The sequence below is a fragment of the Salvelinus fontinalis genome, chromosome 11 (genome assembly GCF_029448725.1).
Source record: "Salvelinus fontinalis isolate EN_2023a chromosome 11, ASM2944872v1, whole genome shotgun sequence".
Taxonomy (NCBI): Eukaryota; Metazoa; Chordata; class Actinopteri; order Salmoniformes; family Salmonidae; genus Salvelinus; species Salvelinus fontinalis.
The window spans coordinates 45,464,850-45,536,938 of NC_074675.1; the positions used below are offsets into that span (position 1 = coordinate 45,464,850).

The 72,089-nt window shown below is 44.5% G+C and overlaps 2 protein-coding genes across 5 annotated transcripts in view; one reads left to right on the plus strand and one right to left on the minus strand.

Moving 5' to 3' along the window:
* Window positions 1-1,712: 1,712 nt before the first annotated feature.
* On the plus strand, window positions 1,713-38,212 carry LOC129865831 (equilibrative nucleoside transporter 2-like). 4 transcript variants are annotated; one of them, XM_055938856.1, is made up of 14 exons: window positions 1,713-2,129; window positions 21,169-22,858; window positions 23,175-23,231; window positions 24,327-24,408; window positions 27,462-27,607; window positions 28,008-28,147; window positions 28,372-28,506; window positions 31,756-31,853; window positions 32,062-32,131; window positions 34,493-34,671; window positions 34,831-34,933; window positions 35,225-35,310; window positions 35,560-35,759; window positions 36,189-38,212. In XM_055938856.1, the coding sequence occupies exons 3-14, from the start codon at window positions 23,200-23,202 to the stop codon at window positions 36,298-36,300; spliced, it is 1,383 nt and encodes a 460-aa protein (XP_055794831.1). In that variant the 5' UTR covers window positions 1,713-2,129; window positions 21,169-22,858; window positions 23,175-23,199; the 3' UTR covers window positions 36,301-38,212. The 4 variants fall into 4 exon arrangements, with proteins under 4 accessions (XP_055794831.1, XP_055794830.1, XP_055794829.1 ...); XM_055938855.1 differs by lacking the exon at window positions 21,169-22,858; XM_055938854.1 differs by lacking the exon at window positions 21,169-22,858 and having other exon boundaries at window positions 1,714-2,129; window positions 23,141-23,231.
* A 9,198-nt stretch (window positions 38,213-47,410) lies between these two features.
* Window positions 47,411-72,089, minus strand: part of LOC129865833 (serine/threonine-protein phosphatase PP1-beta catalytic subunit-like) — a 40,660-nt gene continuing 15,981 nt past the window's right edge. Inside the window, exons 2-8 of the mRNA XM_055938858.1 lie at window positions 51,680-51,811; window positions 51,322-51,552; window positions 50,924-51,028; window positions 50,489-50,560; window positions 49,325-49,476; window positions 48,365-48,499; window positions 47,411-47,969 (exon numbers count right to left, since the gene is read on the minus strand). Coding sequence (XP_055794833.1) covers window positions 47,865-47,969; window positions 48,365-48,499; window positions 49,325-49,476; window positions 50,489-50,560; window positions 50,924-51,028; window positions 51,322-51,552; window positions 51,680-51,811 — 932 coding nt within the window. The 3' untranslated portion in view covers window positions 47,411-47,864. The remainder of the gene's footprint in view (window positions 47,970-48,364; window positions 48,500-49,324; window positions 49,477-50,488; window positions 50,561-50,923; window positions 51,029-51,321; window positions 51,553-51,679; window positions 51,812-72,089) is intronic.

A 72,089-nucleotide genomic window follows, 5' to 3' on the forward strand; every position in this document is an offset into this window, starting at 1 on the left:
TGAAGGTAGGCCTTGAAATACATCCACAGGTACACCTCCAATTGACTCAAATTATGTAAATTAGCCTATCAGAAGCTTTTAAATCCATGACATAATTTTCTGGAATTTTCCAGGCTGTTTAAAAGCACAGTCAACTTAGTGTATGTAAACTTCTGACCCACTGGAATTGTGAAGCAATTAATTATAAGTGAAATAATCTGTCTGTAAACACTTGTTAGAAAAATTACTTGTGTCATGCACAAAGTAGATGTCGTAACCGACTTGCCAAAACTACAGTTTGTTAAGACATTTGTGGAGTGGTTAAAAAACAAGTTTTAATGACTCCAACCTAAGTGTATGTAAACTTCTGACTTTAACTGTATATGAGCAGTAGATGAGAATTTAGTATCAGTAGACAAAAGATGAACCTGAACTAATAAGTTAATGTTCTCTCTTGTCAGCTATGTGACAGCCTCAAAAATGGTACTCCTGTGTAAGGGTCTGCAGCGAATCACAGCCAACCGCCAGAGAGAAGCAAATGTAACCACAGGACGTGACAGAGTTGATGGACACCCTGTGTTCATCAATGGACAGAAAGTTCCACAGACTGGAATATAATCACGTGCTATCAGAAACCGCTGCACTTGACCCCAGGTTTAAGAAGTTAGCCTTCAGCGATGCCAGAGCGATTGCTGAGGCTCTTCAAAGATTAACCTCAGCAGCAGGGAGGGACAGCTCCAGCAGTCAGTTGGCTCAGGCACCAGGGCAACAGGAAGAAGAGTGATCAGATGGAGCAGAAGCACCAGCAGTAGTGCCACAAACGTCTGCTGTTTGGATGCTGTTTGACGAGAGAGCAACTGGGGATGCAGCACGAAGGAATCCCTCAGCAGATGCCATAATGGAGGTCCGATCCTATTTGGAGGAGCCCCTCCAAAGATCTGCAGATCCTCTGAGCTGGTGGAAGAACAAGGCCTCTGTCTACCCATGGCTTACTAAAGTCATGACAGGGATATTCTGCATAGTGGCCACATCCGTTCCCTCTGAGGGTCTTCTTGAAAATTGGACAAATAATTACTGAGAGAAGAAACCGCATCAGCCCCTCGAAAGTGAGGCAGCTTGCATTTCTGAATGCAAATCTCTCATAAAAGCAAAATATGGTCAGCATTGCTGTGTGCTGCTGGTTATAACATGGCAATAAAGAAGAGAGAGAAAAGAGGGACCAGCTTAATGTTTTAAGTGGGATGTGGCAGTTTTGCACATTGTTATTTATTTTTCTTTGATATGGTGCATTATTCTATTATTATGTTGTTCAGATTGTATTCGTTTTGAATTGTTACATTTATTTGCACTTTGTTTATATACATTAAAAAGTTATACTTTAAATGCACATGTGTAAAAGCATCGTTTTTTTACATTTATTTCAATTTGTGGGATGCTGCAGTTTTGCCAATTATTTATTTTTCTTTGATATGGTGCAATATTCTATTACGTTGTTCAGATTGTATTCGTTTTGAATGGTTAGATTTATATGCACTTTGTTTATATACATTTAAAAAGTTATACTTTTTAAATGCAAATGTTTAATAGTATTATTTTTCATAACAAACCAAAGCATTTTTAAAAACATTGTGGTTAAGGTAGAGTATGATTTTATTTAATAATTTAATTAGAATTGTCTTAACACCAATCATAGTCAAACTATCGCAAACGATTTGACTTGAAAAAATACAAAACATATATTTTTGTAAAGAGCCAAAAGAGCCGAGCCGAACGACCATCACCACCTTCTATTGGCGATGTCCGAAAAACTAGTAGTGCGCTATGATGACATATGGGGAAGGGCATCCGAGCAGTGAGCAATGTTGTATTTGGTTGTATGTGTAACTTCTTATTTATACCTCAGTGTGTGTAACGCCGAGTAGGGGAGATGATGAAGATTAGCCTACGTGCTATGTAAAATTGTTACAGCAGCACAGCCATTCGTAACTATTTGGCTCTCGCGGTTTTTGGAGCGAAAGGCTGCATTTATCGTGTTACATTTGATCCTACATGTTATCGCTTTAGTATTAGCAACAACTTCGTCTTTTTTTTGTTGCGTTGCAATAATGAAAACACAGTGATCTGACTGCCGCACTTCTCATCTCTACAAGGTTAGTAGACGTGACATGACTCTTCTTGCCTACACCACGATTTGACACGAAAGGCGGGAATTAATTGTTACATTGTTAAACTTAATTGTAGCAATGAATTGTTTTACAATATAATCATGTGAACGGGCAACAGTCCATACTTTTGGCAGGTTTTCTTTATTATTGGTCGTTAGGTGATGCGACACGACAACACCGCTCTTGTTCGCCTGGCTGCGCGGTTTCTGTGACGGATAAATGGGCCTCTGCTCCCTTATAATATTGCTAGAATAACGTCGCTTGCTACAACGGTCAAATGGGTTGTTTAGTGAAATTAGATGATTGGAAATGTGCGGACGGGAATTTTTTCTTCTCAAAATCACATTCCCAACGTCTTTAGGCTGAGCACTTCCTCAAAATTCATATGTCAACGGAGGCAGGTTGTAATTCACACATGGCTAATTCTTATATTACAGCCTGCCTCCGTTGGCATATGAATTTTGAGTAAGTAACTTAACAACCCATTTGACCATCACTGACAGAGAGGCTGCTGCCTATATACAGACTCGAAATCATTGGCCACTTTAATAAATGGATCACTTGTCACTTTAATAATGCCACTTTAATAGTGTTTACATATCTTTCATTACTCATCTCATATGTATAGATTGTATAGAATACAGTATATGTCATTTTGCCTATGCCGCTCGTATATCGTTCATCCATGCATTTATATGTACATATTCATATCCCACCCCTTTACTTAAATGTGTGTGTATTAGGTAGTCGTTGTGGAATTGTTAGATTACTTGTTAGATATTACTGCACTGTCGGAACTAGAAGCACAAGCATTTCGCTACACTTGCATTAACATCTGCTAAACATGTGTATGTGACCAATACAATACAATTTGATTTGATATATATTTATAATTTATGCTTGCTCTGGCAATGGGGTCCAGAGCTACTGAGAGTGTGGCACAATAGCGGAGTCTGGAAGCCAAATCTAGCTCCATCCATCCCCATGCGCCTCCCAAATGTAACAATGGCCTTCCATTTGACTGTCTCCCCATCTCATTTCATTACTGTCTGAATAAAATGTCAAACTACCTAAAATATATATATACATCTTTCAAAAGATATTAGCATACTTTCAATTTCATCCCTCAAAAAAGTTGTCAAATTTTGAGTGCTCATTTAATGTTCAAAGCATCTGACCTGTGTTTTTATTTTATTTTCCAACCTGGACATAGCCCTAAACCATGTCAAAATATGTAGAATAGCAGGAAATTAGCTTTAAAATATTAAATGTCCTCCCTTCTAGGGTTTGTGCCAGTGGGCAAGGAAATTCACACAGCAAAAGTTGGCAGCCCTGAAAATGCATGTGTTGATGAATTGCAGGTGGCCAGTCCACCTGCATTGTGTGTGTGCGCGTTGCGAAATAAATGTACACGTTATTCAATTGTTTCACCCAAACTGCTTGCGCGTGCCAAGGGCGTCTGCGTAGCCAGGTGCTAAAATATAACTTGGTTATATTTGGTTACCCCTTGGTTACCTCTCCCAAGCTACTCATTGGTTTTTAAAAGCATGTACACAGGTGGGTGATTTAAAGATGAACTAGGTGTCCAGTGGGTGGCGGTAATGCACCTTAAAGTTGTTTGCCAACCGCCATATAAAATCCACAGAAGAAGAAGACACGAAGGAGAGATTTATCAAAGAGAACAAGCAAAGCTAACCTAGGCTTCCTCTTTTTATCTGAGGATTAATTGTCGGAGTAGAGAACACATGATTTTGTATGACTCAACATGGGTCAGAATTCAACAAAGATCCAGTTGGTAGAGCATGGTACTTGCAACGCAAGGGTTGTGGGTTCGATTCCCACTGGGGACGTGTACGAAAAAAATATGAAACTGTAAGTCGCTCTGGATAAGAGCGTCTGTTAAATAACTAAAATGTAAAGAGAAAAAAAAAGGAGCATATGAATTTCAGGTAAAATAACAACCCAATGTTTATTTTCCAGGACAAATTAGCTAGCCACAGCAAGCTAGCTAAATGTCCATGAATGTTTCATGTGTGTTTTGACCTATCCCCAAATTAATATAGTTGGTTCACAGTTGATTTAGATATTGTAACCTGTGTGTCATGAACATGTCTGGTGGAGATAGACAAAATCAACATGCACAGGATGGTGCACGCGCGGAGCCGGTCTGATCAGCATGTTACACCTCGTTATTGAGCAAAATGGTATGCAGCAGCATCATATGTATGCAACAAAAGTTCAACATTCACCTTCTGCAATCATTTCTGTCAAGCCGTCTACACATACAATTTGATGCATACGTTCGATTAAATCGAAAGTATGCACAATACAGAACGCACTGCAACTGCTTCTGTAACGCAATGCTGCAAGGCAAACACAGCTTTCCATTGGAAATTAATGTACAGTACCAGTCAAAAGTTTGGACACCTACTCATTCAAGGGTTTTTCTTTATTCTTACTATTTTCTACATTGTAGAATAATAGTGAAGACATCAAAACTATGAAATAATACATATGGAATCATGTTGTAACCAAAAAAGTGTTAAACAAATCCAAATATATTTTATATTTGAGATTCTTCAAAGTTGCCAACCTTTGCCTTGATGACAGCTTTGCACACTCTTGGCATTCTCTCAACCAGCTTCACCTGGATTGCTTCCAACAGTCTTGAAGGAGTTCCCACATATGCTAAGCAGTTGTTGGCTGCTTTTCCTTCACTTTGCGGTCCAACTCATCCCAAACCATCTCAATTGTGGGTTGAGGTCGGGTGATTATGTAGGCCAGGTCATCTGATGCAGCCCTCCATCACTCTCCTTCTTGGTCAGATAGCCTTACACAGCTTGGAGGTGTGTTGGGTCATTATCCTGTTGAAAAACACCCCACACCAACACACCTCAATGCTTCACGGTGGGAACCACACATGCAGAGATCATCCGTTCACCTACTCTGTTTCTCACAAAGACACAGCGGTTGGAACCAAAAATCTCACATTTGGACTCATCAGACCAAAGGACAGATTTTCACCGGTCAATGTCCATTGCACATGTTTCTTGGCCCAAGCAAGTCTCTTCTTCTTATTGGTGTCCTTTAGTAGTGGTTTCTTTGCAGCAATTCGACCATGAAGGCCTGATTCATGCAGTCTCCTCTGAATAGTTACTTGAACTCTGTGAAGCATTTATTTGGGCTGCAATTTCTGAGGCTGGTAACTCTAATGAACTTATCTTCTGCAGCAGAGGTAACTCTGGGTCTTCCTTTCCTGTGGCGGTCCTCATGAGAACCAGTTTCATCATAGCGCTTGATGGTTTTTGCGACTGCACTTGAAGAAACTTTCAGAGTTCTTGACATTTTGACTGACCTTCATGACTTAAAGTAATGGTGGACAGTTGTTTCTCTTTGCTTATTTAAGCTGTTCTTGCCATAATATGGACTTGATCTTTTACGAAATAGGGCTATCTTCTGTATACCACCCCTAACTTGTCACAACACAACTGCTCAAAAGCATTAAGAAAGAAAGAAATTCCACAAATGAACTTTTAGAATGTTAATTAACCTGTTAATTTTTTTTATTTTAATTATTATTATTTAAAAAAAAATGTATTCCCTTTTCTCCCCAATTTTCATGGTATCCAATCGCTAGTAATTACTATCTTGTCTCATCGCTACAACTCCCGTACGGGCTCGGGAGAGACGAAGGTCGAAAGCCATGCGTCCTCCGAAGCACAACCCAACCAAGCCGCACTGCTTCTTAACACAGCGTGCCTCCAACCCGGAAGCCAGCCGCACCAATGTGTCGGAGGAAACACTGTGCACCCGCCTTCGGTTAGCGCGCACTGCGCTTGGCCCGCCACAGGAGTCGCTGGAGCGCGATGAGACAAGGATATCCCTACCGGCCAAACCCTCCCTAACCCGGACGACGCTAGGCCAATTGTGCGTCACCCCACGGACCTCCCGGTCGCGGCCGGCTTCGACAGAGCCTGGGCGCGAACCCAGAGACTCTGGTGGTGCAGTGCTTTAGACCACTGCGCCACCCGGGAGGCCCAATTAACCTGTTAATTGAATTGCATTCCAGGTGACTACCTCATGAAGCTGGTTGATAGAATGCCAAGAGTGTGCAAAGCTGTTATCAAGGCAAGGCTGTTAGCTGATCCATCGGCCAGTTTCTTGGACCACTATACCCATTTTGCCAATTGGACTTGGACCCCTCTGCTACTTGAAACACTACTAATTCCACGACTGGTCTACCGACGTCACCGCACGAGGAGGCAAAAACAGACTTTCCCCCACGCGACGTCCCTCTAAGGCCATTCTGCTAACTTGCTAGCCCCGGCCTGCTAACTGCTAGCTTGGTAGCCCCGGCCTGCTAACGATCTGAATCGCCATGTCCCCAGCCAGCCCAACCACTCACTGTACCCATACGATTCACTTGGCTGCGCATGCCTCTCCCTAATATCAATATGCCTTGTCCATTACTGTCCTGGTTAGTGATTACTGTCTTATTTCACTGTAGAGCCTCTAGCCCTGCTCAATATGCCTTAAACAACCATGTTGTTCCAAATCAAATCAAATGTTATTTGTCACACACATGGTTAGCAGATGTTAATGCGAGTGTAGCGAAATGCTTGTGCTTCTAGTTCCGACAATGCAGTAATAACCAACGAGTAATCTAACCTAACAATTCCACAACAACTACCTTATACACACACAAGTGTAAAGAGATAAAGAATATGTACATAAAGATATATGAATGAGTGATGGAACAAAGTGGCTAGTGATACATGTATTACATAAAGATGGCAAGATGCAGTAGATGATATAGAGTACAGTATATCATATACATATGAGATGAGTAATGTAGGGTATGTAAACATTATATTAAGTGGCATTGTTTAAAGTGGCTAGATAAATTTCCATCAATTCCCATTATTAATAAAGTGGCTGGAGTTGAGTCAGTATGTTGGCAGCAGCCACTAAATGTTAGTGGTGGCTGTTTAACAGTCTTATGGCCTTGAGATAGAAGCTGTTTTTCAGTCTCTCGGTCCCTGCTTTGATGCACCTGTACTGACCTCGCCTTCTGGATGATAGCGGGGTGAACAGGCAGTGGCTCGGGTGGTTGTTGTCCTTGATGATCTTTATGGCCTTCCTGTGACATCGGGTGGTATAGGTGTCCTGGAGGGCAGGTAGTTTGCCCCCGGTGATGCGTTGTGCAGACCTCACTACCCTCTGGAGAGCCTTACGGTTGTGGGCAGAGCAGTTGCCGTACCAGGCGGTGATACAGACCGACAGGATGCTCTCGATTACTTTCCACCTCCCACATATGTGATGACATCACCTGGTTTAAACATCTCTAGAGACTATATCTCTCTCATCATTACTCAATGCCTAGGTTTACCTCCAATGTACTCTCTTCCTACCATTCCTTTGTCTGTACATTATGCCTTGAATCTATGCTATCGTGCCCAGAAACCTGCTCCTTTTACTCTCTGTTCCGAACGTTCTAGACAGCCAGTTCTTATAGCCTTTAGCCGTACCCTTATCCTACTTCTCCTCTGTTCCTCTGGTGATGTAGAGGTTAATCCAGGACCTGCAGTGCCTAGCTCCACTCCTACTCCCCAGGTGCTCTCATTTGTTGACTTTTGTAACCATAAAAGCCTTGGTTTCATGCATGTTACCATTAGAAGTAGAGGTCGACCGATTATGATTTTTGAACGCCGATACCGATTATTGGAGGACAAAAAAAAGCCGATACCGATTTATTACAAAAACATGTTTTTTTTAAATATATAGTATATATCATACACACACACACACACACACACACACACACACACACACACACACATTTTTGTAATAATGACAACTGCAACAATACTGAATGAACAATGAACACTTTTATTTTAACTTAATATAATACATAAATACACACACACACACACAGCTCTGAAGTGACAATGATACTGAAGAGTCTGCTTAGGAGACAAATACTCTCAACTGTTTGAATAAAAATAGAGTTTAAGTTACCTGTGATGAATGTTGAAAACAAAAACTGTCATTTCTATATGCAGGAAATCCTATTTTAATAATGGGCATGGTAAGAATTGACGACCAAAGTGCGAGTCATAATTCCCATGACACCTTCAAGCAAAATCTGAAAAGCGGTTCCTTCATTTATTCCATAGGATATTTTTTAGATTCACTTAAAATAAGGTCTGTGTTTCGTGTAGGCTTACACCACCGTGCCAATTTTATAACTGTGTAGATATCCATAGGACAAGGTAACTCTGATCAATATTGGCTAAATATAAGCGAAGATCATTTTTTTTGTAGAGTGGATTTATGAAAATATGGTGACAAACGTTACCTTATCCTAGTGAGATTTACACGGGTATCAAAACGTCAAGGCGGTTTAAGCCTGCACGAAACACAGACCTTATTTGAAGTAGATCAAGATATTCTCTATGGAAGACATGAACGGTAAAATAACGAAGGAACCCCTGTCAAGTTCAGCCGCAAGTTATTACAGGAATTATAACGCGTCGACTATTTCTCTCTAAACCATATACCTTTGACTAATCCGGAAACTATCACCTCGAAAACAAAACGTTTATTCCGTTCCGTATTTTATCTAACGGGTGGCATCCATGAGTCTAAATATTCCTGTTACATTGCACAACCTTCAATGTTGTCATAATTACGTAAAATTCTGGCAAATTAGTTTGCAAAGAGCCAGGCGGCCCAAACTGTTGCATATACCCTGACTCTGCGTGCAATGAACGCAAAAGAAATGACACAATTTCACCTGGTTAATATTGCCTGCTAACCTGGATTTCTTTTAGCTAAATATGCAGGTTTAAAAATATATACTTGAGGCCTCCCGGGTGGCGCAGTGGTCTAGGGCACTGCATCGCAGTGCTAACTGCGCCACCAGAGTCTCTGGGTTCGCGCCCAGGCTCTGTCGCAGCCGGCCGCGACCGGGAGGTCCGTGGGGCGACGCACAATTGGCATAGCGTCGTCCGGGGTAGGGAGGGTTTGGCCGGTAGGGATATCCTTGTCTCATCGCGCTCCAGCGACTCCTGTGGCGGGCCGGGCGCAGTGCGCGCCAGCCAAGGGGGCCAGGTACACGGTGTTTCCTCCGACACATTGGTGCGGCTGGCTTCCGGGTTGGAGGCGCGCTGTGTTAAGAAGCAGTACGGCTGGTTGGGTTGTGCTTCGGAGGACGCATGGCTTTCGACCTTCGTCTCTCCCGAGCCCGTACGGGAGTTGTAGCAATGAGACAAGGTAGTAATTACTAGCGATTGGACACCACGAAAATTGGGGAGAAAATGGGATAAAAAAAAAAAAAAATATATATATATATATATATATATATATATATAAATATATACTTGTGTATTGATTTTAAGAAAGGCATTGATGTTTATGGTTAAGTACATATTGGAGCAATGACAGTCATTGATTGATTGTTTTTTATAAGATAAGTTTAATCCTAGCTAGCAATTTACCTTAGCTTACTACATTCGCGGCACAGGCAGGCTCCTCGTGGAGTGCAATGTAATCAGTGTTAGAGCATTGGACTAGTTAACTGTAAGGTTGCAAGATTGGATCCCCGTGCTGACAATGTTAAAAATCCGAGGCAGAACGTTCCTAGGCCGTCATTGAAAATAAGAATGTGTTCTTAACTGACTTGCCTAGTTAAATAAAGATTAAATAAAGGTGTCAAACGACCACCCCTCATCACGGTCAAACGCTCCCTGAAACACTTCAGCGAACAGGCCTTTCTAATCGACCTGGCCGGGGTATCCTGGAACGACATTGACCTCATCCCGTCAGTAGAGGATGCCTGGTTATTCTTTAAAAGTGCCTTCCTCACCATCCTAAATAAGCATGGCCCAATTCAAAAAATGTAGAACCAGGAATAGATATAGCCCTTGGTTCACTCCAGACCTGTCTGCCCTTGATCAGCACAAAAAACATAATGTGGCGTTCTGCATTATCATCAAATAGCCCCCTATGATATGCAACTTTTCAGGGAATTTAGGAACCAATATACACCGGCAGTTAGGAAAGCTAAGGCTAGCTTTTTCAAACATAAATTTGCATCCTGTAGTACACTCAAAAAAGTTCTGGGACACTGTAAAGTCCATGGAGAATAAGAGCACCTCCTCCCAGCTGCCCACTGCACTGAGGCTAGGAAACACTGTCACTACCGATAAATCCACAATAATTGAGAATTTCAATAAGCATTTTCTACGGCTGGCCATGCTTTCCACCTGGCTACCCCTACCCCGGTCAACAGCCCTGCGCTCCCCACTGCAACTCGCCCAAACATCCTCCACTTCTCCTTCACCCAAATCCAGATAGCAAATGTTCTGAAAGAGCTGCAAAATCTGGATCCCTACAAATCAGCCTGGCTAGACAATCTGGACCCTCTCTTTCTAAAATGATCTGCCGAAATTGTTGCAACCCCTATTACTAGCCTGTTCAACCTCTCTTTCGTATCGTCTGATATTCCCATAGATTGGAAAGCTGCCGCGGTCATCCCCCTCTTCAAAGGGGGAGACACTGTAGACCCAAACTGCTACAGACCTATATCTATTCTACCCTGCCTTTCTAAGGTCTTTGAAAGCCAAGTTAACAAACAGATTACCGACCATTTCGAATCTCACCGTTACTTTTCCGCTACGCAATCTGGTTTCAGAGCTGGTCATGGGTGCACCTCAGCCACGCTCAACAGCCTTGGTTTCTCAAATGATTGCCTCGCTTGGTTCACCAACTACTTCTCCGATAGAGTTCAGTATGTCAAATCAGAGAACCTGTTGTCCGGACCTCTGCCAGTGTCTATGGGGGTGCCACAGGGTTCAATTCTCGGGCCGACTCTCTTCTCTGTATACATCAATGATGTCGCTCTCGCTGCTGGTGATTCTCTGATCCACCTCTACGCAGATGACACCATTCTGTATACCTCTGGCCCTCCTTTGGACACTGTGTTAACTAATCTCCAGATGAGCTTCAATGCCATACAACTCTCCTTCCGCGGCCTCCAACTGCTCTTAAATGCAAGTAAAACTAAATGCATGCTCTTCAACTGTTCGCTGCCTGCACCTGCACGCCCGTCCAGCATCACTACTCTGGATGGTTCTGACTTAGAATATGTGGACAACTACAAATACCTAGGTGTCTGGTTAGACTGTAAACTCTCCTTCCAGACTCACATTAAACATCTCCAAACCAAAATTAAATCTAGAATCTGCTTTCTATTTCGCAACAAAGCACCGTTCACTCATGGTGCCAAACATACCTTTTGTAAAACTGACCATCCTACCGATCCTCGACTTCGGCGATGTCATTTACAAAATAGCCTCCAACACTCTACTCAACAAATTGGATGCAGTCTATCAAAGTGCCATCCGTTTTGTCACCAAAGCCCCATATACTACGTTTTGTCACCAAAGCCCCATATACTACCCACCACTGCGACCTGTATGCTCTCGTTGGCTGGCCCTCGCTTCATACTCGTCGCCAAACCCACTGGCTCCTGGTCATCTACAAGCCTCTGCTAGGTAAAGCCCCGCCTTATCTCAGCTCACTGGTCACCTTAGCAGCACCCACCCATAGCACGCGCTCCAGCAGGTATATCTCACTGGTCACCCCCAAAGCCAATTCTTCCTTTGGCCGCCTCTCCTTCCAGTTCTCTGCTGCCAATGACTGGAACGAACTGCAAAAATCCCTGAAGCTGGAGACTCTTACCTCCCTCACTAGCTTTAAGCACCAGCTGTCAGAGCAGCTCACAGATCACTGCACCTGTACATAGCTCATCTGTAAATAGCCCATCCAGTCTACCTCATCCCCATACTGTATTTATTTATTTATCTTGCTCCTTTGCTCCCCAGTATCTCTACTTGCACATTCATCTTCTGCACACCCTACTACTCCAGTGTTTAATTGCTATATTGTAATTTTTTCGCCACCATGGCCTATTTATTCCCTTAACTCTCTTATCCTACCTCATTTGCACATGCTGTATATAGATTTTTCTACTGTATTATTGATTGTATGTTTGTTTATTCCATGTGTAACTCTGTGTTGTATGTGTCAAACTGCTTTGCTTTATCTCGGCCAGGTCGCAGTTGCAAATGAGAACTTGTTCTCGACTAGCCTACCTGGTTAAATAAATAAAATTAAAAGGGTGGGTACTCTGAAGAATCTCAAATATAAAATATATTTGGATTTGTTTAACACTTTCTTTGGTTACTACATGATTCCATATGTGTTATTTCATAGTTTTGATGTTTTCACTATTATTCTACAATGTAGAAAATAGTAAGAATAAAGAAAAACCCTTGAATGAGTAGCTGTCCAAACTTTTTACTGGTACTGTACATTAATTTCCAATGGAAAGCTGCGTTTGCCTTGCAGCATTGCGTTACAGAAGCAGTTGCAGTGCGTTCTGTATGGTGCATACTTTCGATTTATCGAATGTATGCATCAAATTGTATGTGTAGACGGCTTGACAGAAATGATAGCAGAAGGTGAATGTTGAACTTTTGTTGCGTACATATGATGCTGCTGCGTACCATTTTGATTGGTACTGTACTTCCATTGTACCTAAACGCAATGACGCTGTCCGTGTGATCGAGGCGTTAGGCCATGCCCTCATGGTCGTCATTCAGCCAGTCAGCCTTTACAAATGGAATCTGTCACATCATCCGCCTTGACGGAGTGCTTGGTCACTCCTTCATGGAAATCATCACCAAGGACATGTAGGCTATCTTTCAATATTCATAATGTTGAATGGAAATTGCTGTAGGCCACCATGCGACATTGTTGCTTTCTAGACACCTCATGGCCAAGATTGACGCAATCGAGAATTACTCCTACTCCCTGATAGGTGATAAACTGCGTGGCCTTTATGCCACCTCTTCTTGGTGACCAGACAGGTTTAGTTTATACTGGTTTCTGCCAAATGATTTCGAACTGGAAATGTTCAGCACTGAAAATCTACAGTTCTACTGAGAAGGGCCCAAATTATTATTTTTGAGATCACAATTTTCCCCACAGATAGATTGTGGCTTCCATCAATGTAATTGTCTGCATAATTTCCAAATCCCCCATATAATTTTTAGGATATATGTATTCCCTTATTTGCCCCTAACCCTACCACCCCTCACCTAATTGGAGCAAACTAATCGACAACAGGCTTCTACATCCAGCTTATACATACTATATACATTTTACGGACACAGTATATTTTACAATAATTATCTTTTGTTTGTTTTTAGTCCCATCCTTCAGCTAGCCGCAACCTCCCATCTATTTGAACACCATCCAGTTTTGATGTCTATTTGCCATATATTTTTGAACTGTGCTGTGATGTTCCACAACAGTTCTAAACCTTTTCTATTCTCATAGTTTCTACAGATTGTAAATTAAAGTTAAACCTTTTTGCTAAGAGTATTATTGATCGATTGACTATGACTTTTTAAATCACCAAGCAGTGCTATTTGCAGAGTTCATTGAAAGGGTCGGACCAAGGCGCAGCGTGCCTAGAGTTCCACATTCTTTAATAGTGAAACTTACAACAAAGAATCTAACAAACGTGCAGTATTGCAGTGCACAAGGCAACTATACAAAAACAAGATCCCACAACACAAACGAGGAAAATGGCTACCTAAATATGATCCACAATCAGAGACAACGATAAATAGCTGTCTCTGATTGGGAACCATATCAGGCCAACATAGACATACAAAAGCCCTAGACATACAAAAACTAGCGGACCCACCCTAGTCACACCCTGACCTAACCAAAATATATAGAAAAACAGAGATATCTAAGGTCAGGGCGTGACAGTACCCCCCCTCCCCCCAAAGGTGCGGACTCCTGTCCTCAAACCTGAACCTATAGGGGAGGATCCGGGTGGGCATTTACCCTTAGTGGCGGCTCCGGTTCTGGACGCAGCGCTGGAAGCTCCGGACCGTGAGTCGTCTCTGGAGGCCCCGGACCGTGGATCGTCGGTGGAGGCTCCGGACCGTGGATCGTCGCCGGAGGAACCGGACCGTAGATCGTCGCAGGAGGCTCTGGACTGAGAACCCCTGCTGAAGGCTCTGGACCGCCGACCGTCGCTGGAGGCTCTGGACCGCCGACCATCGCTGGAGGCACAGGACCGTGGATAATCGCCGGAGGCTCTGAACTGGGAACCACCACTGGAGACTCTGGACTGCAGATCGTCGCCGGAGGCTCTGGACTGCAACTTGTCGCCGAAGACTCCGGACTGCGGATCGTCTTTGGAGACTCCGGACTGGGGACCGTCGCTGGAGGCTCCGGACTGGGGACCGTCGCTGGAGGCTCCGGACGGGGGACCGTCTCAGGAGGTTCCGGACGGTAGACCGTCTCAGGAGGTTCCGGACGGTAGACCGTCTCAGGAGGTTCCGGACGGTAGACCGTCTCAGGAGGTTCCGGACGGTAGACCGTCTCAGGAGGTTCCGGACGGTAGACCGTCTCAGGAGGTTCCGGACGGTAGACCGTCTCAGGAGGTTCCGGACGGTAGACCGTCTCAGGAGGTTCCGGACGGTAGACCGTCTCAGGAGGTTACGGACCGTAGACCGTCTCAGGAAGTTCTGGACTGGGAACTGTCGCCGGAAGCTCTGGACTGGGAACTGTCGCCGGAAGCTCTGGACTGGGAACTGTCGCCGGAAGCTCTGGACTGTGGAGACGCACTGGAGGCCTGATGCGTTGGACCGGTACAGGTGGCACCGGGCTGATTACACGCACCTCAGGGCGAGTGCAGAGAGGAGGCACAGGACGTACTGGACTGTGGAGAAGCACTGGAGACCTGATGCGTGGGACCGGTACAGGTGGAACCGGGCTGATGACATGCACCTCAGGGCGAGTGCGGAGAGGAGGAACAGGACATACTGGACTGTGGATGCGTACTGGAGACCTGATGCGTGGGACCGGTACAGGTAGCACCGGGCTGATAACACGCAACTCAGGGCGAGTGCGGAGAGGAGGCACAGAACGTACTGGACTGTGGAGGCGTACTGGAGGTCTAGAGCGCAGAGCTGGCACCACCCTTCCTGACTGGATGCTCACTCCAGCTCGGCAAGTGCGGGAAGCTAGCACAGGACGCACTGGGCTATTAATGCTCACTGGAGACCTTATGCGTGGGACCGGTACAGGTGACACCGGGCTGATGACACGCACCTCAGCACGCCCACTCTGCAGCGCTCTCAATGCTAGCACCTCTCTCTGGAATCTTGCGCCGAGCTCCTCATCCGACTCCCTGACTGGCTCTGGTTCGCTCCTCGGCTCTGCCGACTGCTCCATGTGCCTCCCCCCAAAAAATTATTGGGGTTGCCTCTCGTGCTTGCTCCGTTGAGCTATCTCCTCATATCGTCGCCGTTCCGCTTTCGCTGCCTCTATCTCCTCCTTTGGTCGGCGATACTCCCTGGCCTGCGTCCAGGGTCCTTTTCCCTCCAGGATCTCCTCCCAAGTCCACTCCTCCTGTACACGCTGCTTGGTCCATTTTAGGTGGGATCTTCTGTCACGTTCATTGAAAGGACCAAGGCGCAGCGTGCGTAGAGTTCCACATTCTTTAATAGTGAAACTTACAACAAAGAATCTAACAAATGTGCAGTATTGCAGTGCACAAGGCAACTATACAAAAACAAGATCCCCCCCCAACACAAACGAGGAAAATGGCTACCTAAATATGATCCCCAATTAGAGACAATGATAAACAGCTGTCTCTGATTGGGAACCATATCAGGCCAACATAGATATACAAAACCCCCTAGACATACAAACCCCCTAGACATACAAAAAACCCTAGACATACAAAAAACCCTAGACATACAAAAACTAGCGTACCCACCGTAGTCACACCCTAACCTAACCGAAATATATAGAAAAACAGAGATATCTAAGGTCAGGGCGTGACAAAATGTTGCAATTCTTCAGCCATTTCTGAACCTGCGACCAAAAACAAGCTACATATGGACAGTACCAAAAAAAATGATCTAATGACTCTGCCTCCTCACAGCAAAATCTGCAGAGCTGGTATGGTTGTATCCCCCATATATATAACATTATATTGGTTGCAAGAATTTTGTATAATAATTTAAATAGAAAAATTCATATGTTTTGAATCCAGCTTCGTTTTGTGTATCAGTTCATAAACCATGTGCCATGGGCTCAAACTGGCTAGATTTACATCTAGGTTATTTTGATTGTCTCCCTGTATAGCCTAAATATATAGATACAGTATATATAAATATATATAATGAGCCATTTGAGTAAATTTATTAGAAAAATCTATCAATGGAGACGAATTGAGAAAATTCCACCTTTTTATCATGCTAGATATGAAAACAGAGACCGTTTGAACAGATGGAAGGCCTAATCTTTCTGTTTTTGTTATGACAGTAACAACTAGGCCAGTTGGTGCTCAGAGACACTGATATATTTGGTAGTGGAGCTGTGGTTTACTAGAAGCTGGAATGATAAGGTGTGGGGGGAGTAAATTGACATTTACACATTGCTATGACACATGAATGGCTTGGGAAAACTGAAAAATAACTCTTTGTAGTCCTGCTGTTCAAATGTCCGCAATAAAAATAATTTCAATTTGATGGAGGGCTGTTCTGTATAGAAAACATCCTGCTTCAAACCTGCTTAATCGTGGCTTTGAATAACTGGAATTAATGACATTTACCCTACTAATAGGCTACGGTCTGTGGTTGCTAGGCTGCCAGTGTGTCTTCTAGAGGCGTTGAAATGGTGCCTGGGGCTGCTTTAGGGCAGTGACAGAGCCTTTCGAGGAAATAGCCCAGGCTCACCTCTGCACACATATTATTTATTCAGGAGACAAAGGGTGTCCTGTTCATGGGGATCCTGAGCGCCCTGCTTCCCTCACCACAGAGCAGCAGCATATTTCCAACCCCACTCTGATGGCTCTGGGCTGCTACACCTCCACTCTATCTACCTACCTCCACTCCACCCACCTCCACTCCACCTGTATCCACCCACCTTCACTTCACCTCTATCCTCTATCTACCCACCTCCACTCCACCTCTATCCACCCACCCACCTTCACTTCACCTCTATCCTCTATCTACCCACCTCCACTCCACCTCTATCCACCCACCTCCACTCCACCTCTATCCTCCCACCTTCACTTCACCTCTATCCTCTATCCACCCACCTCCACTCCACCCACCTCCACTCCACCTGTATCCACCCACCTTCACTTCACCTCTATCCTCTATCTACCCACCTCCACTCCACCTCTATCCACCCACCCACCTTCACTTCACCTCTATCCTCTATCTACCCACCTCCACTCCACCTCTATCCACCCACCTCCACTCCACCTCTATCCACCCACCTTCACTTCACCTCTATCCTCTATCTACCCACCTCCACTCCACCTCTATCCACCCACCCACCTTCACTTCACCTCTATCCTCTATCTACCCACCTCCACTCCACCTCTATCCACCCATCTCCACTCCACCTCTATCCACCCACCTTCACTTCACCTCTATCCTCTATCCACCCATCTCCACTCCACCTCTATCCACCCACCTTCACTTCACCTCTATCCACTATCCTCTATCCTGTCTCCCCAGATGTAGTATCCGGCCTCCCCAGATTTAGCATCCGGCCTCCCCAGATTTAGTATCCTGCCTCCCCAGATTTAGAATCTGGCCTCCCTAGATTTAGTATCCGGCCTCCCCAGATTTAGCATCCGGCCTCCCCAGATTTAGTATCCTGCCTCCACAGATTTAGAATCTGGCCTCCCTAGATTTAGTATCCGGCCTCCCCAGATTTAGTATCCGGCCTCCCCAGATTTAGTATCCGGCCTCCCCAGATTTAGTATCCTGCCTCCCCAGATTTAGAATCCGGCCTCCCCAGATTTAGCATCCGGCCTCCCCAGATTTAGTATCCGGCCTCCCCAGATTTAGTATCCGGCCTCCCCAGATTTAGCATCCGGCCTCCCCAGATTTAGCATCCGGCCTCCCCAGATTTAGTATCCGGCCTCCCCAGATTTAGCATCCGGCCTCCCCAGATTTAGTATCCGGCCTCCCCAGATTTAGCATCCGGCCTCCCCAGATTTAGCATCCTGTCTCCCCAGATGTAGTATCCGGCCTCCCCAGATTTAGTATCCGGCCTCCCCAGATTTAGTATCCTGTCTCCCCAGATTTCTTTCTCAGTTTTTTACTTAATGATTTTGGTCACTTTTCTGATATGTTTCTGTGGCATTGTATATGAAAGGTAAAACAAATCTAATGGCATTTCCCAAACGGTCCATTTTCAACAAAGAAAGGACTCATTTGGTCATGGCAAAATGCTCTGCATTTGAAGGGAAATGGAGGGTTGGAAAAGCTAATGAAAATCAGGAAAGATGAGTGGAGTTGATGATTAGTAGACCATTGTTATGTTTTACTGTTCAAGTGTTGGACAAAGCGTTTTTCCTATCACCCTTTCAAGTCAAAGTCTCATCATATATCCAAAAGTCCATAATTGTTTTTATAGAACACATATTGTAACAGATTATATTTAGCTTTTAAACCTCAAAGTACCAATTCATCTTCTTACACATTATTTGCATAGCTAAGTCATAATACTAATCCCTGACATCACTTTGCAAGCTGAACACCTTCTTCGCCCGCTTTGAGGATAATACAGTGCCACCGACACTGCCCGCTCCCAAGGACTGTGGGCTTTCGTTCTCCGTGGCCGACGAGAGTAAGACATTTATGCGTGTTAACCCTCGCAAGGCTGCCGGCCCAGACGGTATCCCTAGCCATGTCCTCAGGGCATGCGCAGGCCAGCTGGCTGGTGTGTTTACGGACATATTCAATCTCTCCCTATCCCAGTCTGTTGTCCCCACTTGCTTCAAGATGTCCACCATTGTTCCTGTTCCCAAGAAAGCAAAGGTAACTGAACTAAATGACTATCGCCACATAGTACTCACTTCTGTCATCATGTGCTTTGAGATGCTAGTTGAGGATCATATCACCTCATATACCCTATACCCACCTCAATTTGGATACCGCCCCAATAGATCCACAGACAATGCAATCGCACTGCACGCTGCCCTATCCCATCTGGACTAGAGGAATACCTATGTAAGAATGCTGTTCATTGACTATAGCTCAGCCTTCAACACCATAGTACCCTCCAAGCTCATCATTAAGGTCGGGGCCCTGGGTCTGAACCCCGCCCTGTGCAACTGGGTCCTGGAGTTCCTGACGGGCTGCCCCCCTCAGGAGGTGAAGGTAGGAAACAACACCTCCACTTCGCTGATCCTCAACACTGGGCCCCCACAAGGGTGCGTGCTCAGCCCCCTCCTGTACTGTCACGTTCCTGACCTTATTTTCCTTTGTTTAACTTTGTTTAGTTGGTCAGGACATGAGCTGGGTGGGTAGTCTATGTTATGTGTTTCTATGTGGGGTTAAATGTGTTGCCTGATATGGTTCTCAATTAGAGGCAGGTGTTTGACGTTTCCTCTGATTGAGAACCATATTAAGGTAGGCTGTTCTCACTGTTTGTTTGTGGGTGATTGTTCCTGTGTCTGTGTCTGTATGCACCACACGGGACTGTTTCGTGTTTTCGTTCGTTTGTGTAGTCTGTACCTGTTCGTGCGTTCTTCGTGTATATGTAAGTTCTCAAGTTCAGGTCTGTCTACGTCGTTTGTTGTTTTGTAGTTTGTTTAAGAGTTTTACCGTCTTCGTCTGTCTGTAAATAAATTAATTATGTCTTCATTCAACGCTGCGTTTTGGTCCGACCCTTACTCCTCCTCCTCATCCGAGGAGGAGGCATTAGACAGCCGTTACATGTACTCCCTGTTCACTCATGACTGCGTGGCCATCTATGCCTCTAACTCAATCATCAAGTTTGCAGATGACACAACAGTAGTAGGCCTGATTACCAACAATGACGAGAGCCTACGGGGAGGAGGTGAGGGCCCTGGCGGAGTGGTGCCAGGAAAAGAACCTCTCCCGCAACGTCAACAAAACAAAGGAGCTGATTGTGGACTTCAGGAAACAGCAGAGTGAGCACGCCAATATCCACAGTGATGGGACTGCAGTGGAGAATGTGGAAAGTTCCTCGGCGTACACATCACTGACAATCTGAAATGGTCCACCCACACAGACAGTGTGGTGAAGAAGGCGTAACAGCGCCTCTTCAACCTCAGGAGGCTGAAGAAATTTGGCTTGGCACCTACATTTTTTACAGATGCACAATTGAGATCATCCTGTATCACGCCTGTTACGGAAACTGCACCGCCCGCAACCGCAGGGCTCTCCAGAGGGTGGTGCGGTCTGCACAATGCATCACCGGGGGCACACTGCCTACCCTACAGGACATCTACAGCACCCAATGCCACAAGAAGGCCAAAAAGATCATCAAGGACATCAACCATCTGAGCCACGTCCTGTTCACCCCGCTACCACCCAGAAGGTGAGGTTAGTACAGGTGCATCAAAGCTGGGACAGAGAGACTGAAAAACAGCTTCTATCTCAAGGCCATCAGACTGTTAAATAGCCATCACTACCCGGCTACCACCCGGTTACTCAAACCTGCACCTTAGAGGCTGGTGCCCCATGAACATAGACATGGAATCACTGGTCACTTTAATAATGGAACACTAATCACTTTAATAATGTTTACATACTGCTTTACTCATCTCATATGTATATACTGTATTCTAATCTACTGTATTTTAGTCAGTGCCACTCCGACATTGCTCGTCCTAATATTTATATATTTCTTAATTCCATTATTTTACTTTTAGATTTGTGTGTATTGTTATGAATAGTTAGATACTACTGCACTGTTGGAGCTAGGAACACAAGCATTTCGCAACACCTGCAATAACATCTGCAAAATATGTGCTTGTGACCAATAAAATTTGATTTGATTGTGAGCTTTGATTTCATTTTCACCCAAAACATTTTTGACAGTAGCCAATAACAAGGTCTGTGAACGTAGGAGTAATACTTGGCATTCTTTTTGACAGATTCCATCGAACTTCCCGAAGGCCTGTTGTCACATATTACTGGCCACCGTGAAACCTTCACCTACTGTACGGAAACCTTGCCTGTCTATGACCTTATGTGACTTGGCTTGACTTTACTGAAATGGCAACTAGCTTGAAAAACTGCTTGAAAAATTGTTGACAACTCAAAGGACAACTTCACTGAAATGACTCCTTCATGCCACAGAATCAGGTTGTTCTGTTCTGTTTATTCTCATAAGAAGCCTCGGGATATAGGATACTGAGGATACATCTCATGTTTCTTTCAGGAATTCTAACATTAGTCTAATAAACCTTTTTTCCGACTTATTCCTGGACTCTTATACTCTTCGCCTCTAGTCTGAGTCTAAGTCTCCAAGTTGCTGGTTTATCAGCAAAAAAAATTCTCTGAAATTCTTAAATTGCCACAGGGGCAGTGCTTGTGTACATGCTTTTCTTTTGATCTTTTGACTATCACCCCCTCTCTCTGGATGATGAGGTAGAGCAGGTCTCTCTCTCTCTGGGTGATGAGGTAGAGCAGGTCTCTCTCTCTCTGGGTGATGAGGTAGAGCAGGTCTCTCTCTGAGTGATGAGGTAGAGCAGGTCTCTCTGGATGATGAGGTAGAGCAGGTCTCTCTATGGGTGATGAGGTAGAGCAGGTCTCTCTCTGGGTGATGAGGTAGAGCAGGTCTTTCTCTGGGTGATTAGATCGAGCAGGTCTCTCTGGGTGAGCAGGTAAAGCAGGTCTCTGGGTGAGTAGGTGGAGCAGGTCTCTCTGGTTGATGAGGTAAAGCAGGTCTCTCTGGGTGAGGAGGTAGAGCAGGTCTCTGGGTGATGAGGTAAAGCAGGTCTCTCTGGGTGAGGAGGTAGAGCAGGTCTCTCTGGGTGAGGAGGTAGAGCAGGTCTCTCTGAGTGAGGAGGTAGAGCAGATCTCTCTCTGGGTGAGGAGGTAGAGCAGGTCTCTCGCTCACTCCTTCATAATGTAGCATTGTCCACGATTTACCCAGTTTTATCAGTTCTGCTTGACTGCTTCAAGCTTGTCGTCTAAGCTCTTAGAAAAAAGGGATCCAAAATGGGTATTCATTCGGCTGTCCACATAGGAGAACCCTTTTAGGTTCCACATAGAACCCTCTGTAGAAAGGGTTCTACATGGAACCCAAAATGGTTATACCTGGAACCAAAAAGGTTCTACAAAGGGTTCTCCTTTAAGGTTGTAGATTTTTTTTTAAAGGTGCTAAGAGATTATAGTTAGTAGTTAGATTATAATTACTTTGACCAGACAGATTCACAGCAAGGCCAAGCTATAGGCCTACCGCATGTCTATCACTATATCATTTATCATTGACTTTCAGGCATTTGTATGAATTTCAAAGGAAATGTATGAATAAACTATCTTAAAAACTACAGTTGGTTCTTTGTGAAAGCATGTCTCCTGGCAGAAATGTTTCTCTTGGTGAAATGACATGAAACAAAGCAATGAGTGTAGGGGTTGAATGCATAAATACTTTCCATGTTCTCACACACTCACATTCTGAATTGAAATATAACTCACCACTTTTCGCTCTGTTCCTGTTACATTTGTGTTAGTGGGTCGGAGTGCGGATCCTATGCATTTGTGTGCATTGACGACCAAGAATGTATACAAGGAGTGGGCTCTGAATTCTTGCTTAATCTACAGACAAAGGGAGTACAGGTATTTGGGCCTCGTCTTTGACTCCAATGCCAAGCGCTTTATAGACCGTACCTTTAAATAAATGGAGTGTGAAGTTGTGAACTGGCAGAGCGGGGGATATCTCAGCACAGCTAACAGTACAAGCTACAGTGGGTCTCGGACATACAGTACTGTAGTGTAGTGAGAATTGCGCCATCTCCTCCTTGCAGCAATGTGCTAGTATGTAGAACATGTCCTGTATTTGTATTATGCAAATAACGTGCTTAGAGCTGATTAGACAAATCTACTCTCTATCTTTTTTAGGTGTTGATCGTGTTCCCCACTCTTTTGCCCCTAGTTTCAACTGATCTCCCTAGCACAGGATGAAGGGTTGGACCGACGCTCCGCGCGATAGGTGAGTGTCTACCTTTTTACTGACTCGACAATCATGTTCATTTCGTTAATTTTAGTCGTTTGTTTGACCTGCATGATCGGAATATAGATCATGCTGCAGACTGCATTGAGAATACAAATATGTTTATAACTGTTAATTGATCGCATTGATCACATTGAATGTTGGACACAGCTTTGTAGAACCAAAACATACTCTGCTCAAAAAACGCGAACTCAAGAACGAATCGTTTGGGGGTCTGCAGTTCGCGAACGATGTTGTGCTGATCACTCTCACGGCAGTCAAGCAATGCAGTACGACAATAGTTGTTCACAATCTAGTCCGGTTTCGTCCACAGCTAGACCTACTGTCAAATGTAGTGTAACGACCCTGGGTTTATACGCGCGGAAATCGACTCTGCTGCACGAGCATGCTTTTGCGGCACAGTCGATAGCGCGCCGGACCTCGGGCTAGAAGGTCGAGGGTTCGAGACCTGCTCCCTGCTGTTTCATTACAGTATCAATAAATCATGTTATTTGTTTGCCAAGCAATCAACATCTCTACATTGTTTAAACCAGACGTTTACAAGTCTCGGTCACAAATGACAGCTCCAATAAGCCCCTTATGGTGAACGAAATGTGAACGAGAGGCTTGTAGAAACAATTACTCTTTCAAGTTTTCAGTTCATCGTTCGCCGGTAGGGGGTCCTGTGGGCTCTTGACATTACTGACTCGAATTAACGAAATTAGTCGAGAGATTTCTTCTGTTGATTTAACGAGTCGAAAAGAGCCAAACTCCCCATCACTACTGCCCATGGTGCCTCTTGCTCTCACTCTGAACCCCAGTCGTATTTGGGGTGGGGGATTACAATGCGTGGCATGCCTCTAAGCAAAGCTATGGTACTGAAAAGTGACTTTGTACTGTTTTCAATCAATGAATGTAGTGAATAGATCAAATTTCCAATGTACTTTTATAAAATCTGCTAATGATCTTTGGCTGGTAGCACTTTATTTCACGGTACATAAATTACTTTCTATTTATTAAGAAATTACATGGTAAATACACATCAATAACCTATGAATTACTTGCTTGTTTCTAATATTTCCCTCCCTAACCCAGGGGCTGGTTGGTGGGGATTATCTTCTTCATCCTGGGCCTCGGGACGCTACTACCATGGAACTTCTTCATGACCGCCTCCATGGTAAACCTAACATGCGTCTATAACCACAGGTCCAGGATCAGATAGTTATTTAGTCCCTTAAAGGCTACAGTTAGGATATAGGGTAAGTCTGATCCTAGATCTGTGGTTTTGGGCAACTTTAGACAGATCTAGGATCAGATCTACTCTGGCTCAGGTTCAACACTGTATGTATGATAAATACACACAAATCAAATCAAGTTTATTTTATATAGCCCTTCGTACATCAGCTAATATCTCGAAGTGCTGTACAGAAACCCAGCCTAAAACCCCACACTTGTTGAACCTTACCCAAAGTAGAACACTGGCTTCTTAGGGAATTCACTTGAAAAGTAAGTTGTTTTTGAAAATCAGGCGGAACTGTTATTTTATTTTACCCTTTTCTTTTACCAGGTAAGTTGACTGAGAACACATTCTCATTTACAGCAATGACCTGGGGAATAGTTACAGGGCAGAGGAGGAATGAGCCAATTGGAAGCTGGGGATGGTTAGGTGGCCATGATGGGCACATTGAGAATTTAGCCAGGACACCGGGGTTAACACCCCTACTCATCCGAAAGAGGGCACCGTACACAGGGCAATGTCCCCAATCACTGCCCTGGGGCATTGGGATATATACAGTGCATTCGGAAAGTATCCAGACCCTTTGACTTTTTCCACATTTTGTTATGTTACAGCCTTATTCTAAAATGGATTACATTGTCCTCCCCATCAATCTACACACAATACACAATACAATACTCCTCCACTCAATTGAAAGCAAAAATTAGTTTTTTAAATTTATTTTTCAATAAAAAAAAAATAAAAACCTGAAATATCACATTTACATAAGTATTCAGACCCTTTACTCAGTACTTTGTTGAAGCACCTTTGGCAGCGATTACAGCCTCGAGTTTTCTTGGGTATGACGCTACAAGCTTGGCACACCTGTATTTGGGGAGTTTCTCCCATTCTTCCCTGCAGATCCTCTCAAGCTCTGTCAGGTTGAATGAGGAGTGTCGCTGCACAGCTATTTTCAGGTCTCTCCAGAGATGTTCGATCAGGTTCAAGTCCGGGCTCTCGCTGGGCCACTCAAGGACATTCAGAGACTCGTCCCTCGATACTGACTAGTCTCCCAGTCCATCCCGCTGAAAAACATCCCCACAGCATGATGCTGCTACCACCATGCTTCACCATAGGGATGGTGCCAGGTTTCCTCCAAACGTGACTCTTGGCTTTCAGGCCAAAACGTTCAAGCTTGGTTTCATCAGACCAGAGAATCTTGTTTCTCATGGTCAGAGTCCTTTAGGTGCCTTTTGGCAAACTCCAAGCAGCTGTCTTGTGCCTTTTACTGAGGAGTGGTTTCTGTCTGGCCACTCTACCATAAAGGCCTGATTGGTTGAATGATGCAGAGATGGTTGTCCTTCTGGAAGGTTCTCCCATCTCCACAGAGGAACTCTGGAGCTCTGTCAGAGTGACCATCGTTGTCTTGGTCACCACCCTGACCAAGACCCTTCTCCCCCAATTGCTGTTTGGCTGGGCGGCCAGCTCTAGGAAGAGTCTTGGTGATTCCAAACTTCTTCCATTTAAGAATGCTGGAGGCCGCTGTGTTCTTGGGGACATTCAATGCTGCAGAAATGTTGATACCCTTCCCCAGATCGGTGCCTCGACACAATCCTGTCTCGGGGCTCTACAGACAATTCCTTCGACCTCATGGCTTGGTTTTTGCTCTAACATGCACTATCAAGCATCTGGTCTCCCATCCAGTACCAACCCTGCTTAGCTTCAGAGGCAAGCCAGCAGTGGGATGCAGGGTAGTATGCAGTTAGCCCTAAGAGTCAGATGCTGTTTGTATGTGTGTGTGCACAACTGTATGTGTGGCAGGTAGCCTAATGGTTAAGAGCATTGTTCCAGTAGCCAAAAGGTTGCTGGTTCAAATCCCCAAGCCCACTAGCTTAAATATCTGTTGATGTGCACTTGAGCAAGGTACTTAACCTTAATTGCTCCTGTAAGTCGCTCTGGATAAGAGAGTCTGCTAAATGACTAAAATGTAAATGCGTATTGTTTAAAGAGGATTTGCTGAGTAGTTGGTGTCAGACGTTTTGTCTAAGAGGGATTTAGTGTGACTGGCAGAGTTGGGTAGATTACTTTTTAAACATATCTGTTAGTTACTAGTTACCTGTCCAAAATTGCAATCAGTAACGTAACTGTTAGATTCCCCAAACTCAGTAACATAGACTGATTACTTTCAGTTACTTTTGGATTACTTTTCCTTTAAGAGACATTAGAAGAAGACAAACAGGATCCATCAAATGCATTGGGTGTGTCATCACAGTGGTCTCTGACTTGTGGTCAGACATGTTCAGGTTGGAACAAACTTAAACTTGCGTCTTTTTTTCAATGCTGAATTGAATGTAAGAAACCAGAAAGGTATCATAATGTATTTTTTACTCAAACATCCTTGCTGAATTTAAAAAGTAATCCAATAAGTAATCATCTAGTTTTTCAAAAGTATCTGTAATCTGATTACAGTATTTTTGCTGGTAACTTAACTGATTTGTTAGTTTTTTTGTCGTAATCAGTTACTTCCCAACCCTGGTGACTGGCCCCCTGGTGTTTTGTAGTCTTGCGTCACTAAGTACCGGTATGTTGAAGTTAACCGCTCGTCGTGTGGTTAGAAGCCATGAATTTTCCACGCCGCTGTGTTGTCAACCATGTGACCAGGTTGTGTGTGTACAGCCTCTTAGAACTAGCTCTCTGAATATTAAAATGTCAAATCCCACAACTCATCCCCTAGGGTAAGCTGTGATTCTTGGTATACCCTACACGTTTGTAGAACTACTTAAATAATATGCCTATTTGTATAGGAATGAGTGACTTGTGACAAACAACATCGTATTGAACGTTGATGTAAACTTAACTGTGTCATCTCGTGAGTCCTGTGCTGCTCTGTTGGTAAAGCAAACGCCAGGATCGTGGGTTGGAGTCCTGCTGGGGCCCACCCATACTAACGTTTTGATAAAAGCGCCTGAAAAATGGCATATATTATTATTTCTCTCTTTCTCTTCTGTCATTAGTATTTCAACAGCCGCCTTAACAAGACTGAATGGAGCAATGGCACGATGGTCTCCCACAAAGAGTACTACTTCAACAACTGGATGACTCTGCTGTCCCAGCTCCCCCTGCTGCTCTGCACTCTGCTCAACTCCTTCTTCTATCAGCGGTGAGACAGCATTTCTTCTCTCAGGTTTATAAGTCATCCAAATGCCCTTCCAAGAAACACCCTCCAACTGCACACTTAGCTGATGAGCTTGTGTGTGTGTGTGTGTGTGTGTGTGTGTGTGTGTGTGTGTGTGTGTGTGTGTGTGTGTGTGTGTGTGTGTGTGTGTGTGTGTGTGTGTGTGTGTGTGTGTGTGTGTGTGTGTGAACAACCCTTTTGAATTGGCCAATTTATCAAACTGCAAATAGGTGAAAAAGAAAAGTCTATACAGTGGATTTTAGAGGGGCTTTACTCAATAGATTAAAAATATGTCACACACTGTCTGGGTAGTGTAATTTACTACGCTCTAACCCAGTGAGATTGAGAACTGACGTTTTGTGTGTGTGTGTGTGTTTGTGCGTAGGATATCGGAGATGGTGAGGATAGCGGGCAGCCTGGTCTTCATCTTCATCCTCTTCATCCTCACTGCCATCCTGGTCAAGATCCCCATGGAGGAGGACCGCTTCTTCTCTGTTACCATGGCTACCATCTGGTTCATCAACTGTGAGTAGGACATAATTGTGTGTGTGTGTGTGTGTTTGGGGGGGGGGGGGGGGGGGGGTCATTGTGTGTGTGACTGGGTATTGTGTGGGTGGGTGCTGGGGAATCATGTTGTGTGTGTGGGGGTGGAATTGTGTGTGTTTGAGTAAGTGTTTGTGTTTGACTGGGTATTGTGTGTGTGAGCACGCTATATCATTAACCCTGTGTCTCTCTCTCTCGCCTTGTAGCGTTTGGAGCGGTGCTACAGGGCAGTCTGTTTGGCCTGGTGGGCCTCCTTCCTCAGAAGTACAGTGCTGTGTTCATGAGTGGCCAGGGGCTGGCCGGCACCTTCGCTGCTATTGCCATGCTGGTCTCCATAGCCAGTGAGTCACACACACAAACAAATATCTAAAACCCACAAATATACAAATAACTACTTGTAAATAAACATGCAAAACTCACGTCAGAGATGCTCAGTGGCAAATCATTCAACTGAGGCAAATGTGGAGTCTTATGCCACACTACAACGTCGAACATCTCATTCCAAAATCATGGTCATTAATATGGAGTTGGTCCCCCCTTTGCTGCTATAACAGCTTCCACTCTTCTGGGAAGGCTTTCCACTAGATGTTGGAACATTGCTGCGGGGACTTGCTTCTATTCAGTCACAAAAGCATTAGTGAGGTCGGGCACTGATGTTGGGCGATTAGGCCTGGCTCGCAGTCGGCGTTCCAATTCATCCCAAAGGTGTTCGATGGGGTTGAGAGCTCTGTACAGGCCAGTCAAGTTCTTCCACACCGATCTCAACAAACCATTTCTTTATGGACCTTACTTTTTGCACGGGGGAATTGTCATGCTGAAACAAGGAAAGGGCTGTCCCCAAACTGTTGCTACAAAGTTGGATGCACAGAATCATCTAGAATGTCATTTTATGCTGTAGCGTTAATATTTCCTTTCGGTGGAACTAAGGGGCATAGCCTGACCCATGAAAAACAGCCCCAGACCATTATTCCCTCTCCACTAAACTTTACAGTTGGATCTATGCATTCGGGCAGGTAGCGTTCTCCTGGTATCCGCCAAACCCATATTTGTCCGTCAGACTGCCTGATGGTGAAGCGTGATTCATCACTCCAGAGAATGCGTTTCCACTGCTCCAGAGTGCAATGGCGGCGAGCTTTACACCACTCCAGCCGATGCTTGGCATTGCGCATGGTGATCTTAGGCTCGTGTGCGACTGCTCGGCCATGGAAACCCATTTCATGAAGCTCCCGATTAACAGTTTTTGTGCTGACGTTGCTTCCTGAGGCAGTTTAGAACTCAGTATCGAGTGTTGCAACCGAGGACTGAAGATTCTTACGAGCTACGCACTTCAGCTCTCGGCGGTCCCGTTCTGTGAGCTTGTGTGGCCTACCACTTCACAGCTGAGCTGTTGTTTCTCCTAGAAGTTCCCACTTCACAATAACAGCACTTACAGTTGACCGGGGTAGCTCTAGCAGGGCAGAAATTTGAAGATCAGTTGGAAAGGTGGCATCCTATGACGGTGCCATGTTGAAAGTCACTGAACTCTTCAGTAAGGCCATTCTACTGCCAATGTTTGTCTATAGAGATTGCATGGCTGTGTGCTCAATGTTATACACCTGTCAGCAACAGGTGTGGCTGAAATAGCCAAATCCACTAATTTGAAGGGGTGTCCACATACTTTTGTACAGTCGTGGCCAAAAGTTTTGAGAATGACACAAATATTAATTTCCACAAAGTTTGCTGCTTCAGTGTCTTTAGATATTTTTGTCAGATGTTACTATAGAATACTGAATTATATTTACAAGCATTTCATAAGTGTCAAAGGCTTTTATTGACAATTACATGAAGTTGATGCAAGAGTCAATATTTGCAGTGTTGATTCTTCTTTTTCAAGACCTCTGCAATCCGCCCTGGCATGCTGTCAATTAACTTCTAGGCCACAACCTGACTGATGGCAGCCCATTCTTGCATAATCAATGCTTGGAGTTTGTCAGAATTTGTGGGGTTTTGTTTGTCCACCCGCCTCTTGAGGATTGACCACAAGTTATCAATGGGATTAAGGTCCTGGGAGTTTCCTGGCCATGGACCCAAAATATCAATGTTTTGTTCCCCGAGCCACTTAGTTATCACTTTTGCCTTATGGCAAGGTGCTCAATCATGCTGGAAAATGCATTGTTTGTCACCAAACTGTTCTTGGATGGTTGGGAGAAGTTGCTCTCGGAGGATGTGTTGGTACCATTCTTTATTCATGGCTGTGTTCTTAGGCAAAATTGTGAGTGAGCCCACTCCCTTGGCTGAGAAGCAACCCCACACATGAATGGTCTCAGGATGCGTTATTGTTGGCATGACACAGGACTGATGGTAGCACTCACCTTGTCTTCTTCGGATAAGCTTTTTTCCAGATGCCCCAAACAATTGGAAAGGGGATTCAGAGAAAATGACTTTATCCCAGTCCTCAGCAGTCCAATCCCTGTACCTTTTGCAGAATATCAGTCTGCCCCTGATGTTTTTCCTGGAGAGAAGTGGCTTCTTTGCTGCCCTTCTTGACACCAGGCCATCCTCCAAAAGTCTTCGCCTCACTGTGCATGCAGATGCACTCACACCTGCCTCCTACCATTCCTGAGCAAACTCTGTACTGGTGGTTCCCCGATCCCGCAGCTGAATCAACTTTAGGAGACGGTCCTGGCGCTTGCTGGACTTTCTTGGGCACCCTGAAGCCTTCTTCACAACAATTGAACCGCTTTCCTTGAAGTTCTTCATGATCCGATAAATGGTTGATTTAGGTGCGATCTTACTGGCAGCAATATCCTTGCCTGTGAAGCCCTTTTTGTGCAAAGCAATGATGATGGCACGTGTTTCTTTGAAGATAACCATGGTTGACAGAGGAAGAACAATGATTCCAAGCACCACCCTCCTTTTGAAGATTCCAGTCTGTTATTCGAACTCAATCAGCATGACAGAGTGATCTCCAGCCTTGTCCTCGTCAACACTCATACCTGTGTTAACGAGAGAATCACTGACATGATGTCAGCTGGTCCTTTTGTGGCAGGGCTGAAATGCAGTGGAAATGTTTTTGGGGATTCAGTTCATTTGCATGCCAAAGAGGGACTTTGCAATGAATTGCAATTCATCTGATCACTCTTCATAACATTCTGGAGTATATGCAAATTTCCATCATACAAACTGAGGCAGCAGACTTTGTGAAACTTAATTTTTGTGTCATTCTCAAAACTTTTGCCCACGATTTTATATAAAGTGTAGGTGTGTATATTTGCTTTATATAGATGTATATTTGAACATTATCAATGATTGAATGTATGAAACAGAGTGCCCATCTTTCCAACCAATTGAGGATCACAGTGGAAATAGTCTCTAGACCTTTTTCTGTATATATCTGTACATCTTCAAATTATGCTATATGTATCTTTTGCCTGGTGTAACATTTTATGTATTTTGAGTTATCAAATAAAAAAATCTATAGACAAATGAATATGATGTGGCCTTTGCAACTCCACTTGTAAGTAGTTCTCTGACCTCTCCTTTCTCTTTCGTGTGTGTGTGTGTTTGTGTGTGTGTGTGTGTGTGTGTGCGTGCGTGCGTGTGTGAGACAGGTGATACGGACTCTGAGACGGCTGCGTTGGGTTACTTCATCACGCCGTGTGTAGGAACCCTGATCACTTTGCTTAGCTACCTCCTACTGCCTCGCCTGGTGAGTTGCTCAGCTTTACAGGACTAGAATGTAATAGAAGACCTGATAGATACCACAGGTTGGGCCTCAGAACAGACCCTGTATCCCCCCGGGCCTGTAGCTGACCATACTGCAGTATGGCATGACTTTGTTTTATCTGAGGAATCTGTGTTCAAGTTCAGGGAATGTTCAGTCTGTCTCATTTGGCCTCTGCTCCGGTCTCATCCAGGAGTTTGCCCAGTTTTACTTGGACAAGAGCAGGAGTTATGAGGTGAAGACCGCAGATGAGCTGCTGAAAGGTGAGGCTGCTGAACGATGTGAGAGACACCCATTCATAGTGAAAGATGTGGGTTATTTTGTGCTCATATATCTCACCAATGAACATCCACTGCAGTGCAGATTGTCACTGCTAGTACTCTCCTTTACACTCGGGGGTTGTATGCAAAGTTCCCTTTAATTGGTTTCGGCACTGAGCAATTATTTTTGGTCTGTTGAGCGCAAACTTGAACTTTGTGAAAATTCTGTGCAAATTCCAGTGCGCGTTTACTGTGAACACTGAGGCTGTACCCGCTTTAAGTTACAGTTTTAACAGTGGCCAAGTAGGCTACTGTGGCTGTTTGATCATAATGTAGGCATACCGGAGTGGCTTACCATAAGAAACAATGGAGAAAATGCATCCCATAACATTTTAACATGGAAATAGCTGTTCTATCATTCAGCTTACTGTAGCAGCCAATGTCTGGTGTTTAATGTAGGCCTACATTCCATGAGACTTGTGAAAAAAACATGCAGGGCTTGGCATTAACCTGTTTATCCACTGGTCTTTCAGACATGGAGGTGACTGGAAATGTTGTTGTGTTGTTTGATGCAAGAAACCACTTCACAAAATATAATACATTATTATTCCTATATCATTATTACAGAGAATCAGACAAATTATGCTACCCTCTGCATATTGGCTACTTATTCAAGCCTGTCTCAAAATACAACACTTCCCCTTTAAGACAAAAAAAGCTCTTTACTTGACTCGCTTTTCAAAGTTTTGTGCTCTTGTAGGAAGCCTTAACTCTCCTATTGCTGACTATACATCATCTATAACTGGGCTAATAACTCACTAACTAACAAAGGATATTAACAAAATGTACACACATGTCTTCATGCAGCTCACGCTTTGATCTCAAAATAAGCGCATCTACTCTCGACCGCTCATGCTGTCCAGTTCAAAGTGAATGGTACAGATCCATATATGGCAATGGTCTATTTGCATATAGGCCTACTGCAGCTCTGATTGGTTATAACGCGCAGGTCTGTGTAGAGTACAGGCTGAGTTGTGCGTGTCAATGCAATAGAATCCTACACCGATGCGTTCTCCCTACAACAAAATCTCTTTCATGCTAAGTCTTGCATAGATTCATTCATTTCGGGATGTTGCATTGAAAGTGGCTAATATGGTGTTGATTCGATCACCATTGCCACAGTAAAGGGAAACGTTGATAGTGTTAACTAACAGGGAAAACTCTAGAAGGTTGAGTGTAGTTAAATCTCGAGCTTCTCTCCATGGGCTGATATTTCTTCTGCTTTCTTCTGTACGGCAGTCCCGGTGGAACTGAGCGGCAGTCCCGGTGGAACTGAGCGGCAGTCCCGGTGGAACTGAGCGGCAGTCCCGGGGGAGCTGTGCGGCAGTCTCGGGCTTAGGAACATTGGTTGTACATATCCAAACATCTCAGAGTAGGAGTGCTGAACTAGGATCAGGTCTCCCCCCGTCCATGTAATCGTCTTCATTGTGATCTAAAAGGCAAAGGCGATCCCAAATCAGAACTCCTACTCTAAGAAGCAAGATGCATACAGGCCATAGTCTGAATGGAACTGATTCAACAGATCATTATCCCATTAGCCCAGTTTATTCACATTTATCCAATTAGTGCAGCAACCTCTCCCAGACAAAGAGATGCCCTGTGGGACATTTCCAGATCAGACACTATTAAACCACCCCATCACTCTCCTGTTAACGTCAATAGATGTTTCCATGGAAATTAACAAAGGTCTAGGAAAGCCAGGGCTGCTCAATATCGGTCCTGGAGGAATCAGGGACTTCTAATCAGGGACTTCTAACCAGGGACTTCTAATCAGGGACTTCTAATCAGGGACTTCTAATCAGAGACTTCTAATCAGGGACTTCTAATCAGGGACTTCTAATCAGGGACTTCTAATCAGAGACTTCTAATCAGAGACTTCTAATCAGAGACTTCTAATCAGGGACTTCTAATCAGGGACTTCTAATCAGGGACTTCTAATCAGGGACTTCTAATCAGGGACTTCTAATCAGGGACTTCTAATCAGAGACTTCTAATCAGAGACTTCTAATCAGGGACTTCTAATCAGGGACTTCTAATCAGGGACTTCTAATCAGGGACTACGGTAATTCAGCTATAGCTTGGTCCAGTTTTTCCTGATGAGGTCATGGGGTGAGGAAAAACTCCTGGCCCTATTCTTAACAGATAATGTAGTCGTCTGGTGGGCTCCAGAAACTAGTGTACGTCCCTCCCTCCCTTTATAATGACATCTGCCATCACTCCCACACACATTTACCTCTGCCTGTTGATTGGTCAGTGTTAGGTCAAGTCGACCTATTTTCCCTGAAATCTTTCTCTTTCCTCCAGTGCCAGAGAGTGGCACGGCGGTGAACGGCAAGCTGTATGGCTCATTGGCCAATGGAGGTGCCAGTGGCAAGGAGGTGGAGGAAGAGGGGGCTGGGGTCAGTCCCAAGCAGGCCTTCTTAACCCTGGAGCAGGCTGAGGTCAGGGATAGGAAGTCCACTGTCATGGAGGTGTTTAAAAAGGTATACATATATGGCTGTGGTGTATAGTTGAGGTCCAATTCCCTACCCTTTTCTGAAGTGTGCACTTGTTCACTCCCCAACATGCATTTAAAAGCACCAGAGTAGTTTAAGCATGGGAGAGTTTCCACTATATTTCTTACCTTGACCCTCTCTCTCCAGATATGGGTGATGGCTTTCTGTGTGGTTTTTGTCTTCACCGTCACTCTCGCTGTGTTCCCTGCCATCACTGTGGATGTCAAGACCATATATCCTGGGAAATGGGGTATGTATACACTTTTAGAAAAATCGGTTTCAAAAGGGTTCTTCGGCTGTCTCCATAAGAGAACCCTTTCTCGTTCCAGGTAGAGCCCTTTTGGTTCCAGGTAGAACCATTTTATACCTGTAACCAAAAAGGGTTATTTTAAAAAGTTATCCTACGGGAACATCCGAATAGCCCTTTTAGGTTCTAGATAGCACCTTTTTTTCTAAGAGTGTAGATATGTATACTGTATGTTTAATATGCATGAGATGTAAAACTCAGATGAAGCACCTCTCTCCCTCTTCCTCCCATCAGAACCTTATTTCATCTCTGTGTGCTGCTTCCTCATTTTCAACGTGTGTGATTGGATCGGCAGAACCGTCACCACCCTGGTCCAGTGGGTAGGTGTCTGATCTCATTTCATCTCTGTGGATTAATGTCATTTTATTACACATTTGATAGGATCACAATGGATTTGATTTATGTAACAACTTTCGAGGTTTCTCAGTGTTTTATAATCCTTCACTTTCTTTCCCAGCACGAAAGTTTTTAGTTATTAGTATTACATTTAGTTATTATCATAAAATTATTTTATTGTGCCTATCCAACCTTGTATATCAGTAACATTTCTCTCTGTATGTGGACCGCAGCCCCCCAAGGAGAGTCGTCTGTTCCCGGGGCTGGTCGTCTCCAGGGTGGTGTTTGTTCCTCTGCTGATGTTCTGTAACGTCCAGAGCCGTTCCTACTTCCCCGTCCTCTTCTCCCACGACGCTGCCTTCGCTTTCATCATGATGCTGTTCTCCCTCTCCAACGGCTACTGCGTCTGCCTCTCCATGTCCTACGCCCCACAGTGAGTAGAAGTAACACACACGCGCACCATACGTGACAGTCCGCTGTCATAACATTATGCCAGTTATTCACGTATTGACTAATCCAATCTACTTGTCATGGTTTGTCACTCTTGTTTAGTCACCTTTGACTTAACAAGTTCTTGGCACCACTTCTCTCCCACACACAATCTGGAATTCTCTTTCACTCACCTGACATACTCTTTCTCTTACCCGACCATGCCAACTTCCTTGTTGCCACTGTAACACCACACCAAAAGCTACTCTATATTTGGGGTGTATTCAATAGGAACCAAACGGGCAGAAACCGGAAGAGGCCTACCCGAATTTGTCCAATAAGAAATGCTTGTTTTTTTATTTTTCCATTACAAATAATTTTGCTACAGTGTGCTTATGAATACACGCCTGTCTCTCTCTCCTTCTCCTCCGAGGTTGGTGGCTCCTAAAGATGCAGAGACAGCCGGGGCCCTGATGACTTTCTTCCTGGCCCTGGGCCTCTCCATCGGGGCCGCCCTGTCCTTCCTGCTGCGACTACTGGTCTAGACACACACACACACACACCAGAGGACCACCACCATCAGTCACCGCCATCCGTTGTCAAGTGACAACAGCCACCTCCATCCGTAAAGTGACGGGACACGCCATGACATCATCCACTTCCATCGTCATACTTAGAAGGACCCAGGCTGGGAATAGAGCTGCCTGCATCAAAATTATATTAGTACTGACCACAATAGATATTATACCAGGGATTGAATATCATCTCACCAGCTGCCTGACATGCACAACACGTATTGAAATAATTGAGATACGAAGGGTATGACGCTACATTAATGCTAGATAGCTACTATACAACTGATTTACAGTGGTTAGTAGTAAAAGTCTCTGGTTGCCTGACATCGGACAACAATGAATGGACACAGTCGGTGCCAAACAGTTTTAAACTTGGGCCGTCATTTTTGAGTTGGACCATTTTAAGGAGTTTTTTTTGTATAATGTGTGTTTTCTTGTTGTTTTCTTAAGGCACTAACCTTAGTCAAGAACTGTAGCTAGAGGAGTTTATGGAGAACTAATGGATTGTTCCACAAAGTAGATCATGTTCTCATGGAAGTCTTATTTTCATAACGACATCAGATTAAATCAGGATTACTAGCTCTGATGAGTAAGTACTTATATTTTTGATTTATTTTGGATATCATGACGATATGAAATAGTACATTATTTTTGCACGGAATAACCAATGAAATTATTTCCCTTAGTTTGCGTTTGGTTACAGATAGGTTTCTTCATTATGTTATTTGCACATCAGTACAAAGGCACTACTTTACACAGACAACATGGACATTGGTACACTCACTCACTCACACTCATGTCAGCACACTCATGTCATTCTAGCCCATTGGAGTGGAGAGGACCACTTGGGGTGTGTTCAATAGAGTGAAATGTAGTTCATAGAAAATACTCTATTCGCTTCCTGTTTATGTCAGGATAGTGGCCCAGTAGGACTGGTTTTAGAAACAGGATATGATGCAGTGTAATGATAGGAACAGAAGGCAGGCAGGTTATGGGAACCAGACCACATTCCACTCCTCCTCCTTCCCACTGTTCTCCTGAGGGTAGCGTTCAGTCTGACCATAACAGGGTTTCCCAAATTCGGTCCTTGGGGCCCCAAGGGGTGCACGTTTTGGTTTTTGTCCCAGCACTACACAGCTGATTCAAATAATCAACTAATCATCAAGCTTTTGATAATACGAATCAGCTGTGTAGTGTTAGGGCAAAAACCAAAACGTGCACACGTTGGGGTCCCGAGGTTCGATTTTGGGAAACACTGCCCTTCTGTGCAGCTAACCTACCTATTAACCTGTTGCTGTCTAGTCACTTTGTTTGAACAGAGCTTTGACTTTAGGTATAATGTACAAAGGTGTGCTGTGACAGATTTGTCAAAACAAAAGGGATATACTCCCTGCTTGTTGTAAACTGGGTGTTGGTCTCTAGCTTTTGGCTTTCCGTCATAACAAATGTTTCACTTTTTGTCACCATGAAAAAGTGGCAGCTATTCTGTTTCGATTATGTAAATTCATTGGATTTAAGTAACAGCACTTGTTTTTGTTTCGCTGTTGGTCATTTACTAGACTAAACTATAGTCTTTTGAACACAGATAAAGAACAAGAATAGCTTCTAGCTGCCCCTGGTTGACGAGCCAGCTAAGGGTAAGGTGTCTGTATCTGCCAATATTTGAGTTCATATTACACAGACAGTGGGAGTAAAACACATGACAGTAAGACATTTTTAAATACATTACCATAACACTAAATCACAATTCCATAATTCTCTGCCAATTTTCATTCCATGATTGTGTCATGGCCACGATGACTTAATGGAGTCAGATTATACATTATACAGATTATACATTTAACGGTGTGCCATTAAACATTAATCGACAACCATTTCTTAAGCTGTGCATTAAGTCAAGTTATAGATTTATTTGTCTAGAAACTATTTTTTTCCCATTCCGTTTCCATTCCAGATATGAACACATTGATTAGAACCTTACCAACTCTTGTATGAACTTTGTGTTTGCTCTATTTTGGTTTCTAGACTTTCCTTCATTCCTCTACTATAAGAATCCGTTGTTTTAAAATCCTTTTTATGTTTCCCTCTCATGAAATCTTTGTTTTTGATTTGATTGCTCAACGTTAAAGAGTGTTTTCTGAATGGAGTGAGAATTAACTCATACTGTATGTAGAAGACAAACAAGGTACCTACCTGTACATGGTGTTGTTGAGGTTGAAACAACCGTTTGGTTTCAGAAGGGCTGATGAGGGGAATGGCCATGTTCAAATACTCTACAGATGTACCCTTCCTTACTTTAGGAAATCACTGGCCTATCACAATTGCAGAGGTGTTAGCAAGGACCAATGCACAGCTTTCATCAATTCTGTCATGTTAGATCAGTGATCGAGGTAGGAAGGAAGCGTTTTTGAACAATACCCGTCTATCTGAACCTGTGGTGTAGTGGTGACTGGGGAAGTGGGTATTCTCATTTTGCCCCCAAAAATTCAAACGGCCCGCCCAGGGAAGGAATGGCGCCCTGTGTGAAAAATGCAATGAGAAATAGTCATACAAACCACGTTTCCATCCAGTTTCATACCATATAAAAATCACGACAGCTATGATGAAAACGGGTAGTTTTATTTTATTTTAACGGGTAGTACAATTTTATAAATACCGACATATCATTTGTTAATTCGCACATGGGATCTTTTTGTGTCAGTAAAATTAATTATGCGAGAACTGGTGGTGGAAACGCCTTTATGCGCAAATATAGATATAATAAACATAATGATTCACGCGATGATATAGTTTGTGGTCCTCCCGCTACGACTCTGGAAACCATGCAGTTTATTAGGCTACAGATTAAATAAATTATGAACTTTACAGGGTAGTGAAAGTGCATGGTAATCTTGATGTTCCTTTTAAATAAATATTGATGGTCTGATTCTGGTGACATGGTGATCGATGCATGACTGATTTAGCCATATCGCATCACTAGTCTACCCGCACCGTATCTACCAGCTGTTGGCCACGTGTCAACACCAGAGTAGGTACAGTTGCTATTTAACAGTTTTTGTGACAAAACTATCGATAGAGTTGAAAATGCGATGTAAACACATTGAACATTAGATTTTTAACACTTAATCACGCACTGACTTTTAACCTCAACAAATCCATTTGATGGAAACGCCACTGGTGGGAAAATGCGTATATTTTCTTTATGCATATTTAAAATATTCGCATGAAAATATGTCGCCAACTGGATGAAAAACTAGTTATACTCTCTGAATGACCTAAAATGATCAATCCCATCCTGGTCTTTCGCATTCAGGTCAACCCAAGCTGTACTGTGCAAGTAGGCTAATAGTAGGCCTACTATTGAAACAGATACAAGAGTCTAACTAAGAAAATAAGAAACTAAGAAAATCACAAGTTTAAGTTTTTTTTAAAGGAATCTGAAACTTTAATAAAAGAAACAACCAAATTGGATGCTCTAAATCCATAACAATGCTTAAACCACATCACCAGACCACTTTTGAGGTCTGGGAAAAATCGAAGAAATATAGATTTTTGTGTAGTTTTAGAAAGGTGTTTTCCCCCAAATTGCATTTTGGAACATTGCTGTGCCTGAAACGTGAATAAATAATAGTTCAACATTTAAAGATTAACATACTGATCGGTTTCATCAGCCATACATGCTGACCAGACCGGACACGTTGCAAAATAAATTTAGACATCCATGTTATTCAATTATTGCACCCACACTGCTCACGCGGGCCAACGAGTGTCTGCGACGCCAAGGGCTAAAATAGAACTCATTCCTATTTCTGATGCAGATCGCGCTGAAAGTCATCTCATTGGTTTATAGAAGCAGGTACCCACGTGCAATCTTCTCATTGGTTATACCCACGTGGGTGATTGAAAGACGAACTTTGTTGCTGGTTGTCGTGGTAATAAAATGAAAGTTTAGATGGATCACCATATAAGTTCAAAGATGAAAATGCCTGGAAGGAGGAGAGATGACTAGAAACGATTCGGTTGGCCGTTTTATGTGTGGATTAATTGTTGGAGTAGAGGTCCTTGTGCATTTCAGGTAATATATTGTAACGACCCGGTATTGTGTTCTGTGTTTGTGGGTGTGTTATGGTTCTCATGGCTACTAGCAGGGGTTGAATATGTCAGGACAGATGGAAAGGTTGGGGGGGTATGATGGGTAATACCGCGGGATTTGGAAATGCATAAATAGGGATTACTGTCTCATTGTTCTCTCTCTTCTGTTCGTGCCTTGATCTGTTCCTATGAGAGTGACTCTTGACCCGACAGGTTAACATTGTGTACGTTCGGCATTTAGCGGCGTGGGTTGTGGCCGGAACAATAGCCCAGTTTATGAATAAACCTAATGTTCTGACCTGCACACCTAGAGTCCGTCTCTTTTCCCTTTATGACCCAGCCGGGTCATTACATTGGTGTCAGAAGTGCTTTCGAACTACGGGATCGTGACTAGGCGAGTTAGCTGTTCAGTATAGGCCGGGTTGGCTTTAGCGTGACTCGCATCTACGGTCATGTCGCTTGGGGCGAGGCGGAAAATTAAGGAAGAGTCGGACAAAGTGTCCGTTGTGGGCTCGGGGGTACCCGGTCGGGAGGGTCAGGCGGCGACTGCCGTAGGGAAGCTGGAGAGCCACATGGCGGGAGTTAAATTGTCAGTCAGCAAGATGGCAGAACTGGCGGGTTTTCCTTCGCATCGCTCGAGAGCTGACGTCACGGCGACGGGGATATCGACGTCACCGGGTGCGGAAATGGCTGGGCCTGCTAAGGTAAACAGAGATGGCGGCGACCTATTGCCATTAGCCACGGTAGCGGCTAAACTACCAAAGTTCAATGGACAAGGTAAATGGGAAGTTTTTTTCACTCAATTCGAGTTGTTGGCTAGAGCCGGGAGGTGGTCTGACGAGACGAAAGCGTTACAGCTTGCCCTGAGCCTGGCGGAGGAGGCGTCGGAATGCCTGCTAACGCTAGCCCCGGGCGATAGGGGCGACTACGGTGCGCTAGTGGAGGCATTGGGGGGCCGTTTCGGCAGCGACGCGCAGCCCAACATGCTGCGTATTGAACTGTGTAACAAAAAGAGACTTCAGGGGGAATCATTAAAGGCGTTGGCAAGTGGTATTCTGAGCCTGACCAGGCGGGCTTATGCAACTATGCCGATTGGGGTGCAAGACGAGCTGGCACGGGACAGTTTTATTAGAGCGCTCTCTTCCACCGAACTGGGTAAGCATGTTCAGATGGCGGACCCACCATCTCTGCAGGCTGCAGTGGAGATAGCCAGGAAGAGGGAGCTGATCTGGGGTGAGGGAGTGAGAGTGGAAGTCACCAGTCAACCAGAGGTGAGAGCAGCGGTGGCTGGGGTGCCAGGGGTCACAAAGCCAGAGTGGGTTGACGAGTTGGGCGGGCTGGTCAAGACTGCTTCGCTTGTCATGGAGAGGGGCTCCAGGCAACGTCGCAGTGTCAGCTCAACTCCTATTGTCTGCTGGGGTTGTGGCCAACCTGGCCACATTCAGCGGGAGTGTGGCAGATTCCCCCGTCACCAGGGAAACGACAACGGGTTCTCGCGCAGGGGGCAGCGCGGGCCCACCCCCCCGCCCCCGAACCCACTGTAAGCAAAGGAGGTACCCAGCAGCGCAGACAAGAGGGTGGGGTCCTGCTCCCCCAGGGTGTAGCTGCCGCCGTGTTTCCTAGTCCGGTAGTTGTGGTGGGACGTACCACCGTTGGGGACTTCTGCAATGTCGTCGTCAAGGTAGAGGGGGTGGAATGTTTGGCCCTGGTCGACACGGGCTCTACAGTAACCCTGGTGAGACCAGACATACTACCTGTTGGGGTGCGGGTGGAGCCGACCCATGTCCAGCTACGGACTGTCACGGGGGAGCTAGCCCCCATGTTAGGGAAGTGTCAGCTATCTGTGACTGTGGGGGGGAGAACTGTGGGGTGTCCGGTGTGGGTAGCAGCGGTGCAGGACCCCTGTATACTGGGAATGGACTTTTTGAAAAACTGTGGGGCTCAGTTGGACTTAGCGTCAGGTACTTTGAGGCTGTCGGGGGGGCCCACAGTGGGAATGTCGCCTTCGGGAGGGCCAGCAGGGGGCAGGGCTGTTCCTCCGTCTTCCTCCAAGCTTGCAGAAACTCCACCGGTCATCCCGGCTGCTCCCTTGGTCGTTGTGCCATCCCAGCAGCTGTCTCCGGCGGCGACGGCCTTCACTCCCCATCATGGTGCAAGCACAGGCAGCCCAGTAGCCCAAAACACACTGGCCCCTTCAACCCATCAGCCCGGCGGGGGGAAGGAGGAAGCTATCGACGCCGTCGAGGCTGTGTGGCTGAAGAACTGTCAGGGTCTGGATGAGGGGCAACAGAGACAGTTAAAGCAGCTGCTGTTGGACTTTAAAGATAGCTTCGCTTGGGGGGAAGATGAGGTAGGACAAACGCACCTAGTTCAGCACGAAATAGACACTGGGGACGCCCGACCCATTAAAATTCGGCCCCGTCGTATTCCCCTTGCCAGGAGGGAAGCAGCAGACACAGCTATTGTTGACATGTTGCGGGCTGATTTCATTGAGCCATCAGATAGCCCATGGTCCGCGCCGGTCGTCATGGTGCCTAAGAAAGGGGGTAAACTTAGGTTTTGTGTTGACTACAGGGGCCTAAATTCTGTCACCACTAAAGACTCTTATCCCCTACCGAGGATTGATGAGTCGCTAGACCACGTGAGAGGGTCCTCGTGGTTCTCCTCCCTTGATCTGCGCAGTGGCTACTGGCAGGTGCCCCTCTCGCCAGGGGCACGTGAAAAAACGGCCTTCTCCACAGATAGGGGCCATTGGCAGTTCAAGGTGCTGTGCTTCGGGCTCTGTAATGCTCCTGCCACCTTTGAGAGGCTCATGGACAGAGTGCTGGCGGGGGTTCCGAGAGACGAGTGTGTTGTGTACCTAGACGACATATTGGTGCACGGCACATCGTTTGAGGGGGCACTGGGGGCAATTAGGCGAGTGTTGGAGAGAATCTCGGGGGCGGGGCTAAAATTACATCCGGGAAAGTGCCATTTCATGCAAAGGGAGGTGGCGTTCCTGGGGCATCAGCTGGGTGGTGAGGGCATCAGCACGATGCCAGACAAAGTAGAGGCTGTGAGGGGGTGGCCAGTTCCAGGGGGAAAAAAAGAGGTTAAGAGCTTCCTGGGACTGGCATCCTACTATCGTAGGTTTGTGAAGGGGTTTGCGGGGGTAGCGGCTCCTTTGAACCAGCTACTCAAGGAGGACACTGTTTTTCAGTGGACCGAAGAGCACCAGCGGGCGTTTGAGGCCCTCAAACGGGCCCTGATGGAGGCCCCTGTCCTGGCCTCACCAGACCCGAACCGTCCGTTCATCCTGGACACCGACGCAAGCAATGAGGGGTTGGGGGCTGTGCTGGCTCAGCGGGGTCCTGATGGGGAACACGTAGTAGCTTATTACAGCAGGACTTTTGATAAGGCTGAAAAACGCTACTGCGTGACAAGGAGAGAGCTTTTGGCTGTCGTGGCAGCAGTACGCCATTTCAAGTACTACCTGGGGGGCCTGCCGTTTGTGGTCCGGACGGATCACTCCGCCCTGCAGTGGCTTCTCTCCTTCAAGGAGCCAGAGGGTCAGATTGCCCGCTGGCTGGAGGAGCTACAACCCTACGACTTCCAGGTGGAGCACAGAGCCGGCCTTCGCCACAGCAATGCAGACGCCTTGTCCCGCCGCCCGTGTGCTGAGGATGGCTGTGGGTACTGCGCCAAACGGGTGGAGCGAGAGAGAGAACTGTGCAGGGAGGAGGGAGTCACCGCCACGGTGAGTCAGCTGAGTGTGACAGAGTGCCGGGAGCTTGAGGCTGTGGACGTTGGGGAGTGGAGGCGTCGCCAGGAGGAGGACGCAGAGCTGCGTCCTGTGCTGCGGTGGGTGGAAGAGAGAAGACGACCGCCGTGGGGGGAAGTAGCCCCTCTATCACCAGTCACCAAAGGACTGTGGGCTAAATTCACAGTCCTTAGAGTGGCTGAGGGAGTGCTCCAGAGGGGGTGGAAAAAGCCAGCGACTGGAGAAATTACGTGGCAGGTAGTGGTGCCCAAAAGGCTGCAGGGGAGCGTGTTACAGCAGCTTCATGGGGGAGTAGGCGCAGGGCATTTTGGGGTCTCCAAAACGTTAAAGCGCATGCGTAAAGGCTTCTATTGGGCAAGGCACAGGAGGGATGTTGAGGACTTTTGTAGGCAGTGCGACGAGTGTGCTGCTAAAAAAGGACCTCCAGGTCAGTCACACGCCCTCCTACAACAATTCCCAGTAGGGGAGCCCATGGAGAGACTGGGGGTAGACATAGTAGGGCCGTTTCCAACCACAGACAGCGGTAACAGGTGGATTCTAACCGCCATGGACTACTTCACCAAGTGGCCGGAGGCTTACGCTCTCCCAGACCAGGAGGCGGGGACAATAGCTGATGCGTTGGTGGGGGGAATAATCAGTCGGTTTGGGGTGCCACAGTCTATTCACAGCGACCAGGGAAGAAACTTCGAGTCACGGGTGTTCTCAGAGTTGTGTAGACGGTTAGGCGCGGAGAAGACGCGCACTACTCCGCTTCACCCGCAGAGCGATGGGCTGGTGGAAAGATTTAACAGAACATTAGCACAGCAGCTGGCCATCGTTACCTCAAAACACCAGAGAGATTGGGACACCCACTTACCGTCTATTCTCATGGCGTGTAGGTCGGCTGTTCAAGAATCGACTGCGTGCTCCCCAGCACTACTAATGTTAGGTCGTGAGTTGCGCACCCCAGCCGAACTGACGTTTGGCCACCCTCCTGATAATGACGACGGGGTTTTGCCTGGCCCGAACTATGTGTGTCGTCTGCAGAACCGGTTAGAAGCGGCTCACACCTTCGCAAGAGAGCAACTCGAAAACGCAGGGGTGCGCCAAAAGCGCCACTACGACTCGCGCGCTAGGGGGAGGCACTTTGGAGCGGGAGAATGTGTGTGGCTTCACAACCCCACGCGCAAGAAGGGGCGGTGCCCAAAGCTGGACAGTGCATGGGTGGGGCCGTGTTTGGTGATAGAGAGAGTGGGGGAGGTGACGTACCGGGTGGAGGTTCCCCCACGGAGCAGGAAGGTGGTGGTCCACCGGGATCGATTGGCACCCTACAGAGGGAGGAAAACGGTAGGGAATGGGAGTGAGGGCTCTGATGTGAGCCCACGGGAACAGTCTAACGAGGAGACTCTAGCACAACCTGAGCCTGGGGAGGGGGCTGCTTCTTCGGAGGGCGCTGGAAATGACATTGGGGCAGAGGAGCGTTCTGGGGGGCCACCGCTGAGAGTCACGGGGAGGCCCAAGAGACTGATGCGACCTCCGGGTCGTTTTAAGGATTTTGTTGAGTAACCCTAGGGGCTAGGGTTTAGAAAGGGGGGGGCTATGTAACGACCCGGTATTGTGTTCTGTGTTTGTGGGTGTGTTATGGTTCTCATGGCTACTAGCAGGGGTTGAATATGTCAGGACAGATGGAAAGGTTGGGGGGGTATGATGGGTAATACCGCGGGATTTGGAAATGCATAAATAGGGATTACTGTCTCATTGTTCTCTCTCTTCTGTTCGTGCCTTGATCTGTTCCTATGAGAGTGACTCTTGACCCGACAGGTTAACATTGTGTACGTTCGGCATTTAGCGGCGTGGGTTGTGGCCGGAACAATAGCCCAGTTTATGAATAAACCTAATGTTCTGACCTGCACACCTAGAGTCCGTCTCTTTTCCCTTTATGACCCAGCCGGGTCATTACAATATCAACTAAATGTTTATATCCCAGGGCAAATTAGCTAGCAACAGCAACCTAACTAAATAGGACAAATTAACGTTAGCTAGCAAGTGCAAGCTAGCTAGCTAAATTGCCATACTTGTTTAATGCTTTTCGACCTGTCCCAAAATGAATGTCATTGGTTCAGTTTGTTTTGATATTTTAACCTGCGTGTCGTGATCGCGTTTGGTGTGGGGGGGCAAAATAAATGTATGCTCGATAGCGCACGCTCGCAGCCGGTTTGGGTTCCGTGTAATTAATTGATTCGGCGTATACATCCCCCACACTACTTTGGTACGCATCAGAGGTTTAAGAAGTGAGTATACGCAATGCCCACTGAAAAATACGTGGGTATACCAGCGTATACCTTCCAATACACCACTGGTCTGGGAACGGTTTCCCAAAAGAGACATGGGATAGGATCCTGTGGTTCTAATAATGAACTTTAGTCTTCAGATGCTTTTGGGGAACTGGGCTCTGGAGCATTACTAAGGATGCATCCGGATTCTCCACCCTTGCCCCGAAGTGTGCACTTAACGACTGTGGGACGGTAAACTCCCTCCAACCAAATCTTACACCAGTCCTACGCTGTTAAATCCATGACGAGGAGTGTGCAAGTGTACATTTCTGGAAAAGGTTGGAGCATCAGGACCAATGAGTCAGGATTCAGGTCATGACCATGTCTGATTGATTTAACATGGTATTGTTATCAACACAGATCGTATCGATAGATCACTGTTGACAGCCTAGTGCTGCGTAATTAAACATGCGCAAGAAGAGTGAAATAAAGGGAAGACCAGAGTTAACTTTTTGTGTAACAACTTTTTATGATGCGAGACCAGAGAAAAGCAGAGTAGTGATTGAATTATTAGTTTTAGATAGTGAAACGACAGCGATTGTTAAAGTACTTCATGCAATAAGGTTTTGAGACCCTGGCTATGAGAAGAGTCTTCTTGGACATTGTTACACTGTAGTGTTTAATACATACAATTCAACTTTGTTTTATGGAACTCCAATCAGTTTGATTGTGGCTGCGAGCAGGGATTTGATTCGTCAGGATCAAAAATGTATTATGTGCTACTACCACGAAGGGAACCATTTGTATAGGTTTTGAGGAATTTTAGTGTCTGCTGTTGGAAATAGCTTTGATTTGGTGACATTCAATTTACTTTTATATTTCTGTGTGATTTAGTCTTTTTACAATACTTTGAAGTGTTTTATTTTTCACTGCATTGAAAGCACATATTTCAATGAAAAAGACACTGACCAACCAAAAAAAGTTACCCCCCCCATTTTATTTATTGAAAACCCAGTAATTGTCATTAACACCTGTTCTTACTTGACAGGTGGGGTGGGGTGAAATGGTCAACTGGGGCTAGTAGTTGTCATTCTGTCATAAGCCAAAAAGCAAGAACGAAGAAAAACACTCCAATATGCAAACAGAATTACCACCTTGTGTCGTCATTGTTCCCTTTAAATGGGTGTGGTTGGTTACACAGGGGGAGCGGTGCGTGACACAGAACAGTTCAGAGAGGGAAATGACAACAAATAGACACAACGGAGGTGGGGGGGCAGTGGGTCATGAAATCAAAAACTTTGCTTTGCGTTTTATCTACGTTTATTTATTTCTGCTAAGTGTTTCTCCATTGTGAAAAACTGATGAGGGACCGTCACTCATCCCCGACATCCCTCCATCTCCCTCCCTTCCGCTCTCTCTCTCTTCCTTGTTCACCGTTTCTTTGGTGGGACCACGGTGCGGGGCGGGGTGACGGGTCGGCCGGAGTTCATCCCTCCATACTGGTACTTGGCCTTCTTCTCAGACGGCTTCAGGATCTACAGAGTGACGGTGGACATGGACCATTAAGACTATACATCTAAATCCCAATCCAAGGCATATTTCACCTGTCAAATGATTCTTTAAATCAATAAAACCAGTAGACAAGAGACTGCAGTGTTGGATTCTATCAAAGCTAAGGGCTGTTGTTTGGCCCCAGCTGTTGCAGAGTGATGGTACTGATAATCACAACATAGCATTGACAAGTACCTCATTGAACAAACAGTGTAGGACTACAAACGTCTGTGTGTAGAATGATACACTTTTGGGACTTATCCTGAGAATACCCTCAGTCAGTCTACCCTAATGACAACCAAACGACTTATTGTCTGTTGTTGTCAGTGGTTGCATTGACACTACTGATATTATACCGACGTTACATTAGTAACGTTACCTGAAAGGAGCACATCAGGGTCTCGTCAACACTCATCATACCGCCGGCATTGTCAAACTCTCCACAGTAGTTAGGAGCTGAGAACAGAGTCACCAGCTGCCGCTTGGCAAAGAACTCATAGCCATCCTCCACCACCTGGGGAGACACACAGTCAGCACATCAGTGGAGTGGGGGGAGACACACACAGTCAGCACATCAGTGGAGTGGGGGGAGACACACAGTCAGCACATCAGTGGAGTGGACCATCGAAGTCATGAAGTGTAACTATATCAGTGTGTAGCTATAATTAAGCGATAAGGAGGTTTGTGGTATATGGCTAAGGGCTGTTCTTATGCACAATGCGACGCGGAGTGCCTGGACACAGCCCTTAGCCATTAAGGCCTGAGGAGGTGTTGTTAGTCTAAAAGAAATGTGAGATAATGTCTAGATGCTTTTTATAGTGGAGATCAAGTTTATAAAGTGCCTGGCTGGGCTGATGAGACAGGGGATTGTGCAGTCAGATGGAACAGAGTAAATAGGCATTTTAAAGTCATAGATTTAGCCGGTGGTAACTTGTGGAATAGACACCGGCTGGAATGCGGTTTTAACCAATCAGCATTCAGGATTAGACCCACCCGATGTTTAAATGGCCACTATACCACGGCTAAGGGCTGTTCTTACGCACGACGCAATGCAGAGTGCCTGGACACAGCCCTTAGCCGTGGTATATTGGCCATATACCACAAACACCTGAGGTACCTTATTGCTGTTATAAACTGGTTACCAACGTAATCAGAGAAGTCAAAAGAAAAATGGTTAAGTATCTCAACAGCAATGGAGAAGTGTTTTAAGATTTGATACTTTAGGTTTATAGGAACTGGAGCTGTCAATTGTGTGTGTAGCAGGGTTTGGGTGGATGTACTGGACTACTCTAATGTCTTGTTTCGACTACAATGACAGGTCAGTTGATTGTTACAGTACCTGGTGGGCTCTGCAGATGAGGTCCAGATCGTGGCGGTTGAGGAACTTGCTGACCACATCAGCCCCAAACGTGAACGAGACCCCGCGGTCGTTCTCCCCCCAACCCTGAACATCTTTGTCTGGGTCCGACCACAGCAAATCGCACAGCAACCCTGGAACACACACACACACACACACACACACACACACACACACAACCACAACCATAACAGGATCTGAGACGTGTAAAATGGCCTTACGGTCCAGTAGTTCACATCACTCCCATATAAGGAGATGTTTGCTAGAAAGGTCTGATGAGCAGATACTAGATCCCTTGGGTTTTCTGTGACTTATTCAATGATTCTGAGAACCCTATTTAGATGTAACTATACATAGGTCTACTGTATTGACATAACAATGGGTTGATCACATACAGTCGTTAAAGTGATGTTTAAACAACTCATCTAAATGGTAATGTCAATATTCATTTGGCTTGGAGAATCAGAAACTCTTTAACAAAGAATTAGCTAAACTACCCAAAATCAGTACAATCTGGGATGACCCCTACTGTCCGCTAAAGGATATGGCACATGTTATTGTAAACAGCTTGGGGAGTTGGAGAGGAGTGTGTGTGTATTACTATCCTCGTGGGGACATTTCGCAGGCCCACACAAGGACAAAGGCTATTTTAGGCTTAGGTTTAGTGTTACAATTAGGGTACAATTAGGGTTATGGGTTAGGTTTAGGGGTTAGGTTAGGAGTTGTTTAGGGGTTAGGTTTAGGTTAGGATAAGCGGTTGTTTAGGGTTAGGTTTAGGTTAGGATTAGGGTTAGGAGAAATAGGATTCTGAATAGAAATCTATTTTAGGTCCGAGAAAGGACAGTAAAATATATCTCTGTGTGTGTACAATTTGAATGCACAGAGATACCGTGATGAGATCCTGAGACCCATTGTGAGGCCCACTTCTTTTAAGGTATCTGTGACTAACTGATGCATATCTGTATTCCCAGTCATGTGAAATCCATAGATTAGAGCCTAATGAATTTATTTCAATTGACTGATTTTGTGATTTGAAATGTAACTCAGTAAAAGCTTTTAAAATTGCTGCATGTTGCGTTTCATATTTTTGTTCCGTATATGTGTATGTACATGTGCATCCATCCATCTGTGTGCATGTGGACCTACCGGTGTCAGGGACGTCTGTGGGTCTCATGATACGACGGATCTGCTCCATAGACTGCAGGTCTGGAGAGAGGCCTGGTAGGAGACAGAGGAGTGCAGAGACAACAGCACTCAGTCATCCAAAACGCATACAAACCACACACACTTTCAAGGTTAGTTTCCCTGCCAGGACCAGCCCGTTGTAGGAGAGGCACTGCTGTGCACAGAGCCTTTAACTCTTTATTTCACTTAATCATAGTCATGACTCATGTCTAATGCCTGCTTGCGTTAGGTATCAAATAGTTACAGTATATATAATAACTATGTAGTATGTAATCATTATTCTAACGCTACATCAACTTTCATTCACTTTCTGAGCAAGACAAAACTCTCCATGCTCTTTTAACAACCATATCATTCATAGACAGGGAGTTTGAGTGACAGCTCTTCCAGCAGTACCTCCATGGCAACAGAAGATTTTCTCATCTACGATGGCAGCGATGGGAAGGCAGTTGAAGCAGTCAGTAAATGTCTTCCACAGCTTTATGTTGAATCTGCGCTTACCTAGAGAAACATTAAGAGATGAAGTTTAAATATACTTCATACAATCATCTGGGGTCTTCTAGACTCATGTGAGACAGTGTGTGCAAGTGTATTCATTTGCAACTTTACTCTTGTCACAGAGGCTGTATGTGTTGAATGGCAAATAAACATGAATTAGCGTGTGTGCCGGGTGGGTATTTAGCTCAATGACTTGTATGATACACTAACAAGTGCATGAAGCAATGTATTGATGTGTGTGTGTGTGTGTGTGTGCGCACGCAGAGTGTGTGTGTGCACGCATGCATACTACTCACACTCATCATAGAAGCCATAGATGCGGTTTATGGAAGCACACTCGTGGTTGCCCCTGAGGAGGAAGAAGTTCTCGGGGTATTTGATCTTGTAAGCCAGCAGTAAACAGATGGTTTCCAGGGACTGCTTGCCTCGGTCCACGTAGTCCCCCAGGAACAGGTAGTTGGCTTCGGGCGGGAAGCCCCCGTACTCAAAGAGCCGCAGCAGGTCTGTGTACTGGCCGTGGATGTCACCTGAGGAGGGGCGGGGGGTTACTTAACTACCATAGCCTATCTATCCACAGAGGCCAATGAATTAATAATAGGTCTTGAACTGGACAACTCATCATCTGCCACCATCACCATCCTCATCACCACCTACCACAGATTTTGAGGGGAGCCTCCAATTCCAACAGGATGGGCTGGCTGAGGAAGATCTCTCTGGACTTTATGCAGAGGCCTCTCACCTCAGCCTCTGACATCTGCACGATCTTCCCTGGGCGACATCCCCGCACTGACACAGAGACACAGACACACAGAGACACAGAGAGAGACAGTTAGATTTGATGGCAAAGAGTGCTAGAACTTAAAACGCACATTTCCCTTGTCAATGGAACTTTGTCAGATGTTTCCAAACCTCAAAAGTAGAGTAATGTCAAGATGAAACCACATCCCACGACATTGGTTGTGGTTCGACTACCCTAAAAGGTCTAAAAACATCTGACAAATTTCGCTTTGAATGTGACACCATATCATCTGTGGTGACAATTCACTTTTCTGCCAGGTGCAACAGACCTACATTTTGTATGTGAGGGTGTTCCTTTATTGCTACTCAGAAGTCAGAGTGCAGTACTACCAAGGCTGAAGTGACGACTGGAGGGAGGTGGAGTGGGGGAGGGGGTGGGGGGACAGTGAACTAGTCCAGTTCAGGATACGAGCGCAGGCACAACACTATACTAAGCAGGTACCCCCTACTACCCCCGAGCACGCAACCCTACTTCCTGTTACTTACTTTTCAAATCTGTGTTTAGAACCACAACAGGAACACATGGGGAGTCAGTCCGGCCCAATGTCCCGAGGGGGAGGTTTTCATGAAACAGCCAAACGGGGTAAATATGGTAAATACTGGTACTGCCTGTATATAACCATGTTATTTTTACTCGTTATTGTTATTCACTGTGCATTTATTCCTCGTGGCACTATCTTAAACTCTGCATTGTTAGAAAAGGACCCGTAAGTAAGCATATCACAGCCTACACTAGGGCTGTGGCAGTCACAAAATGTTGTCAGCCAGTGATTGTCAAGCAAATAATTGTCGGTATCATGGTAATTGTCCGATAATTAATATAAACACATTTAGTATCTCCTGGCTTCCACACATGGATTTATTAGACATTTTTAAATGTCTATTAAATCTATGTAATATAGCCTACACCTTCACAATAAATCCTTTATTTATTTTAGACAGGTCTAAAGAAGCATGATATGAAGAAAATGTAGTCTATTTCAGAAGAAAATAATAGCATACTCTGATTTGTTCTTATGTTAGATCCTGATGTGGCTATGCCATATGGCTGTGGGCTATACTAGTTCATTTAGCACACAAGATTTGCTTATAAATCCGTGGTATTATTTTATAGTATGAAGAAAACAATTGAACGAAGCTGAATAAAATATAAATATTTTCTCCAAATGATTTTAAGGCGGATGAATGTGCTTAATTTCAAAAAGTTATTTGGCCCCTTTAATTATGATACTGTTAGGGTTTGTTCCTTACGTCCTTCTTTGTCAATCATTGGTGAAATTAGCATTATGACAATATCTTTAATTAAATCATTCAAAACCTTTATTAATGCAATTGCAGACAGAAGTTGACAAACAGGAACATAGCACGCATGTTTCTGAGTAAGTTCTGCCCCCACCAATGGGTCTCCAGTGGTTTTATTAAACGCTAAGTCACGCCCTGGTGATGTCACTGCCCTAAGTCACGCCCTGGTGTCGTCACTGCCTATATCATCATCCTCTACTCCTGGGACCAAAACCATGCCTACAAAGCTGTATAAACAGGGCCTTTAAACACTTAGCAGTAAATGTCCCCTTCCCCCAAAGTTGACCCATTGTGGAATGTTTACCTAGTCTTATCTCCTTCACTCCCCTGCAGAGTTCTGTCTAAGGGCCTCTTTATAATGAGGCAGAGAGAGAGAGAGAGAACTAAAATACAAATGTAGAACAATACTAAACTTCTACAATGACTATATCTATTGTTAATCAGTAGTCTAAAACCCTATAAATGTAAGTATTAATTAATATTAATAAATGAATAAAACATAAGCATAATACATTTTTTTCTAATACATCAAACATTTGGGTACAACCTTTTTTATGACCCCTAGGTGAACCCGACAATAAAACCTTATTAAACATATAGGTCTATGGGCTAGGCTACATCAGGTGTGTGACTATGATTAGAAAAAGCTGCAAAAGAAAGGCATTGTTTCTTACACTGGGCATTATTCACTAGTGATAATATAGAATTCACAAGTGATAGGCTAATATTGTCACCCATCAGACTATTCTTGATTTAGTTTTGTCATTTACATATACTACATAATATGTATGAAATTAGTTATGATTTAGAATGGACCATTTATCATGCACCGGTCTCAAAATAGGGGAAACAGGGGCAGTGGGAAATAAACACATGTCATCTATGCACTTGGTTCATTTTCATGCCAGCCAAGTAGACTATACTCCTGTTGTAAAGAGAAGCAATGTGCTTAATATTAGGAAAGTTGAGAAATAAATATAGTAGTCCTAGCCTATAGAACGCTGATGGGTTCCTCCTCTTTTTATTAGCGGCCATCACTCTGTTTTCTCCCACAATTGCACAGCCTATAGAAATGTTGCGCAATATGAGCTCATGGACTCTCATGAAGTGTTTGATTAGATTTTTGCTGAGTACCAGGCAGTTAGCAAGTTTACTAGGCTACTAATGACCAGTAGCAGCATCAGAGCTTGGAGAAGCCTAATTACCGTGACTAAACGGTCATGTGGAATTTGACTGCCTTCATGACTCGTGACCGACCGCAACAGCCGGTCACAGCAACAGCCCTAGTTTACACCCATTGTTTATGAAGCATGTGACAAATAAAATTGGATTTGATATGAGGGCCTGGGTTGTGTCAACACAGTGGTCCCAATAGACTGACAGTATGCAGAGTGCCTCCACAACGCCAGCCATTCAGAATAAGTGAGGCCTGGGCTGGGACTGTGTAAGTGTCTCTTCTCACATTATGATCGCTACAGAAAGGCCTACTAACACTAGTAACAAAAGCACTGGCTGTGGTTGTTAATTAACATGAAATAACCGGGTCACATTCATTTAGGTCCCGTGTGGCTCAGTTGGTAGAGCATGGCGCTTGCAACGCCAGGGTTGTGGGTTCATTTCCCACGGGGGGACCAGGGTTCAATTCCCACGGGGGGACCAGGATGAATATGTATGAACTTTCCAATTTGTAAGTCGCTCTGGATAAGAGCGTCTGCTAAATGACTTAAATGTAAATGTAAATGATTTAGTCAGCTACATGTAGACAAAGGTGTCCCTAAACCATTCTAAATGAAAAAGGTTCATTGAACACTGGGCGCAATTCATCATACATTTGAGAAAACAACTATATTTCTTCAGTTATAACTAAGAGAAATGGTTTTCATAGCATGCATTTGAAAAGAAGACATGCACAATGGATTTATGGCCAAACCCCTTTCTAAACATGTACTCCTTTTTGCATTGCTAGCTATTTAATGGCAGACTACGGATGAGGCATAGGTATGGGCAGAGAGATTCCGACAAGTTACTGAGACACTGCCTAGCACCACTTGCACTGTCGACTGGTACTTTGTACGACCTGGCTATTTCTGCACCGAGACCTTAAACCAGCTGTATAGACATTCACTGTTCTCCTCCAAAACACACATGAAAAAGTGATCTAAGCCCATCAGATAATATATCTCGTATCCCAAAGAGAGTCACGTTAACAAGAAGCCAAGAGGTGTTATTATTAGTAGCCATAGCATTCAGCAGTCTGATCTGTTTGATTTAAAGGGGGTCTCAATCGGAAAAATAGACACACCCCTTCTGACTTCCAGCACATACACACACCAGTGAGGATGAAACCTGAGGCGGCTGGGGTCAGAGGGGTCTGTGTGTGTGTGTACGTACGTCTGTGTGTGTTGCTCTCAGATCTGCCACACACGCTCCACCTATCCCTCAGAGCGGTGCTGACGTGTTTGCAGGTCTGTGTTGTATCAGCTGACAGAGAAGCGACTGAAAGGCCCAATATAGGAGAGGAGAGCATCACACCAGACACCACAGCCAGACACTACCACACCGCAACACTGGAGGGGATCACCTTACAGCCCGTTATGGAAAAGTCTACACGGTAGACATGCGCACAGACAGCCTGCCAGCCAAAGTCTTGTGACCTTGACTTCAGATGCAACCACTGGGAGGATTCATGGGAGGTATCAACCCACTAATCCTGCCCCCTTTTCACTGCACTGCAGCGGTCAACGGTGAGGGGTGGAACAACAGGCGGTCACCATGGCAACACACCAGGCAGGTCATCGGTTTTTGGCAAGGTGTTGATGGGCGTTGGTTGCTAGTTTAAGGCGGAGCTGATTGTCAGACACAGAGGCTCCTCCTCTCCAGCTACTGACTGATGTGGGGAGCAGACTTCCTAAGCCCAGGATGTTTATGAACAGGCGTCACCACTTGTTTGGTAGAGTCAAAATGCGCACTGTAGAATAAAGTGTAATTTTGTCAAAGGTTACTTGAATTGAAAAGACATTATCGTTTCCTGTGGGTTTGTATGGCTTCATATGTGAGGTTGGTACGGGCTTAAAGTGTGGTTTCTCTTTGGTTCTGTGGGGGGAAAAATAATCCCTCGCTCCACCTTCCAATTCATCACTCCTAATTCGGCCCTGTTCTGACAATTTGTGTGCACACTGCTAAAGGGGGTAAGTGGAGAATAGGGGTACACAAGCTGACCCTTCCAACAGCAGTACAACATGTTCTGCTCTGTACTTTTCCCTCTGCCAGGTCAGATCACTCTCCTATCCAAACCCTCTCTCCTTCTATCCTCTCTTCCACCCCTTCTTTCCCCCTCTCATCTATTTATCTGACAGCTCTTCTGAAGCAGTAGGCTGTGACATCACAGGACAGCCCGGCCCTGGCTCTCCCCTGACACACAACATTCCACAAGGCCAGCCCACACACGCAGACACACACACGCACGCACACACACACACACACACACACACACACACACACACACACACACACACACACACACACACACACACACACACACACACACACACACACACACACACACACACACACACACACACACACACACACACACACACACACACACACACACACACACACACACACAACAGCAAACCTCCTGAAGGTTAAGTTTGTCCTGTCTGGGCCAAAAGGGAGAGGAATCAAGTTCCTACACTACATCCTGATGTAACAAACCCAACCAAAGAGAGATGTGTCACAAAGCATTCCCTGGAAGACGATGAGCCTAAACAGGACAGTGTGGAGGGAAACTAAAATAGGGTACATATCAAAGAACCTCAGCGCGGAGAGACAAACGTGAGCTGGGTTTATTTGCGCTGTTAGAGACAGGGCTGAATTCATTGGAGGTAGAGCTTATTTTTTGTTTTGATATTTAGCAAAGTAAAAGGCTGTCTAAATTTGGATAAAATATAACTTAAGAGATGTATCTGAAAATGGGATGGTTTTATGCAATAAAAGAACATGTGGAAGCTAAAAGACTGGCTCATTGTGTGGGAAACGTCGTATTTACAGCCATAGCATTCAGCAGTCTGATATGTTGTCGTTTTCTAGACAACACAAATGAAGTCTTGTGGTGGTTAGTTACAGGGGAACTTGTAGTCTATTTAGAAGTTATCTTTATTTAGCTTCTTTGGCTGAGTGTTATTAAGGAAAGAGGTCAGGTGGGTTCGAGAACTTTTCCATTCATTTAAAAGAGCAGGGTTCAGCTAATGTTGAAGGGGAGAGAAACTGAATAACAGAGTCAGACCATGCTTCTCCCAGGCATGACCATATATGGGCGCTGTTTCAGAGGAGAGGAAGGAGTCACTCAGGACAAAAGAGGACTGAGGGAGAGCACTTCAAAAAGTCTCCAGCCACAGCCAACTGATGCTAAGTGCGCTAACACCAGTTAGCCACCAGCTAGCTAGTCAGGTTCACTTAACAACTTCTGACAACAACAACAACAACAACACAAGTCTCCCCCTGGCAGCCATGATGACAGAGCTACAACAATGCATGCCCTGTTAGCTGCTGCAGCCAGCCATTCACAACATCAGCCCATTCATGAGGGCAACAAGGGCAGCTCAGACTGTCACACTGACAGACATACCACACTGACTGGGACTGTTTTAACAGAGAAGTTAAAGAGGAAAAGAGAGAAATTATTAGCTTTTTCTCCATACTACATCCAATTCAGATATAAATCTTTCAAACTCACTAAGATCAAGGCTCCATATGAGTTAACACAACTCGTGAATTTTAAGCAGGTGAGGGGTGTGCTTTGTCAGACCACCAAAGGTGTAATGGCCCAACTATGGTAATGACCTCAGTGATATTTCGCCAGTCTCCATCTTCATGCATCTCGCTTTCTTCCTACCAGGCACCGGGCCAGGTTTCCCCCCTCCACTCCCTCCTCCATCCCCATGTCCCACAAACAGGGGGTGGAAACCAGTGAACCCACAGTGGACACGCAGCAACCTGACTCTGGGTCCGAGTGAATGTCAAGCAGAAATCCCAACTGCCTTCCATGGCATTTCAGACACGTTTTTCTTCAGAGCACTTTTTTGTTCTTCAAGAATGCCTGTGAATGGCAGTCATTGTGTAGCGAGAGAGGGAGACAGAAAGAGAGGGAGAGAAAATAGATGAAAAGGAGAGAAAGTGAAAGGGAGAAAAATAGAGAGTGTGATGGATGGAGAGAGAGAAAATAGAGAAAGAGCAGTTTATCTGAAAAGCTCTCAAGCTGAAAAGCCTCCATGAGCACAGTGCAGTGCCATGGTTGGTGCCAGGGAGAGACGCTCCGCGCTGCCCTCCCCGCGCCACACACACACACACACACACACACACACACACACACACACACACACACACACACACATTGTTGTTTCCATAACAGTCAGTGGTGCACAACACTCACTGTCATTGCTCAACATACATACTGTACATACACTACCGTTCAAAAGTTTGGGGCCACTTAGAATTTTTTTTTTTTAAGCAAATTTTTTGTCCTTTTTTAAAATAACATAAAAATGATCAGAAATACAGTGTAGACATTGTTAATGCTGGAAATGACCATTGTAGCTGGAAATGGCAGATTTTTTTATGGAATATCTACATAGGCGTACAGAGGCCCATTATCAGCAACCATCACTCCTGTGTTCCAATGGCACATTGTGTTAGCTAATCCAAGTTTATAATTTTAAAAAGACTAATTGATCATTAGAAAACCCTTTTGCAATTATGTTAGCACAGCTGAAAACTGTTGTTCTGATTAAAGAAGCAATAAAACTGGCCTTCTTTAGACTAGTTGAGTATCTGGAGCATCAGCATTTGTGGATTCGATTACAGGCTCAAAATGGCCAGAAACATAGAACTTTCTTCGGAAACTCGTCAGTCTATTCTTGTCCTGAGAAATAAATTGCCACTACTCCCTTCACAGAACAGCGCAAACTGGCCCTAACCAGAATAGAAAGAGGAGTGGGAGGCCCCGGTGCACAACTGAGCAAGAGCACAAGTACATTAATGTCTAGTTTGAGAAACAGATGCCTCACAAGTCCTCAACTGGCAGCTTCATTAAATAGTACCCGCAAAACAACAGTCTCAACGTCAACAGTGAAGAGGTGACTCTGGGATTCTGGCCTAGGCAGAGTTGCAAAGAAAAAGCCTTATATCAGACTGGGCAATAAAAAGAAAAGATTAAGATGGGCAAAAGGACACTGGACTGCCTTGAACAAAAGAGATCTCAGAAAACCTAAGATTAAGAATTGTTGACTTGCATAAAGCTGGAAAGGGTTACAAAAGTATCTCTAAAAGCCTTGATGTTCATCAGACCACGGTAAGACAAATTGTCTATAAATGGAGAAAGTTCAGCACTGTTGCTACTCTCCCTAGGAGTGGCCGCCCTGCAAAGATGACTGCAAGAGCACAGTGCAGAATGTCCAATGAGGTTAAGAAGAATCCTAGTGTCAGTTAACTTACAGAAATCTCTGGAACATGTTAACATCTCTGTTGATAAGTCTACGATATGTAAAACACTAAACATGAATGGTGTTCATGGGAGGACACTATGGAAGAAGGCACTGCTGTCCAAATAAAACATTGCTGCACATCTGAAGTTGGTAAAAGAGCACCTGGATGTTCCACAGCGCTTCTGGCAAAAATATTCAGTGGACAGATGAAACTAAAGTTGAGTTGTTTGGAAGGAACACACAACACTATGTGTGGAGAAAAATAGCCCAGCACACCAGCATCAAAACCTCACCCCAAATGTAAAGTATCACGGTTTGGGGCTGCTTTGCTGCCTCAGGGCCTGGACAGCTTGCTATCATTGACGGTAAAATTAATTCCTAAGTTTATCAAGACATTTTGCAGGAGAATGTAAGGCTATCTGTCCACAAATTGAAGCTCAACAGAAGTTGGGTGATGCAACATGACAACGACCCAAAACACATTAGTAAATCAACAACAGAATGGCTTCAACACAAGAAAATACACCTTCTGGAGTGGCTCAGTCAGAGTCCTGACCTCAACCCGATTTAAAATGCTGTGGCATGACCTCGAAAGCAGTTCATACCAGACATCCTAAGAATATTGCTGAACTGAAACAGTTTTGTAAAGATGAATGGTCCAAAATTCCTCCTGACCGTTGTGCAGGTCTGATCCGCAACCACAGAAAATGTTTGGTTGAGTTTATTGCTGCCAAAGGAGGGTCAACCAGTTATTAAATCCAAGGGTTCACATACTTTCCCCACCCTGACCTGTGAATGTTTACACGGTGTGTTCAATGTGTTATTGTGTATGTTATTAGACTGTGTTTGTCTATTGTTGTGACTTAGATAAAGATCAGATCAAATTTTATGATCAATTTATGCAGAAATCCAGGTAATTCCAAAAATGAAAACATGGGCTCTGTTTTAAAATACAACTTTTCTGTTATAGGACAGTGGTTCCACATGTTTGTGACACTCAAGTTGTGTGGGAAAAGTATGTCTATTTTAGAAATACATAATTTCTGACCAAATTAAACTCAAAATATGCTATTCTATTCTTTTGAAAATAAATTGTATTGGTCTTATGTTTCTTAGGACCTGCTTAATTAATTAATAATGGTTTTCTTTGTCCAGCCAGCTCATATAATTAACAGAACATTGGCTAACAACATTGCGCAGCCAACCTTTTATTCACCATAAGAGGAAATACAAAGTCATTATTTACAAATGATTTACAAGTAGGCTATGGCAAGCTGCTAACTTACTGTTGTGAATGTAAAGAAATGAAAGCAGTGGCGCTGACCACCACTAAGTTGAATGCAACAGGACAGAGGTGGGTTGCTGAATTGGCTGATTTGAACTCCACCATAAAGTACAGACCTGCTAAGGCAAATGGAAACGCAGATAGCCAATCAAGGATGCCATTAGATACAGAGACGTTCATGACACAGTGTACAGAGGGAGTAAGTCAGGACACTGCCAGTGCTACAAAGCAGCAAGAAGAGCCTACTCCACTGTTCAGCTCTATCACATTCAACGCCATCCAAGAACGAGACACTACTCAGCACAGCCAATCTCCAGAGATGAGACACGGGAGACTCGACACAAAGACCCAGTGATTGGAAAAGTGTTTGAGTACAAGATAAGAAACCAGAGGCCAAGTGCAAATGAGAGCTTTGCTCAGAGAATGGAGAAAAAAATTGAGATCAAACCAGATGGAACACTGCACAGGAGAAGTGATTCCACTCGTTCAATGCAGATCTCGCCGTCATTCTGGTTTGATCAACCTTTATTGCCTCGGTGTGTGAATCTGGGAAGGCGATACGCTACTTTGTTTTATAGAGGAGACGGTACGTAATTCCGCCAAAATTAGAGGTGCTGGTACCACGCTCAGGACTTAGTCAAGCACTGCCAACAAATCCCAGTTCCTATTGCATCATGCTGATGGCAGTGAGGATTTGGCGTAAGCAGCATGAGTAAGGCCCCATCCTGCCTGTTGTCAACGGTACAGGCTGGTGGCGTAATGGTGTAGGGGATGTTTTCCTGGCACATGTTAGGTTCCTTTGATACCAATTGTGCAACATGTCCATGCCCCGAAGAATTCAGGCTGTTCTAGAGGCAAAGGGGTGTCCGACCAGGTCCTAGATGTGTGTACCTAATAAACTGGCCACTGAGTGTAAGCGGTATAGTTGAGTTGGTCATTTTTGGGTTCCCTGTGCAATGCCAACAAGTAGTTGAAGGTACAGTATAATTTACCTGTATAGTTGTAATATCGGGACACCATTTTTCAAGAGGAGGAGAATGTGAGATATATGTTAAACTTTGTAATTTTGAGCTAATCATACAGTATATTTATAGAAGTGTGGTTGTGCTGGGTTTGGGCCAACGGAGGGGGCTGCTCGTTCCAGCGTTTTTTTCACGAGCTCTCACTGCTGTAGTTCTCACGCTAGCATGTCAGTTGAATGAGTGACAAGCCAACAGTAGCTGTACTAAGAGCAACCAGATATAAACTCATTGGTTTAAACTATTTTTCCCAAGGTGAGCGAGTTGTAAAGCACATTATAAGAAACAGTAAGTTAAGAGGAGCGTAGTTATGCTATTGTTGTATTGTGTTCGTTAGGTTTTCATAGTTAAATTAGTTAGATGTCCGCTAGCATAGAAGCTAACAATAACTAATGGCAGCTCCGTTGTCATGGTAACAGAGGCCCAGTCCAAATGGAAACAGGATATAAACAAAAGCCTAAACATTGTTTCTTGCTGTGTATTGAGCACTAGCTGAATAATGAGATGATTAAATGTATTTATGAGATGATTAAATGTATGTATGAAAATAGATACTTGTAATACGTGTTTATTAATTGTTTTAATATGTTGACTATTTATTTAGTAATTGTATAAGAATAGAGAGAAATAGTAAAGGCGTCTTTTTGTAGGCACCAACTCCGCCATGGTTCGTTGGACAAAGCCTATGAGGAAAATTAAATGTTGTTTTTGGATGATTTTTGTATAAATGCCAAAAACACAGGCTTAGAAGATCTTATACATTTGTGTAATGAAATAATCTTCATCAGCTAACGTCACTTTCTGTATATTTAGAAGAATTTATGTAATAGTAAAAAACAAAGGCTTCATAATTCATGAAGGTAATGTTACCAGACTGCTATTATCTCATAGAACAAAACGTATTAGATCTCCTAAGCCTGTGTTAACCTCTGACCTTATTTTCAGCGTTTATCCCAAAACCCTATTCTTTCCTCATTCATTTTCCCCATAGGATGGCAGAACGAACCAGAGGTCACTTTTTTTCTGGGTTTTAGGACTACAAGCTGGCAAAATCTATAGAGAAGTCTTTTGAATGAGTCACAAGCCAACAGTAGCTGTACTAAAAAGAGCAACCAGATATAAACTCATTGTTTTAAACTTGATTTCCAAGGTGTGAGGCTCAATCGTTCTACTCACCACACCCAATTACAAAAGGGCAACATATTTTAGAACACGCAGCTGTCGGGTTACCATGACAACGGTTGCACAACAGGGTCAAAGTTAAATGTCTCTTGGTCCTACCAGGCAAAAGCAATCGCTATATAAAAGGTGAACACCGACAAGGAAGAGAAGAAACATTTCCCAATAATTTTTACAAGCAACATACCGGGAATCGTATGTAAAAGCAATACTTATGAAGCTAAGGAGAAGCAGCTACTGGGGGGAACTGAAACAAGCACAAGACACGAGGAAAATGTATGGAGAACTAAAACTAACTCAATCCGATGGTATAGGAAACTGTTCAATTAGCCTGCATTTTGCCCTCAAATATGCTTTCCTAGCTAGCATGTACTAATTACTGGAATTCCAATGACTTTCCCACATGCTCACAATTCCTGTACAAAGCCAGCCCCCCCAAAATGCACAGATAGAACACAGTGGCAAGATAATGTAATGTATATGTACAGTATGAAGAAGAGGGTACTATACTGTCAGAGGCCAGTGGCTTAGGGACGGACAGACAGTAAAAGAGATGGAACAAATGTCAAACAACCTCTGTGCTTGTGTGAGTGGCCATGACAGACCACAGGCATGGGACTGATATAAACAATTCATCACACAGGAAGACGCACGCACGCACAGACAGACAAACACATAGCAAATAAGCTTATCTTAGAAAGCATGGCGTTACAGGTAAGGAAACACCAACATAAAGTGTCTTAATAGGGCGTTGGTCCAACACAAGCCAGAACAGCTTCAATGAACCTTGACATAGATTCTACAGGTGTCTGGAACTATGTTGGAGTGATGCGACAACACACCATCCTTCAGTGAGAAATTCCATAATTTGGTGTTTTGTCAATGGTGGTGGAAAATGCTGTCTCAGGTGCCACTCCATAATCTCCCACAAGTGGATTGAGATCTGATGACAAGGCCATGGCATATAGCTTAAATCATTTTCATGCTCATCAAACCATTCAGTGACCCCTCGTGCCCTGTGGATGGGGGCATTGTCATCCTAAGAGGGCATAGCCATGGTAGCCAAAATAATGGCCTGCGCAGCATATTTATGCATGACCCTAAGCATGATGGGATGTTAACTGCTTAATTAACTCAGGAACTACTCCTGTGTGGAAGCACCTTTTCTCAATATTCTATCAATATTCTACCTTTTTTCAATTTCTATCCCTCATTTACTCAAGTGTTTTGGTTATTTTGGCAGTTACCTGCACAATGATACCGTGGCTTTCTTTACCTCTACACAATAGGGCCAGAAGTAATTTCTGATCAGGAAAACTCCAGTCATAAAACCGGAAGGAAAGCAGACTATACACTTGTGTCACTAGATTACTAGGCAGCTATGTAGTAGAAAGACAGGCTTCCCCTGCTCCTGCCTACCAACAGTTTGCCACCTCGCTTTAAAACATTTTAGTGGCCCCTCTCTTGATGGCGGAGACAAAAATGTAAATTTTAAAGTTATTTTTGCCATGGAGCAGAGAAAAAATACATTTTATAACAAATTTGCTGTAATTCTACAAATTTTGCCATGGGGCAGATACATTTTTTAGCAGTTGTACAGCTAATTTCCTGAAAGTCTACCTATTTTGCCATGGGGTGGAGAGACATTTTAGTAGTTTTAAAACACCCATAAGGGCGGAAATGCACTTATTATTAGTTGAAAGACAATGTCCATGGCTTACCCATGATGTTGTACAACGATTTAAGTCAATAAGTCATAGATATATTTGGGTTTGAAGTGGGAAATCTGAAGTGGTAACTTAAGATATTTTCCATGCCAATGCCGTGTGCCATAGGGGAACTATGATATGACGTGCTAATACTTTTCAGTCTACGTTTCTTTTCAGGGCTAGGTTTTATTTGAATGTTACCACCCACCGGCATGGCATTGTTCATTAATCAGAAACACCTGCAAAGTTCTTCCTCTTCACGAGTTACGATAGAGCTGAGAAATATAATGGATCATCTTTGTCAGCCAAGCCTACACTTGGCTGCCTGAGCCATGGAGCAAATTAAAATAGCAGGTGCAAACTTAAGTTTTTGCCACTGCCTTGATTGGTGCAGCTAGAAATCATGTGTCTATCCTATAATATAAAGGCACAAGAGAAAGAATATTCCACAAACGTATTTGTCTATTTTGCTCTGTTGTTACATTTGTATTGGTGTTTCGTTTCATGTCCGATGCGCTCAGGGTGTTTTTTGATATAATGTGCGGCATTCATCATGAGCAAAGTCAGTGTGGCCTATCATTTCAATTCCCCTAACCAAGGCATGACTTGGCATTGCTGTTGCGCAGCCAAATAGTCTGCCAGCAGCCAACCAGCAGCCTACCTTGTCCATTACAATGTAGAAAGAGGTGTCTCTAGTCCAAACCGTTCAATAGTTAAGCTATCCATATTACCAGAGTTTCATCTTATTATTTATATTTCTATGGCGGATTCACAGACGCAATTTATGAACATGCCAAAACTTTGGAGATAACAATAGCAAAGTCAAAAGATACTGGTTTCCCCTATCCATCTGCGGCAAAATTTTCCTTAAATACTTATGACAAATCCAGCTCCAGAATAAACCATAGCCTCGCCAGCTGGCTAATCTGTTGAATGCGGTGTAACACATAACATTAGCTAGCTAAAAAAGGTAAACAGCTGTCAGTTGTTTACCAATTCACCACAATGTCCCACCCCCAATTCGTGAATAGTGTAACGACCCTGGGTTTATAAGCGCGGAAATCGACTCTGCCGCTCGAGCATGCTTTTGCGGCACAGTCGATAGCGCGCCGGACCTCGGGCTAGGAGGTCGAGGGTTCGAGACCTGCTCCCTGCCTGTTTCATTACATTGGTGTCAGAAGTGGGTCGTTACAAGGTATTAGCAGCAGGGGTTGGAACTGAAATCATTTTCCAATCGTTTCATTCTGAACAGAACCATTTTTTGTTCCGTTCCACTGTTCTAACCAGCAAAATAATGTTCTGAACCAGTTCGTAAAAAGTTACGTTTATATTGTTCCTTTCTGTTCCGTTTTTAAAACTTTGATATCATTTATTTTTTTATAGTTAGCTTAACATTAAATTACTTCACCAATCAGTGCGGATAGAGAAGCTTGCTATATTGCGGGCAAGCTATTTACATCCATTGGACAGACGAGTGTAGGGCGCGAGATCGGACTGAAATTTTACGAGTTGGGAGAGCGCGAGAGAGGCTGGATGAGGATGCTTGGCTTGAAGAGCTGGGCATTTTGTTGTTATGACATACAGTACCACTCAAAAGTTTGGACAAACCTACTCATTCAAGGGTTTTTCTTTATATTTAATTATTTTCTACATTGTAGAATAATAGTGAAGACATCAAAACTATGAAATAACATATGGAATCATGTAGTAAACAAAAAAAGTGTTAAACAAATATACTTTATATTCTTCAAAGTGGCCACCCTTTTCCTTGACAGCTTTGCACACTCTTGGCATTCTCTCAACCAGCTTCACCTGGAATGCTTTTCCAACAGTCTTGAATGAGTTCCCACAAATGCGGAGCACTTGTTGGCTGCTTTTCCTTCACTCTGTGGTCCAACTCATCCCAATCCATCTCAATTGTGTTGAGGTTGGGTGATTGTGGAGGCCAGGTCATCTAAGGCAGCACTCCATCACTCTCCTTCTTGATCAGATAGCCCTTACACAGCCTGGAGGTGTGTTGGGTCATTGTCCTGTTGAAAAACAAATGATAGTCCCACTAAGCGCAAACCATATGGGATGGCATATCGCTGCAGAATTCTGTGGTAGCCATGCTGGTTAAGTGTGCATTGGATTCTAAATTCTAAATAAATCACTGAGTGTCACCAGCAAAGCACCACCACACCACCTCCTCCATGCTTCACGGTGTGAACCACACATGCGGAGATCATCCGTTCACCTACTCTGCGTCTCACAAAGACATGGCGGTTGAAACGAAAAATCTCAAATCTGGACTCATCATACCAAAGGACAGATTTCCAACAGTCTAATGTCCATTGCTTGTGTTTCTTGGCCCAAGCAAGACTATTCTTATTATTGGTGTCCTTTAAGTAGTGGTTTATTTGCAGCAATTCGACCATGAAGGCCAGATTTAACGCGGTCTCCTCTGAACAGTTGATGTTGAGATATGTCTGTTACTTGAACTTTGTGAAGAATTTATTTGGGCTGCAATTTGAGGCTGGTAACTCTAATGAACTTAACTTAGTTCTTGAAATGTTCCAGATTGACTGACCTTCATGTCTTAAAGTAATGATGTTTCTATTTGCTTATTTGAGCCGTTCTTGACATAATATGAACTTGGTCTTTTACCAAATAGTGCTATCTTCTGTATACCAAAACCTACCTCGTCACAACACAACTGATTGGCTCAAATGCATTAAGGAAAGAAATTTCACAAATTAACAAGGCACACTGGGTAATTGAAATGCATTTCAGGTGACTACCTCATGAGCTGGTTGAGAGAATGCCAATAGTGTGCAAAGCTGTCATCAAGGCAAAGGGCGGCTACTTTGAAGAATCTCAAATATAAAATATATTTAGATTTGTTTAACACTTTTTTGGTTGCTACATGATTCCATATGTGTTATTTCATAGTTGTGATGTCTTCCCTATTATTCTACACTGTAGAAAATAGTACAAATAAACAAAAACCCTGGAGTGAGTAGGTGTGTCCAAAATCTTTAAAAAATATATTTTCCTTTATTATTTTCCACTAACCCTACAGCCGCTCCCCTAATTGGAGTAAACTAATGAACAACACCACTTGGCCTTCTACTTCCAGCCTATACATACTATATACATTTTACAGACACAATCTATTTTACAATAGTTATATTTTGTTTGTTTTTATTCCTGTACTTCCTTTACCCTCAACTTTTCCAATCTATTTCTTAACACCATCCATATTGGATTTCTATTTGCCATATACGGACACAGTAAATTTGACATTTGTTATCTTCTTGTAATTGGTCCCACCCTTCAGCTACATTCAACCCCTCCCATCTATCTCTTAAAACCATCCATATTGGATTTCATGTATTTTTCAACTGTGCGGTGATGGTTCACAAAGGTTCTGAACCTTTCAATTCTCATGGTTTCTACAGATTGTAAATTAAAGGTAAACATTTTTGCTAAAAATATTATATTATTGATTGATTGACTATGACTTTTCAAATCACCTTGTATTGCTATCTGCAATGTTAGCTCCAGGTAAATGTTGCAATTCTTCAGCCATACTTGGACCTGTGACCAAAAACAAGCTACACTGCTCAAAGAAATAAAGGGAACACTTAAACAACACAATGTAACTCCAAGTCAATCACACTTCTGTGAAATCAAACTGTCCACTTAGGAAGCAACACTGATTGACAATAAATTTCACATGCTGTTGTGCAAATGGAATAGACAAAAGGTGGAAATTATAGGCAATTAGCAAGACACCCCCAATAAAGGAGTGATTCTGCAGGTGGTGACCACAGACCACTTCTCAGTTCCTATGCTTCCTGGCTGATGTTTTGGTCACTTTTGAATGCTGGCGGTGTTCTCACTCTAGTGGTAGCATGAGACGGAGTCTACAACCCACACAAGTGGCTCAGGTAGTGCAATTCATCCAGGATGGCACATCAATGCGAACTGTGGCAAAAAGGTTTGCTGTGTCTGTCAGCGTAGTGTCCAGAGCATGCAGGCGCTACCAGGAGACAGGCCAGTACATCAGGAGACGTGGAGGAGGCCGTAGGAGGGCAACAACCCAGCAGCAGGACCGGTACCTCCGCCTTAGTGCAAGGAGGTGCACTGCCAGCGCCCTGCAAAATTTATTTTTATTTTATTTTACCGTTATTTTACCAGGTAAGTTGACTGAGAACACGTTCTCATTTGCAGCAACGACCTGGGGAATAGTTACAGGGGAGAGGAGGGGGATGAATGAGCCAATTGTAAACTGGGGATTATTAGGTGACCATGATGGTTTGAGGGCCAGATTGGGAATTTAGCCAGGACACCGGGGTTAACACCCCTACTCTTACGATAAGTGCCATGGGATCTTTAATGACCTCAGAGAGTCAGGACACCCGTTTAACGTCCCATCCGAAAGACGGCACCCTACACACAGGGCAGTGTCCCCAATCACTGCCCTGGGGCATTGGGATATTTTTTAGACCAGAGGAAAGAGTGCCTCCTACTGGCCCTCCAACACCACTTCCAGCAGCATCTGGTCTCCCATCCAGGGACCGACCAGGACCAACCCTGCTTAGCTTCAGAAGCAAGCCAGCAGTGGGATGCAGGGTGGTATGCTGCTGGCCATATGACCTCCAGCAGGCCACAAATGTGCATGTGTCTGCTCAAACGGTCAGAAACAGACTCCATGAGGGTGGTATGAGGGCCCGACGTCCACAGGTGGGGGTTGTGCTTACAGCCCAACACCGTGCAGGACGTTTGGCATTTGCCAGAGAACACCAAGATTGGCAAATTCGCCACTGGGGCCCTGTGCTCTTCACAGATGAAAGCAGGTTCACACTGAGCACATGAGCACGTGACAGACGTGACAGAGTCTGGAAACGCCGTGGAGAACGTTCTGCTGCCTGCAACATCCTCCAGCATGACTGGTTTGGCAATGGGTCAGTCATGGTGTGGGGTGGCATTTCTTTGTGGGGCCGCACAGCCCTCCATGTGCTCGCCAGAGGTAGCCTGACTGCCATTAGGTACCGAGATGAGATCCTCAGACCCCTTGTGAGACCATATGCTGACACATGCACATTTGTGGCCTGCTGGAGGTCATTTTGCAGGGCTCTGGCAGTGCACCTCCTTGCACTAAGGCGGAGGTACCGGTCCTGCTGCTGGGTTGTTGCCCTCCTACGGCCTCCTCCACGTCTCCTGATGTACTGGCCTGTCTCCTGGTAGCGCCTGCATGCTCTGGACACTACGCTGACAGACACAGCAAACCTTTTTGCCACAGTTCGCATTGATGTGCCATCCTGGATGAACTGCACTACCTGAGCCACTTGTGTGGGTTGTAGACTCCGTCTCATGCTACCACTAGAGTGAGAGCACCGCCAGCATTCAAAAGTGACCAAAACATCAGCCAGGAAGCATAGGAACTGAGAAGTGGTCTGTGGTCACCACCTGCAGAATCACTCCTGTTTTGGGGGGTGTCTTGCTAATTGTCTATAATTTCCACCTTTTGTCTATTCCATTTGCACAACAGTATGTGAAATTTATTGTCAATCAGTGTTGCTTCCTAAGTGGACAGTTTGATTTCACAGAAGTGTGATTGTCTTGGAGTTACATTGTGTTGTTTAAGTGTTCCCTTTATTTTTTTGAGCAGTGTATATATGGACAGTACCAAAATAAATGATCTAATGACTCTGTCACTTCGCAGCAAAATCTGCAGAGCTGGGAAGGTTGTATCCCCCATATATATACCATTCTATTGGTTGCAAGAATTTTGTATAGAGCGAGTCTGTAAAAAAATGCACGGAATGTAAAAGAACACTATTAAACCAGTTCCCATGCTTTTAAAATAACAGTTCTGTTCCAGAACAATATAGATCACTTTCGTTCTCGGTTTTGATTCTGTTCATTTATTTATTTTCCAGTTGCTTATTCGTGGAGCTGGCTCTGTGTGTGTGTGTGTGCGTGTGTTTAGTGAGTGAGTGAGTGAGGTGCGCATGCGTGTGAATGGAAGACAAAGGAGAAATAGATCCATAGTGAGTTATAGTGAACCATGAGAGACAATAACCACAAATATACAGTATGCTGCTGCCATGCATGTGTGTGTGTGTGTGTGTGCGCCACCATAGGGGCATGTGGGTAATTACTCAGAGGGTGACAGCTGCATCTGTTGACATTTAATGATGGATCAGTAGGGGGGGGGGGGGGGTTGGGGGGGGGAGTGATGTACCAGTGATGCGCTCAATACAGAAGTGGTAAGATGAAGTGGATGTTAAAACTACAGGACTGGTTCGCTACCACAGACTGGAATATGTTCGGGGATTCATCTGTTAACATTGAGGAGTTTACGACATCAGTCACCGGCTTCATAAATGTTTTTTGTAAGATTGTATTTTATTATATATTTTTTGAATAATACAAAACATACACATACAAATGACAACATACAGACACACACAAACATCCACAACGTCACCCCTGCCCAGACCCACCTATCTCCATCGCCTGCATGGCCTCAACCTGCACCATTTTGTTTGTCTACGTCACCAACGCACTTATAACATTTAGATAATAAAATAATTTGACCTTTCCATTCGATGGAGGATTGGTTGATTACAAGTTTGATGTATTTTCAAGATGATTGACGAGAAAAGTATCGTCCAACCCATCGGGTATCTCATCTCACTGCACCCTCATAAACCATGTCTTGAAATATGCAGACAGGTGGATTAAAAGTACATTTACATTGTAATACTTCTGACAGACAACTTTTTAACTCTGCCCATAACTTTTGGATTTTATAGCATTCCTAGAAGGCATGGATTATTGAGTCATTGTTAGTTTTACACTTGCTGTAGAATTTGTGAATTTTGTCTCGTGTAATAAATTCTATACATTTGTATATACTGGTTTATACCGGCTTCATTAATAAGTGCATCTACAACGTCATCCCCCACATTGACCTTAAGTACATACCCCAACCAGAAGCCATTTTATTCCCCCCCCCCCCCCTCCCCTCCCCCCCAAGATGGCATAGCAGTGCAGACGTGGTTTGTCGTCCTCTCCTTTACTTTTTGTATTTTTCGTCTTTTTTGTATATATTCCAATTTATTTTTCAATCTCTTTCTCCATTTTTAAATTAAATATACCTTCCGGTAATCCGCCTCACTCAATGTGACATGGATCCGCTATTTTATTTAGACCTTATAGCCAAAACTTTCATCAGAAGCTAGCCAGCTAATTAGCTACTAGCTATTTAGTCATTGTTAGTCACTGCTAGCAGCC

Bases quoted from the DNA above. Each gene is read 5' to 3' on its own strand.
- LOC129865831 (XM_055938856.1), top strand. From the start codon at position 23,200: ATGAAGGGTTGGACCGACGCTCCGCGCGATAG. The intron at 28,507-31,755 runs GTGAGTCACACA...TGTGTGAGACAG, and splicing joins CATGCTGGTCTCCATAGCCA to GTGATACGGACTCTGAGACG. The intron at 32,132-34,492 runs GTGAGGCTGCTG...TCTTTCCTCCAG, and splicing joins CGCAGATGAGCTGCTGAAAG to TGCCAGAGAGTGGCACGGCG.